A 72089-nucleotide genomic window follows, 5' to 3' on the forward strand; every position below is an offset into this window, starting at 1 on the left:
TACATCATTCCATATGTTTATTACACCATATCAGCGTCGTGGCAGTGGTGATAGACATTGTAGAGAGAAAGAACGGTACGCGACGGCGAAACCGCATTTACGTACTGGAATGAAGTAATAATCCCATTGGAATGAAGCAAAAACATACTGGAATGAAGTAATATATTCTGGAATGAAGTTAAATCTTTGTAACATGTTAGTATGACTTATTTGCCTTCAGATGAATTAAAATAGGCTCGTGATGAAGGCGAAAATAATTTATAAATTTGTGCATCTCATCCATAAAAAAACTAGATCTAAAAGCCCTAATTTGGTATGATTCTGTGGTTCGGCATTTTTACCCATATATTTCTACTTCAAAATTTGTGTAAAATTTTTATAAAGTTGTTAGAAAATGAGATACAAACTTGTCCGACGAAAATTACACTGAAATGAAAACAAGGAAATTACACGGAAACAACTGAAAAATTTACACGGAAAAGTCGGTGGAAAGCGGTAAGCCGAGTCGAGAAGTCCTCTTTCCGCAAGATGAGATACGCCGCGACAGTGCTCTCGGTTTGGCGTGTCGTCCCCAAAGATAAAACGGCTTCGTCTCTGAAGTAGCAGCACCGCTAGCAGCAGAGCTCCGGCGAACCGGAGTAAGGCGGGGGCAGAGCTTCGACGGGAAGATTATGCAGAGAGGGAAAGAGCATGTATGCAAGAATGCTTGTGTATGTTATGTCTAGAATGCAATGGATGCATGCCTATTTATAGGCCAAGTCCACCCACAGGGGCATTGATGGAGTCAACATCCATTATGTGTGCCATGATGGCTTGACTGTAACCGCCGTGGGTTATTGACTGGTGCACTAACCATTGGGAGCTGAAGAGACACGACGCACCTGGACATGCTACACGACGGGATACACCATGGACCGTCGGGGACCTTTTGTCTCTCGTTATGCGTCGGGGTCCAGCTGGACCTTTTGTCTCACGTTATGCGTCGGGGTCCAGCGGGGACCTTTTGTCTCCCGTTATGCGTCAGGGTCTAACGGGAACATGACGTGGACCAGACCCGTCGGAGATAGCGTGGAGTTTGGGGTGGTCTAAAAAGAATAAGCGGGGCTTGAACTACGCTCAACGACCAGCTCCAAAAAACAGCCCAAAGACCAACCAAAGACCAATTGTCAAGATCTAAGGCACCCGACACCCGGGGCACGGGTCACGGTGCGCGGGCGGCGGCGGCGCTCGCATGTGTACGCGTGTGGGCTCCGTCACCCGTCTTGTTCCACGATAATTATTACACATAATAATTCATCTTATTAAATACTTCATCAAAGAAGTTTATCATCCCCGACGTGGGATAATTAACACTTAGTTAATTAATCCCTTAGTTTTTCTCATAGCTCATTTTTTAGCTTTATTGTGACCAACTTTAATATATTATTATTTCTCACTCACCGGGAATCGGATTTGAGAAAATGAATATATTACGGTCATCTACTCGGAACGTAGATCGTAGCTATTGCATTTAATTTCACAAAATTAAATGTCTTGTAACATTTATTATTAGTCAAAGTCGTTTGACCAAGTACAATTTCAACAAAAGTATGTTCAATCCTCACTAAGTTAATGTCTTTCATGTCTAAACTGTTAGAAATTTAATCGGAAGGAGGGGCTGGAATTTAAAATCGCAGAGAAGAAAGCTTACAACAATGGCCCCGAATTCGGAATATGATGAAATAATTATAAGATGTTAAATTATAATAATTTTAATTGGAAAAGTCAATCTCCTACTACCAATAGAAACGTACAAGTTTCACAAAAATGGTAAAATAGTGTTAGAACATGAATTTTAAAGATACCATCACTCTGAAAATAATTCATAATTGTTTCCTTAAGTTTGACACTACTAAAGATTTTATTAAAATTTGTTTCCATAAATTTGATAACTAATGATTTTATTAAAAAATGCTTTATTGAAAACAATATCTTCTTTTCTTCAACGTTCTGCATTCAATTTCCTAAGCGGCAGATACAAAAAACATCTAACCTTTTTCATATTCCATCCGTCACCGTAGATGACTAAGTTTCCTTTTTAATTTGTCATAATTAAGATGACTCATTACTAAATTTGATAATACTTTTATCTCTATTTTATTTCCTCTCTTTTACTTTACTCTCTCCATTTTACACACAAAGTAAAGCTACATAAAATCACTTGCTGCCCGAAAAAATAGTCATCTTTCATAGAACGGAGAGAGTATATATTTAACACAAGAATTGCAACTCTGTCTTCCTTACAACTTAGAAGGTAATTTCATCTTTACCTTTTACATTTTCATAGTTCACATGGTATTAGATTTGTAATTTAATTTGCATAGTATTTTGTGATTTATTGGACAATTAAGGAATTTTTCTTCTATGTTTTTTAAGATTTTGATAGAAAATAAATTTACACTCTAAAAGTTTACATTATTAATAAATTTAGGAATTTTTACTTATATAGAAGACGAAACATTTTTTAAAATGCGAAGGGGTGCGTTTTTCATCTTCTGCAAATGCTATAGATTATTGAATCAGTGAAAATTTTTTGATGAAGCCCCTGCTATAATTTATTTATGGAATCTTATGCCCGGTTAAAGGGTTTTGACCAAGAATAAATGTAATGAGACATTTAATTTTGTGAAATTATATGACATAGCGTCGATATACATTCGGAGTGGATGGCCATATTATATTCATTTTCTCAAATCCAATTCTCGGTGAGAGGTATATGAAGAGGTAAGTGTCATAACTACCATATTTACATTTTTTTCCATAAAAAATCATTCTCCAAGGAGATAGGTATTTGAGAAGGTATTATACCTTTTTCCCATTTTGAAGATGTATTTTACCTCTCCATCAATGGAGAGGTAAAATCTTATAACTACCATATTTTTCTTCTTTTCATGAAAAATCATTCTCCGAGGGAAATGTATTTGAGAATGTATTACCCTTTATGCCTTTTAATGCATTTTGTACTATTTTTATTTAAAAAAAATGATTTACCTTCCCATTTACCTTTTATCTTTGGAGTGTGTTATTTTTTGGAATGGTATATTCCACTTTATGAGATGGTAAATAGATAATATACCTCTTTCACTTATCTCTCCTTGTTGGAGATGCTCTGAGTGAGAAATAATAGATTAAAGTTTGGGCAAAATTATGAGCTAATTAAATGAGCTATGAGAGAAGCCAAATGATTAATTAAAGAGTTAATTATCCTACCTAGGAAATGACAACCTTGTTATCCTACCCAAGATGACCCATTACTGAAAATAGAAACCAGTTACTTCCTTGTGCCGCCCAAGGAATGGGTCATCATGGAGTATAGTTTAGCACAAGCATATTCCTTAAAGTGTTCAATTGTGGAAGTAAATGTTGATTGTATTGTTTGTTTACTAAAACCATAATAGATTTTCCGGGGAGCATTAGGGTCACACCATGTCTAGAGGGACAACATAACACCAATCCTAGCTCTTATATCTATACGATGGACGCTTAGGATTGAATTGATAATATAGAGTTCAGATTGCAGTCTTATGTGTTGGATATTGCAGGCGTGAATATTTTAGTCAATTCCCAAAAATTAAAATCAGAAACAGATTTGATAATATATAAACTGCAAATATTACTTGGTAATACTTCAATATTCATAGAGTAACACTACAATCTGGTAACGTAAAAAGCTATAACGAATGATGCAGGCGCGTAACACTGCAATATTCATAAAATAACACTGCAAGATGAATAGAGTAGCACTGCAATCTAGTAAAAGATTTTAAAAAAGAATACCAATTTTATCCTTCAACGTTTTTTATGTTCTAGTTTAATTAAAATAGGCTGCCACATGCCAGTTTGAGAGTCGCACGATCTTCAGATCTAACATCCTAAAATGGTGGTATGGTGTTACAATAAAAAAGGGTTGTCATATTAATACATCCCTAGGTTTTCCTTTTTTAAACTGTAAAAAGAGATGAGAAAATGACATTGTTTCTAAAATCCTCAATTTAGGGTTTATACACAACACACTCTCCTACACAGTGGCTCGTGGAAGAATCATGGGATTGGTTTCGCGGCGTGCATGTTGGATGATGGTTAATGAGTGCTTTATGGAAGGGAATATTGAAGAGGCAAAAGATGTTTTTGAGAGAAGAGGTAAGGGTCCCAAGTCAAAGCCTTTGGTATATGGATGTGGCTAGTTATAACAATATGATTATGAGGTTATGTGTGCTTGAAATGCCAATTGTTTTTTCAGCTTCTCCTAGAGATCATGTGATATTTTCAGTATATTATGTTTTCATCAGATAATAATCTTCTCAATGCATATGAATCTTAATGAGACAAGACTAGCTAAAATGTTACTAGTATGTTTAAGGCTATAGAAAAAGAAATTAAAGCCAAATACTCTATTATAAAACCAATATATAAAAGTGAGGTCCACTTTTCACTAACTCATTTTTCCATTTTTCTTCACAAAGTCAAACAATTTTTTAAAATCCGTATCAAGTCAAAATGGACTATAACCGGCAGACAAAGGGAGTACATTTTATGATCTTTCCTTTTGTACTTAGAGTTTTTCATTCATAGTGAAAAGATTCTATTCGTTAATTTATACTTTCTTTCATACAAATATAAAGATAAGACGAAACTAAGGAGAACATAAGAGCATCCACAATGGAGGATGTCCCGCCGGACGTCGCACAGGCATGCCGGACATCTGCGCGGGACGTCCGCCATTAGGCGAGGGAGGGGCGGACGCGGACGTCGACTACGGACACCGCACATCCGCGGCTTTCCGGGACGTCCGTCGTGACATCCGCCATTGCGGTGCCACGACGGACGTCCCGGCGGATGTCCCGATTTTTAATTTTTTTTGTGGATGTCCTTGGGGATGTCCTTGGGGATGTTTGTCATTGTGTAGTGAGATGTCCTTATGATGTGGCAGTGCAGTGGGAGGTCCTTATAACGTGGCATGAGGTGTTTTTGGGAAGTCCGCCGGGACATCCGCATCATTGCTGATGCTCTAAGGTAATCAACTTCATTTGAAAAGGACAGGAAGAAGCAACCAATGAACATTACCCGAGATAGTGCTTTTCATTTTTCAGTTTCTACTCATACATACTTTTGACAATTTTTAATAGTCTTCAAAGTTCATATACCCAAACTTATTGCTATCAATGAAATGAAGTGAAACTTAATTAAAGAGAAGGTTCTCTCTTGATATTGAAATGGCCGTATGATTTATGACCAACTTTGGAAGTTCACTAGTAAAGCGAGTCTCTCTCAACGCATTACATGAAGGAAAAAAGAATAATTTGTTAATTTGATAATGTCTCTATCCCCAAACTGTACTCTCCTTTTCATTTTGATTCATATCACAAAATTAGTAATTTTTATTTTTGGAAAGATTTTATTTTATGAGGTGGACCTTATTATCTACTAATAATAATTCAATCACTTTGGTTTCTCTAGATTTCTCCTACTTTATCAGTTTCACATTAAAAATGTATCATCCCCAAAGTCTTTATTTTTCTCTACATCTCTCTTCTATTTTATCTATTTCACATTATAACCTGTATTATTCCCAAAGTCTTTAATTTTAGAGGATGGATCGAGTATTTATTACTTCTGTGACAAATTCCATTTTAAGACATTCAATATTTGATTTTTGATGATGAGGAATGAGTTTTTGCATATATGTTTGAATATTTCAATTATACAACAATATACATGATCAGATTGCACTCAATCACACCCATCTCTGAGAAACATCCGAACAAAGAAAGAAATTACGAAAATCAAAGTCTCAAGTTGGCACTAACTGAAGCTGGGCCATATGTGAAAATGAAAAGTATAATATAATATTTTTTGGTAAATGAATTGCAACATAATATTCAAAAGATGAGTTAGAGCACAAACCATTATTAAAGGTAATGATGTTGACAATGTCTGCCATATTCTTCTTTTCTCTTCTCTCTTCCTTACAAAGGTTATATGCCAATATTCTTTTAAATCTCTTTCTTTTTTTCACTACAAATAAAGGATTGTAGATTAGTAGCACTTAGTATGATAAAAGTATGATTTACCACATCAATTAGTGACTAGATTATTTTATAGTGTCACATATGGTATGTAGTTTAACTTTTTTTGTACTATTATTTTATAAAAAAAATAGTTGGGAGTGGAGAGTCATGTGATTTAACAAAAACATAGTTTGCTTGTCTTCTAAAGACAAGAGAGGAGAAACTCTCAAGTAGTGGCGGAGATACATCAATTATCCCAAAAAAATAAGTCATAATATTGTATTTAGATCCATTACTAAGTAATGTTCATCAATGATCAAGTGGTAAGTTGTAAGTGGTAGGGCTCATCTCCTCTCAAATAACCATGTTCGATTATTATGTAAAGTAGATTTCATATCTCTCTGTTTTATGGTGTTTATTTTTTTGTGTTATTTTGTGCAAGCCAAATTAATACGGCATGTGCATAATATTTGATTTATCTTTAACTTAGAATTAGGAGAAAACATAGTTAACAAGCTCTAGGAAAACTGTTCAAGGGCTAGTCCAAAAGTGGATCATAATTTGTTATAAAAGTTAATCTATATTCTATTTTGTGTATATGGGTCAAAGAGATTAATAAGTAGGCTTAGGAGACGTGTTCACCTAATTCTAGGTGTACAACTAACATTGTTTAATTGGCGGGAAGCGTAAAACAAACACGATCATTATATGACTAGATAGTCTTAGAAATGGTTATGTCAAATATGTTCAAGCAACTCTGAATCAAGTTAAGAGTATTTTTTTCCCTTGGTATGCCATGCTCTTCTTGATATATTTTAAATTTATTTTGTTTGCTCACCTTGTAGACTCGCCTAATTTTTTATTCGAACTATACCTGCAAGTGTAGAAGACTAGTATAGTAAATAGCAACGAAAGAGTATCATATCTATATGGACTATAGTACCAAGACCTAAGTACTACGACTTAATCTCGATCAATATGTAGAACTATAGAGAGAGTTGGTCTTATGATGAAATAGGAAAAAAAAATCAAAATAACAAAGAGAACAAAAAGACTATCATACGGGAATATAATCCTATGGATTGGATGACCATGACTATATGTCAATTGGGTGGTTAATCAATCTACAAGCTATGCTGACTAGGGTCTAGTTACTAAGCTATCATTGAGGTCTGATCATGTCTTCTCTCGCATGCACATGATCCGTAGGTTGCATTCTAGGTAAAAAATTTCCAATTTCTAAAAGCTCCTACGGTTTATATCTTCACACATAACCTCACTCTTCTCCGATGATATTGATTAAAGTATTGTGCATTCGTAATTCACACAGATACTATTCAACTCTCATGCTCCCTCCGTCTCAAGGAAGATGACGCATTTCTTGGGCGGCATGAGATTTAATGTACTTTTAGTTTGTGTGTTTAGAGAGAGAGTAAAGTAGGAAAGAAAGAATAAAGTAAATATAAATGTGATTCAAAAAAGGAAAATGGATCATCTTCAGTGGAACGGATGGAGTATATTTTAGCATAGGAATAACTAATCCAATGAATGTAAAAGCATGAGAATGACAAAACAACTACATGAGTCAAACAAAACACTAAAAGACCAATTAACCTATATGATTCCTATGCCCTTATGTGTCTCAAGCATTGTTAGGAAGATTGTTAATGTAAGTCGCGTTCTCACTAAATGTAATCGACCCGTGGATTGCACATTACCTACCCCCAAGAATGAGTTTACGACTCCTAGAAGCTCATGTGATCAACCCTCATCCAGCATGCACTTTTTTTGAATGTGATTGATCTATATGTTAACCATTCTTATTTCCAATTAAGCTATTCATCATTCATCTCTCGATTATTATAGCTATGTCTAAATTCGTTCACTTGATTGTTAATCAAACGAATTTAAAAGCGTAACGATCATTAAAACCACGACATGAGCCGGACATTGGTAAGAAGGATATTAAAAGGCATGATGGTCAAAGTGTCAAATCCATAGAACTCTACAAGTTGATTTTTTCGTCATACTCTTTGACAAAAGTAATAAAACAATTATTTGAAAACAAAAATAAAACTAAATAGAAGACACCCTTGATTGATGGAATCTTGATTGGAGCCTCCTTCGTCACTGTTGGGATTAATCCAGAGCTTCCTCTCTCAAGAGTGGTGGTTTGTAGTGATTTTCGGGGTGGTAAATACGTTTCGAGGCTAAGGAGCTCAAGGGTTTTCATTATGTGAAATGTAGAAGGAGTCGGGATCAAAAAAGGGCCCAAAAATCGTGACTGAACCCATCGAGTACTCTGCCCTTACCTTCCCTTACCAAAGTACGATTGAGGCGTGCGAGGTACTCATGCGAAGATCTTTCTAATACGAAGAGAATGGTGATTTTGAAAGAGCATTTGGAGATTATCTTGGTAGGTCGAGTACTATTAACATTCTAACTTTCTTCCTTTGTTCACTTTGATTAGAGTGCTAATATGTCTTTTTTCCTTATTTTCATATATTTCTTGCACATTCCCAAAAACTCATCAAATCCTTCAATTGATATATAATGATTGAAAATTAATGAATCAAGCTATAAAAGGATATTATAAACACATTAAACAACCAATCAAACCGATAATAATATGAGTTTATCACTTATCTTAGTTTTTATCCATTTTTGTCTCTTTCTTAGGAGCTTTGCAAAACTATCTTGCAGTTTAGGAGTATTTTTAGATTATGTATTGCTTGTTTGTCGTAGATCGTGTTGCATATTTACGCCCTAAAATAAATAAAAAACATGACTCGTGTGACATTCACCGCTCCATCTAGAACGTGAGACATGGACCATGTGATTTGCTTGTCGAATCACGTTCTTCACAGGTATATCAGACATGGCTTAAGAGAAATAGAGGAGAACGAAGTGTTTTATTGAATATTTCTTGATGATTTTGTTCTACATGAGTTGTCCCCTTTTATAGGTATTACACGAGGCACATATATGGAATACTATCAATGGTATCAATCTACTTTTAATGCTATCAATCTATTCCTCTAATTATGCCGAACTATTTCTGGTGTATCATTGTGATTGATTCTCCTTAATCTTCCCTTGTTTAACACTCCCCCTCAAGTTGAGTGGTGGGATCCCCAAAACTCAACTTGCACAATACACTCGTAAAGCTTCTCGAGTTAACAGCCTTGGTGAGAATGTCAGCCAATTGATCTTCAGATCGAACAAAGGGTAACTCTACTGCTCCACTCTCAATGTTTTCCTTGATGAAGTGTCTGTCGACTTCGACATGTTTAGTCATATCGTGCTGTACTGGATTTTCGGATATGCTGATGGCTGCTTTGTTATCACAGAAGAGTTGACTCTTTTCTAAAGTGAGTCCAGTCTCCTTCATTAGTTTTCTTAGCCACAATATTTCCATTAGCCCACTTTTGATTCCTCTGAATTCTGCTTCGGCCCTGGATAATGCCACTACCTTTTGTTTCTTGCTTCTCCAAGTGACTAGATTACCTTCAACAAAGGTAAAATAGCTCGCTGTCGATCTTCGGTCAACCGGGTTGCTTGCCCAATCAGCATCCGTGTATCCATGCACCCCTCGGAGTTTATTCTTCTTGAACATTATTCCATGTGCGGCTGTTCCCTTGAGGTACTTGACTATTCTCAATGCAGCTTCATGGTGATCCTTCTGAGGTCGATGCATGAACTGACTCACAATTCCGACTACATAGGCAATATCAGGTCTAGTGTGGGATAGGTAAATGTGCTTCCCAACCAAACGTTGATATTGGCCTTGGTGTGCTAGCTCCGCCCCCTCGGAGATTTACAGCCCATGATTAACTAAGATTGGTGTATCAGTAGGCTTGCAATCCAGAAGTCCTGTTTCAGCCAGGATGTCCAGGATGTATTTCTTCTGCCTCAGAAAAATCCCTCCTTCAGATCTTAGTACCTCTATTCCCAAGAAGTACTTAAGATTTCACAAGTCCTTCATCTCGAATTCTTGAGACAGACTCCCCTTGAGTTTCTCGTTCTCCTCTGCATCATCTTCAGTTATGATCATGTCATCTACATAGATGATTAAGCACGTCACCCGACCATCCAGCTTTTTCAGGAATAATGTATGATCTGAATGGCTTTGTTTGAACCTATACTTTGTCATAGCCTCAGTCAACCTTCCGAACCAAATTCTGGGGGACTGCTTAAGTCCATACAAAGTTTTCTTCAGTCGACATCCTTCTCCTTTCTTGTACGCCTGTGAGAATCCCGGTGGTGCTTCCATATATACTTCTCTTTTTAGTTCCCCATGGAGGAAAGTATTTATGACGTCAAATTGATGTAGTGGCCAGTCTCTGTTTGCAGCAACGGATAATAGCACTCGGAATGTGTTTATCTTTGCTACTGGAGAGAATGTCTCATCATAGTCTACTCCATAGGTTTGTGTGTATCCTTTTGCTACCAGCCGCGCCTTGTACCTTTCTATAGAACCGTTTGGTCGATGCTTGATAGTAAACACCCATTTACACCCAACTGTCTTCTTTCCGTCTGGTATCATGCATTTTTTCCAAGTGTTGTTCCTTTCTAATGCATCCATTTCCTTTAGCATTGCCTCTCTCCAATGTCTGTGTCTCCAAGCCTTTTCCACCGTGCAAGGAATCTCCTCTTCTTCATAAAGTGCTGCCTCAAATGCATGCGCCATTTCAGAGAGTTGCCCTTTAGCCATGTTGGCTATTGAGTACTTAGCTTTCTTGCCTATGGCTTCAGGGCTGTATCTTTTTGGTGGATCTCCTCGGTTGGATCTTGGTGGTAGTTTATTTCCTCCAACTCCTTCATTCATCTGCTCTTCCAGTAGGTCGCAGATTTCTGGTTTAGTTTGGTTGTCAGGTTCAGACTCAACATCTATTTCAGGGTCAGTCTCACTAGATATAGGAACATTATCACCAATATTGTGAGTATTCCCATGTTCAGGAGAAGTATCGGAAGTACTTACAGCGGATATCAGTAAAGGGTTCCCCTGGGCGATGTCACTGATTGGTGTGGGCTGTATTTCAGAGGACTGTATTGTTCCATTGATGACTTCCTTTGGTAGACCTTCCGCTGCTGAAGGATTTAACCGACTTAGTAGGTCACGATCACTTTCCCCTGGCCGCTAAGGTGGTTAAAGAAATATTATGTTTCAAGGTAATCACAGTTCATGGTGGTAAACATGCGGCTGGATTTCGGATCAAAGCACCGGTATCCTTTCTGAGAAGCCCCATATCTCACGAAAACACATTTTACGGCACAAGGTGATAGTTTGGTGCGCTCATGCTTAGGTATATGGACAAAAACCGAGCATCCGAACACTTGAGGCTGAAGGATCAAGGGTAAAGGGATTTGAGCTCGTGTGGAAAGGACTTCTAGTGGTGTTTTGAGATTCAGCGTGGTAGAGGGTAGTCGGTTTGTGAGATAGACAGATGAGGCGATAGCTTCCGGCTAAAAATTTCTAGGGGAGTTGGATTCAATTAACATAACACGCGCCATTTCTAGAAGAGTACGGTTCTTTCTTTCAGACACACCATTTCTAGAGGAGTTTGGTGGACTAGGCCTTTATCGTGACAAAAGGTCTTCATGCTCAAGTTTACAAATTCTCCCCCGTTGTTGGATCTAAGGATCTGTATGTTTTTCTGAAATTGAGTTTGTACCAAGGTGTGAAAGTGTTTAAAATGTTCAAAGACTTCATTTTTGGGTTTCATAAAGTAGACCCATGTCATGCGAGTGCAATCATCTATAAAGAGAAGAAAGTATTTAAACCCTTGTCCCCCTACAACAGGAGATGGACCCCACACGTCGGAATGGACTAGGGAAAATAACGAATCAACTCAGGTATTATTGGGTTTATAAGAATGTCTATGACTTTTGGCCAACACACAAGTCTCACAATACATTTCTTGACTAAATTTAGGAAAGAGAATTTTTAAATAACCCGAGGAAGGATGTCCTAAACGACGATGCCAGAGCCAAGCTTCCCTGTCTGACGATCCATGAGTTAACAAAGCAGTTCCTTGTTGATCTATCTCGTCCACATAATACATCCCGTCCCTCTCAGTGCCACGTCCAATGATTACCCCTGTTCTGATATCCTGTAAAAGGCAAAAGTTGGGTTGCATCAGGAGAGTACAATTTAATTCTTTTGTCACATGGCTAATTGATAATAATTTGTGTGACATGGAAGGAACATATAAGCAGTTGGATAAAGTCAGAGCGGATGAAATTCTGACGGTTCCTGCTCCTTCCACAGATGTACATTCTCCACTGGCCGTTTGAATATGAGTTTTTGGTGCCCTATGCATATTAGATATATCAGCAATATCATAAGTAATAGTGTCCGTGGCTCCGCAGTCAAAAATCAATTTGTCATTTTTATGTTCAGAGGAAGCTATTTTCACAAGGTATAGGGGTTGTTTGGGAATATCTGGGAGTTTTGGCAATTTTCGATGTTATGGTCTCGATTTCGAGATTTTTGGGAGTTTGGGGTTCTTTTTGAAATTTTCCAGGATCATAAGGGGGGGGGTTTAGCAATATTTTGGGTATGGGGTTCATAGGGTAGTAATTTAGAAGATTGAGGGCTTGGGAATAAATTCCCAACCCTTGATTTACCTCCATCTGAATTCGGCGCCTCCATATCTGGATCGCCTTCTCCTCTGGCGATCGACGTCGTCCCGACCGCCGTTCCCTCCGTTCCGCTTCGGTTGGTAACAACCACCGATGTGTTTTCGATAGCGGCCGCTGGGATTCCTTCTCCTCCGGCCACTGCTGCAGCTGCCCGACCCCCTTTGAATGGCGCCGGAGATGAATTGTTCTTTGATTTCCTCTCCTGCCACCACTCTGGATAGCCGTGTAGTTCAAAGCATGTCTCTCGTGTATGCTTTCTCTTCCCACAGTGAGAGCACATCAACTTCGATTTGTCTTCCTCCGGTCGTCTGTTCCAATTTCCACCATTCTCGCCGCCGCTTCGTTGAGGGGGTTGCGGTGTGCTGCCGGAATTTTCCACGGCTGGGTTACTGCCAATCCAGCCCCAATTCCTTGTGCGCCGGAGTCCCCAGTTTGTAGGACGGCGGATCTGGCGTCTTCTCGCCGGAGTGCGGCATATGCTGCCTCCACCTAGGGAAGTGGTTCTTGCCTCAATATCTCCCTTTTTATGCCCTCATACTTGCTGTTTATGGCTACAAGTAACTAGAATAGCCTTTGTTCTTGTTTCTCTTGGTGGTATATTTCAATGTCTTCGGTGTACTTCATCCGATTTGGTTGTCTCCGGTCAATGGAGATCCATAGATCATTCAACGTCGTCCATATGTCCTCTAGAGATTCTTCTTTCTATTTTAATGTTATTGCCTTTGCGTACAGGTCGTACACTTGAATCTTGTCGCCTCCGCTTGCATATGTGATCTCCAAACTGGTCCATATATCTTTGGCCGTTGGATACTGGGTCAGACGGCTGACTAATTTCTGATCAACATTTTGAATCAACCACTTAAAAATGCAATGGTCCGCCTGCTGCCATCTCTCGAAGGCTTGGTCGGTCTTTGCGGGGGGGGGGGGGGGGGGGTTGAGACTCCCGTAAGGTGAGATATCAATCCCCTTCCGCTGATTGCTGCCTTCATGACGACAGCCCATGTGGAGTAGTTTTCGTCGTTTAGTTTCTCTCAGATAACTAACGGTGAAGAATCAATTCTGTGAAGTTCAATTTTTGGGTTTGGTGCGGTATCTGTGGTGATTATTTCTCTCTAGTTGTGTGCAATACTTGTGCGCATGAATTCGGCAAGCATTCGAGCAAATTGCTCTGTTTCCGTTGGTTTTGGTGGTTCATCGTTTTCTGACATGGTTTATGGTTTTGGCAGGATCTGCCAGATTTTGGTTAAGGGGTTCGGGATTGGTCCGAGAATAGTGATGAGACTACTCTGAGTCTCAGCCCTGCTCTGATACCATCTTCACAGGTATATCAGACACGGCTTAGGAGAAGTAGAGGAGAACGAAGTGTTTTATTGAATATTTCTTGATGATTTTGTTCTACATGAGTTGTCCCCTTTTATAGGTATTACAAGAGGCACATATATGGAATACTATCAATGGTATCTACCTACTTTTAATGATATCAATCTATTCCTCTAATTATGTCGAACTATTTATGGAGTATGATTGTGATTGATTCTCCTCAATCTTCCCTTGTTTAACACACGTAACCCATGCGGAATTCACTATTTTATCCAAAACATATGATACAAATTGATTGTGTGGTTCGTAGTCACATGCCACACAATCAACATAATTCTCAGCCCCAATCAAGTCAATCGACATGAGCTGTGTGGTACAACTACAACCAGCACGGCCCTTGTGAGACAGTCAAATGCCCCGTGCCCCGTGCAGTAGTAGGACATCCCGCATGGACCATTTTCGATGCATGTTTTGAGAAGTTTAGTTATTTTTCGAGCCTTTATCAAATCCTTACCAAGAGATTTTTTTGTCTACATATGGTATTTTTAACTAAAGAATTTGGATTTATTATGGCAATACGTGGCTATTTTTTAAGATTACTTCTAGCGTGTTATAGGACTTTTTAAACCATACATTTTCAATCAATGAGTTTTTTATTTTTTGCATTCTATGAGTTCATTTTATCCGTGTTTTTCTAAATGCGCATATTAAAGCACAACACTGTCTATTATTTAATGTCTCTTTAACCAACATAAATAATCACTGAATGATTGAGACCAATCGAGCTGTAGCTACTAAACTACACATATTCTCCTTTCTTTGGAATAATAGGATTAGGACATGGCCAACATAATCCAAACTTGTTATTTTTAGATGCCAAAAGATTCCTACTTCTTAGAATTGTGCATGCGTGTCTTCTAGAGTTTATTTCCACCTTGATTATTGGTGAATCATGTTCTACGATCTAATAGATGAGGCTTGACACATGCCAACAAAACATTATGACCTAATCTCTAGTTACATAGGATAAGTACATTATCTTAATTAGTGAATCAAAAGAAAAGAAAAAATAATAATACTCTCCCTCCGTCCCATAAAAATAGGCTATTTAGATTAACACGTGTTTTAATACACAATTAGTAAAGTAATAGGAAGAGAAAAAATGAGTTTAAATTATACAGTGAATAGTGGAGCCCATTAATGATAAAGTAAAATAGAAAACGAAAAATGTTGTCATGAATGGATATGGACTATATCTATGGGACGGACAAAAAAGAAAATATGACATTTTTCAATGGGATGAATGAACCACTAAATTTTTTCAAACAACGTTGCTTGATTTTTTTTTATCAAACCTGTTTTATACAGAGATAAAATAATTAGATATTTACAAAATATAAAAACATTATGATTTAATTGTTTTGAAACTTTATAAAATTAATTTTTTTTGACTAAATCTATAATTTAAACAATTATTATCTCAATATTAAATGCTCCCGTTCCACAAAAATATGCGCATTCCATTTTTTGAAAGTTATCTAATTTATTATTCATATACATCAACTTATTTACAACTTATATCATCATTAAACACTACTAATAATGTGGGTCTCACTTTAACAATCATTCTCTTCTTCTCTCTTACTTTACCAATTTTGTCTTATGGTCATATCTTATCTAATTTTGTCTTATGGTCACGTGTCATATCAATAGCCTATACTTTTATGGGACAAAGGAAGTAGATACATGCATTAGGTGAACTAAAAATATTAGTGTTTCACTGTACTCTATGACTCGATGATCTTTTCTTAACCAAATTATGCATACAGTTTGTTTCCAAGAATCCCAATCAAAACAAAACAAAACAAAACAAATCAAATCAAGATTTACATTTCATTTATTTGAAGTAATTGGAGTTCACATATACTTGTGTGCGGTTTGCTCGTTATTGAAGTTTAATACTCCATTCGTCCATAAAAAATAGTCTTATTTATGGACGACACGGGTTTTAATAAGAAACTTGATCAAGTAAGAAATTTTAATTAATTAATTATAATTTAACAATAAGGGATAGACAAGAATTAAGAGTGAAGTACCTTTGGAGCAGTCCGGCCCAGAGATTCCATGCAAATGTTGTTATTAATGAACTAAAATTAGTATTTTTATTTATTCTTTTTTAGGTCGAATAAATTACTAGTATCGTTATATGCCCAATGTCTACTGGTGCAATTTTTTTTTTCTAGAACACTAACAGTGGCCACTTGGCGATAAAGAAAAAGGCCTACATTGTTTGGAGGGAACCATAATTTTGAATGATTGAGATATATAGCATCCTCACAGCTCAAATATACCATTTTCTTTGGGTTGGATTTTTTACGGGGAGTTTGCCTTTATTTCAATCAATAGATTCTTATATCCAATCAACGATAATACTTTGGCAATTATCCATGATGCCTTCCTCTTGAAGAATCCTAACATAATGTACTCTTTCCGTCTCATTCTAGTTAATTCTAGTTAATACATAGTCATTTTTCTTTTTCAATCTCTAATAGAATTATTATTAAAAATTATTTAATTCTCTCTTCGTTCAATTTACAAAATAAAATTGCGTAAAATGTCGTCGAATAAGAAATGTTCGGTATAATTTTGTACTCCTATTAATTTACTACAAAAAACTCGCTAATTCCGTCACTAACCAGTGAAATTTCTTCACTTTAACACGTTAGTGACACAATAAGTTTCGGCAGATCCGTCATTATAAAACTTGTCAATAAAAAATATTAGTGACGGATTTGTCGTCACTAAAGCTATTAATCTACCCAATAACGGAAAATATAGGCGACTGCTTCGCTTTAGTGACGGATATTCTGTCACTATTTAGTGACTGACGCTTTTCACTCATTTTTCCGTCACTAGTTGTTGAACTAGTAGCAACAGCCACTAATTTCCGTCACTATCTAGCACTTTTTTGCAGTGAGTGTTCTCCTAACATTTTCATTATAAGATTAGAAAATTACACTAAAATCACAAAACCATTGAATATGCCTTGAATTAATTTCGAAAAAAAATGGAAAATTCACCCATCTCGTGTTATTCGACTCCACGTACTACTTTGTTCAACAAGATGATACATTCCATCATAGATTTTTACAATCAAATAAAATAATTTTACATTCTCAATTTAATTAACGGTCCTCGTATTTTACATTCTCAATCTAAATATCTCATTCGAACCTCTATAACATATATATACACGCATGTCTTCTATTTTCTTAGTCCTACCGTAATTTAGTTTGGATGGTAACAATTGTGACTCTAATCATTGATCGCTTTGTTTTATTATGGTTGTCCAAGTACATCTTTTTATAGTTAAATTATTTCATTTTTACCGAACTTTAGTAAAAAGAAAAGTGAAAAGGTGATTGTGAAGGCTACCTAAATAAAGACGATGGTTCTTATCCTAGTTGCCAGAAGATGGCTGTTTGTCCAATCACAACATGCAAGAAGAAAACTAAGAAATAGGGTGGCTGAGTCGGTGTACATAGACTAACAGTTATCCCTTATTTTACTATTTTTTCAATTTAACTATTTATTATCATTTTTACAAAATAAGTGCCGAAAAGTAAATGTAACAGTGAATGCGGGAAAGAGGTAGTATAAAACTAATATATCCCTAATTCCACTAACTTTTTCAACTCACTTTTCTTCATATTTCTTAAAACCCGTGCCGAGTCAAACTTGGATAACATTTCATGGACGGAGGAAGTACTATTATCGACGGTTTTCTAACTCAATATTGCATTTGTCATGTAAAAATGGGCACTTTTAGGATGACACAATTTTTGTACATGCTAATGATTAAGTAAGAAAAATAGAAAAAAAATTGACTGAATATTATTAATGAAGAATGTGGCTCATCTCATTAATAGAGATTGAAAAAAAGATGAAAATAGAAACAATATATATTTTTGGGACAGACGAAGTATATCTTTTCTCATCTTTGCTAATGATAGTCAATTGCCATAGTATTACATATTTAGATATACGAGAACTCAAATGGTACCATAAAATTGATGGTATTAAATTGGATTAAAATTTTGAATTTGGAGTGTGAAATTGAAATTTAAGTTTTTAATTTCAAATTTAAAGTTTGATACCAGAAAAATGGAATTGGAGTTTCAACTTTTATAAACTTGAATACTTTCATATACGACAATCACATAGAACACACACAACACAAGCATGCACATAATACAACGCACACTTACATAATACACACACAAATTACGCACATTGCATATACATACACAACACATTACACACTGCATATACGTACATTGCACACATACACACACAATTATACGTTACACTAAAAAATGCACACATAATACACACACTAGATATTCACAGCACATAATTTACATACTTTGTGTGATGATCGATATTGATGAACAAGAATTGTGTGTGAATAATCTCAAGAACACGATTCAAAGGAAGAAAACTTTATTCGGAATCGAGAGTGAAGATACAAAGTGTGTTACAGTTTGAATAATCTGTTTTGCCTCCATTTAACTAACATCTAAAACTAACAAGCAAAACAGATCAACGGCTGACATTTAAGCTAACTAACTAATCTTCATCCGACGGCTCAGAATCACTCATGCCTTAGTTCAATAGCAACAGTCAGCAATGAGCTCGATTAAGCTCAATACTTTCAGCTACAATCAATCATAATCCAACAGTCTCCACCTTGATTGAATGAAGCTCAATCTGCTGTCAATCTGCATATACTTACCAAATCCTTGCATTTCTCAAACTTATCTTTGTTCAATGCCTTAGTCAGCATATCAGCTGGATTATCATCTGTGTGCACCTTGAAAATCTTCACTTCACCTCTTTCTATCCCCTCTCTGATGAAGTGCAAACGAACGTCAATGTGTTTGCTTCTTTCATGATAAACCTTATGTTTAGCCAAACACAATGCACTATTATTATCACAGCCTATTGAGATTGCTTCCTGTTTGTAGCCAAAGTCAGCAGCTATACCCTTCAGCCAATAGCTCTCCTTCACTGCTGCAGTCAGGGCCATGAACTCAGCCTCCGTGGTTGACAATGCCACTACACTTTGAAGGCTTGATTTCCAACTTATGGCTGTTCCAAACATGGTAAACACATAGCCGGATTGGGATCTTCTGTTATCAATATTCCCTGCGAAGTCAGAATCACAGAAGCCAACAATCACATCCTCCTTGTACTCACCATCACCTCTGAACATTATACCAAAATCACCGGCCCCTTTCAGATACCTCAACAACCACTTAAGTGCCCTCCAATGCTCCTTTCCATGGTTGGCCATGTACCTGCTAATCACACTGATGGAATGAGCTACATCCGGCCTTGTTGAGATCATAGCATACATTATGCTTCCAACTATGTTGGCAAATGGAATCTTCTGCATTTCCATAGCCTCAGTTTCTGATTTTGCACAGACAATTTGAACTGCTGAGCCAGAGGAGTTGCAGCCTCTTTAGCATTTTCCATTCTGAATTTCCTCAATATCCTAGATATATAGTCATACTGAGTCAACCAGATCAGTTTCTTCTGCCTATCCCTCACAATGTTCATTCCCAAAATTCTCTTGGCTGAACCCAAGTCTTTCATATCAAAAGCTGCTGCAAGATCATCCTTTACCAGTTGTAGTTCTTTCTTGCAAGCTCCAGCCAACAACATATCATCTACATATAGTAGAAGATAAGCAACAGGTATCCCATTCTTCCTCTTGATGTACACACATTCATCATATAAGGATTTAACAAAACCACAGCTGATCATGTGAGTGTCAAACCTCTTATGCCATTGTCGACTTGCTTGCTTCAACCCATAAAGACTTTTCTTGAGCAAACAAACCTTCCCTTCATCTCCAGGATTGATAAAACCCTCAGGCTGAGACATGTAGATTGTTTCTTCCAACTCACCATGCAAGAAAGCGGTTTTCACATCAAGCTGCTCCATTTCCCAATCTTTCTGAGCAACCACAGCCAGCAATATACGGATAGAAGTATGCTTAACAACTGGAGAGAAGACTTCATTGAAGTCCACACCTTGTTCCTGTGTGAATCCTCTTGCAACTAGTCGGGCCTTGAATCTGATATGGTCTCCTTGAGCTGCTGATTCAATCTTCTTCTTGTAAATCCACTTACAACTCACAACCTTCCTTCCTTCCACCCTTTCAACTAGTATCCAAGTCCCATTTTTAAGCAGAGACTCTATCTCCTCCACCATAGCAAGCATCCATTTATCTGACTCACTTGAATTGATTGCCTCTCTGTAGGAAGCTGGTTCATTGTACTCCACCTCCTCAGCAACACAGAGAGCATAAAAGAGCATTTCTGAGTCAGAAAAACGTGCAGGAGCCTTGACATTTCTTCTCCTCACTCTATCCCTTGCTAGTTGATAATTCTCAAGTGATTCTTGATTAGTGTCTTGATGCTGATCAGAGTCTATATCAGCTCCACCAGAATCTTGAGTCTCACTTCCATCTTCAATCCCAGATGATGAGATCACTGGCTCCACCTCGAATTCAGTAGCCAAGCTCCTCTGATCAGTTACTGCCTTGTTTTTCAAAAATGGCATTTCAGTTTCCCAGAACACTACATCTCTGCTGATTATCACTTTTGCATTCCCTGGCTCTATGCACCATAGCCTATATCCCTTTACTCCACTTTGGTAGCCAAGCATTATGCACCTCAGTGCCCTGGCCTCCAACTTTCCAAGTCTGACATGAGCATAGGCCTTGCAGCCAAACACTCTCAATCTGGAGTAGTCACCCAATGCACCATACCATCTGTAATCAGGGACATCACCATTTATGCTTGAAGCTGGACACATATTCAACAACTTCACAGCTGTATTAGCAGCCTCAGCCCAGAATTTCCTTTCCAAGCCAGCAGATAACAACAAGCATCTCACCCTCTCCACAATAGTCCTATTTGCCCTCTCAGCAACACCATTTTGTTGAGGGTTCATAGGGACTGTTCTATGCCGTTTGATGCCTTTATCTTTGCAATAATCATCAAACTCCCGAGACAAATACTCCAGACCATTGTCTGTTCTGAAACACTTCAATACATCTCTCTTTTCAAGCTCCACCTCAGAACACCAATTGGAGAAAGTCTTGAAGGCCTCTGACTTCTCTTTGAGTATGTAAATCCAAATCTTCCTTGAAAAGTCATCAATTATTGTCATATAGTACTTGCCACCTCCTATGGAATTAACTTGAGCAGGCCCCCATAGGTCACTATGGGCATAGTCCAATGGTTGGGTGGATAAATGCTTCCCCTTAGGAAAGGACAGTTTCTTTGACTTCCCTAGCACACATTCTTCACATTTTATGTGTTGCTTCTCAAGCTGTGTCTGCACAGCTCCCTTTCTCACAAGTTCTTTCAGGCTGCCTTCTGCCGGGTGGCCCAATCTCATGTGCCAGAGCTTCACATCTGATGTCACTGAGTTTACTTGAGCCATTGGGGCTTGCACCTTTGCAAGCAAGTAGTATAAGCTGCCCCTTCTCTGAGCCTGCATCACCTGCTTTCCCTCTTTACATACTACCATTTTTCCATCTGCTGAAGAAAATACACACCCTTTTCTCTCAAGGAGTCCAAGGGAAATCAAGTTCCTCTTTACCTGAGGAATATATCTGACATCGGTGAGTGTTAGGACAGAGCCATCACTCATCTTCAGTTTCACAGAACCAATTCCCTCAACTTGACAAACCTGGTTATTTCCCAAGATCACTGACCCAGTGCTCTCACCCAGATCTTGGAACCAATTCAAGTTAGAACTCATGTGAAAACTGCAGCCCGAATCCATAATCCAAGATCCACCAACCCCACTCTCCACAACATTCAGAATCTGGCCTTCACCCTCATCCATGATATCAGCAGCATTCACCAACTTATCTCCAGACTCTGCCTGTTTTTTCTTCCAGGCAAAACAGTCTCTTTTAAGATGGCCGGGTTTCTTGCACCAATGGCAAGATCTACTCTCCTTCTGGCCATTCTGGATGTTCTTGGGAGCGTCATTGCCCTTCTTAAAAGGCTTCTTGAATTTATGCTTTTTCACATTGAGGCTCTCTGCCATAGATGAGCTGGCCTCTGTCACCATTCCTTCTTTGTGTAGTTCCTTAGCCCTCACAGCGGTTTGAACCTCTACAAAGGTAATTGCCTTATCTCTCCCATACAGTATAGCGTCACGCAACTGATCAAAAGACTTAGGCAAAGCATTTAACAACAGAATGGCTTTATCTTCATCTCCTATAGCCACATCAATATTCTCCAGATCATCAATCGATTTATTAAACTCTTCCAACTGTTCTATTACCCCCTTACTTTCCAAGAACTTATAGGAGTATAACCTACGTTTCATATACAACCGATTGGCCAGCGATTTCGTAAGATAAAGATCCTCTAACCTGGATAAAATGCCCGCAGCCGTTGTCTCCTTTGCCACCTCCCGTAACACTTTATCGGCGAGGCACAATACAATGGTGCTGTGAGCCTTGGCTTCGATTTCGGCCTGCTTCAGTAGTGCCTTCTCATCGAGAACCCCCTTCTCCTTCGGATCTTTCGGCTTTGAATCCAACGCAGACGCGAGGCCTTGCTGCGTTAGCATCGCTCGCATCTTCATTCTCCACAGCCCGAAATCATTGGTGCCGGTGAATTTCTCAGCTTCAAGACGAGCTGCCATCTTCAAGATATGCGATTGAAATCGTCGGTGAATCTCAGCTTGGAATTTGGGGAAAACAGCAATCGGTTCCCACAGACGGCGCCAATTGTGATGATCGATATTGATGAACAAGAATTGTGTGTGAATAATCTCAAGAAAACGATTCAAAGGAAGAAAACTTTATTCGGAATCGAGAGTGAAGATACAAAGTGTGTTACAGTTTGAATAATCTGTTTTGCCTCCATTTAACTAACATCTAAAACTAACAAGCAAAACAGATCAACGGCTGACATTTAAGCTAACTAACTAATCTTCATCCGACGGCTCAGAATCACTCATGCCTTAGTTCAATAGCAACAGTCAGCAATGAGCTCGATTAAGCTCAATACTTTCAGCTACAATCAATCATAATCCAACACTTTGCACACATACAATATGCATAGATTACTCGCACAATACACACATTGCACTACACACTACCACAATGACTCAATGCATTTACACACACACATTGCAGACACATACTGCACACACTAATTCACACACAACATACTCACGCAATACAAATTGTACACACAAATACACAACACAAACTGCTTACACGCACACTGTGCATACACAAAAATGTCATTTTTGTTCATAGAATTCCATCCATTGATAAGTTATTTACCCTACCAAACATACACTTAAGTATTGGACCTTAGTAAATAATCTAAAATAGTTATACCTGATACTCGCAAAACAAAAAATAGTTATACCCGACCATGTCCCGTTTCCGTCGGGTAACGGGTACCCGATACCCGGTGAGTATCGGGCCGGTTCGGGATTACCTATTATCCGCTACCCGTTTCGACCCCCCTACTCACCCCTAAACATAGCTGTGGAAGTTGTGGACACAATGTAACTCTTTATACTCTCTATGTCCCGTTAAAAATAAAACGTTTTCATTTTTGTGTTGTCTCATTTAAAATGAAACGTTTCTTAAATGGAAAAAATCTAATTTCTATTTCTTTTATCTCTCTTACATTATTTTCTTATCATTAGCTTACAAAACAATCCCACATAAAATTTTGTGCCAAAAAGTAAATAATTTATAATAGAATAGAAAGAGTATTAAACACATATATTCTTTCATTTTCTGATATATTTACTATTTTAATGTGTTCTAATTTAAATAATAGAAAAAATAGAAAAAGGCTGAATCAAAATGTTAAAAAAGAAATCGAAAGGATGTAAATGGCTTTCTACTATTACAAACATAAAGAAATGTAAAGAAATGTTAAAAATGTGGTCGCGTTTTAAAAAAAAATAGTCTTGTTTGGTAGGGTTGACTCATTTAGGGATGTAATTTAAGGAACAAAAATATTATTTTTTTATAAAATTCCATCCCCAGATGAGTTATCAACCTTAAAGGATATGTTTGCTAAGATAATAATACCAAGATATTATACTTCATCCGTCCCTGAAAAGTATGAATATTTGGTTCTGAACGGATTTTAATGCATAATTGTTAAAGTAAGAGATATAGATGTTAGGATCGTTGACTGCAACATTAGTTTGATATTGTCCGCTTTGGGTCAAGCCCGCACGAATTTGTTTTTGGGTCATTCCCAAAAGGCCTCAAACTTATTGGGGTTGGACAGGAATTATATACATCTTCCAACTTACTTCACTCATCCGATGTGGGATGAGTTTGCACCAACAAACCTCCCCTCAAACCGAGACTACATCGGGAACGCAGTCAATACGAGCATGGGTTGTTCTAGCCCTGGCCCTGGGTCATCATAGGTCCGACTCTACCTCGAGTCCTTTAGGGCCCGACCCTAGCCGGGGCTCATCCAGGCCCAACCCATAGCCACCTGGGCTCTGATACCACCTTTTAGGATCGTCGACTGCAACATTAGTTTGACAGGAATTATTTTTGGGCCACTCCCAAAAGGCCTCAAACTAATTGGGGTTGGACAGGAATTATATACATCTTCCAACTTCCCTCACTCATCCGATGGGGGATGGGTTTGCACCCAACAAGTTGTTGGGAAATAAACACAGACAATCACAAATATGAAAGAGAATGAACACAACGAATTGTTTACCCAGTTCGATACAATGTGTATCTACGTTCGGGGGCGATGCCAAGCTAGGAATTTCACTATATAATTTCAGGATGATTTTACAATGAGGGAGCACCTCTATTTATAAGCAAGTAGAGAGCCATAATTCTAGTCAAACTATGAAACATATTCCATAAGGAAATATCTTCTAAGGAATAAATCTATCACAAGGAAATTTACTTCAAGGAAACAAATCCTAAACATTGTAGGAGATATTTTAGGCTCCATAATTAACAATCTCCCACTTGGAGACTAACAACTCCTAAGCAATCATTTCCTCGTGATCTGATCCTTGTATCAGTTTACCACTGCCTAACCTTCTCTTCATGTTCCAAGGCCAATTGAAGCTATGCATAGCTTCAATTTATCTAAGGTCAACACCTTAGTAAACATGCCTGCTGGATTCTCACTTCCAAGTATCTTCTCAAGTTGCAGGATTTTCATCTCCACTAGGTGTCAGATGTAATGATACTTCAACTCCACATGCTTTGTCCTAGAATGAAACGCTGAATTCTTCGCCAAGAAAATAGCACTCTTACTATCACTTTAGAGTACGATACTCTTGTTCTCCTTCCCAAGTTCATCTAGGAAACTCTGCAACCAGACCATCTCCTTGCTTGCTTCCGTCGCAGCTACATATTCAGCCTCCGTAGTAGACAAAGCAACGGTCTTGTGCAACTTAGAAGTCCATGAAATAGCAGTACCACCACAAGTAAATACATACCCGGTTGTGCTTCTTCTCCCATCAAGATCATTGGACGCCAAGTCTGCATCCAAATAACCTACCAGCTCGACATTCTTGCCATTGAAACATAAGACTCTTTCTGTAGTACCTCTCAAGTATCGAAGGATCCATTTGTCTGCTTCCCAATGTTGCTTGCCCGGATCACCATGAACCGGCTCACTACTTCCACTACTTGTGCGATATCAGGCCTCGTACACACCATTGCATACATAATACTGCCAATTGCTGAAGCATAATGAACTTTCTTCATTTTAGCACGTTCTTCTTTTGTACTTGGCGACTCCTTTTTCGACAACTTGAAGTAACTGCCCAAAGGCACACTTACTGGCTTCGAATTATCCATGTTGAATCTTTCCAAAACCTTACCAATGTAAGCAGCTTGCGAAAGATACAATTTTCCTGCCGTCTTGTCACGCTCGATTCTCATGCCAAAAATTTGATTACCCTCTCCAAGATCTTTCATGGAGAATCGTTCAGACAATTGCATTTTCAACTTATCCATCTCCTTTTGATCATCTCCTGCGATCAACATATCATCAACATATGATAACAGGATAAGATAGTTCTTGTCAAACCTCTTGTAGTAACAACAATGGTCAACGTAGCATCTTTTATAGCCAATCTCCATCATGAATCCATCAAACTTCTTGTACCACTGCTTTGGAGCTTGCTTTAAACCATATAAGCTCTTCTTCAACTTGCACACAAGATTTTCCTTTCCTTTTACTACGAATCCCTCAGGCTGTGTTATGTACAACTCATCCTCCAAATCACCATGAAGGAATGTCGTCTTTACATCCATCTGATGTAACAATAGATTTTCTGCAACTACCATACTGAACACTAAACGAATAGTAGTTAGTTTCACAACAGGAGTGAACACATTTGTATAATTAATACCGTATCGTTGCTCAAATCCCTTGACAACCAGCCTAGCCTTGTAGCGCTTGCTACCATCAGCTTCACCTTTGATTCGATAGACCCACTTGCAATGCAATGCCTTTTTTCCCTTTTGGAAGTTCCACAAGCTCCCATGTGCCATTCCGAAGAAGAGAGGCATACTCGTCATGAATGGCAATTTTTCACCTTCGTTTATCAAGGCCTTCTCCTGCCTCTGCATAACACTTGGGCTCACCACCATCAATAAGTAACGAATAAAAATTAGAGGGCGAGTACCTATCAGGTGCACGTCGCTCTCTAGTCTATTTAGGCAGCGGAATAATCGGTGGTGGAGTGCTTGGTTCTTCTTCAAGCACCTCTTCAGCATTCTGACTCTCCTTGCTCCCACTCGAGTTTGAGATGTCTAGCTCCACCACTAGGGGCTCAGAACTGCTGGGACTCGACGCCTCCAATCTATCCTTGTACAATTCATGTTCATTCTACTGTGAATAACCTTACAGTTCTGCTCATCCCAAAGTCTATAACCGAACTCATCGCCTCCATAACCACTGAACATACACTTAATAGATTTGACATCGAACTTACTTCTCTCAATGAAACTAACATGAGCATTAGCAACACAACCAAAGATGCGTAGGAAAGATAGATTTTCCTCTTTTCCTGTGCAAACCTCCTCGGGTATCCGAAACTCCAACAGAACTGATGGACCTCTATTGATTAGGAATGCAGCTGTGTTGACTGCATCTGCCCAAAAATTCTTTGGCAATCCATTTTTCAACCTCATGCATCTTGCTCGCTCATTCAACGTCCTGTTCATGTGCTCTGCGATTCCATTCTGATGTGGAGTTCCTTTCACAGTCTTCTCCATGCGAATTTTATTTTCGGCGCAAAACTCCTTGAACTTTGCAAGTCCATATTCTCCTCCATTATCGGATCGTAGACACTTCACCTTCAGCCCGGTTTCAGTTTCAACAAGGGCTTTCCACTTCCTGAATGCGTCAAACGCATCGGATTTACTCTTCAGAAAATAAACCCATAGCTTTTCAGAAGAGTCGTCGATGAAAGTCATATAATATTCAGAGCCTCCTAGGGACTTCACAGGTGCTAGTCCCCATAGATAGTATGGACCAACTCAAATTCTGTTTCTTCAATTTTATGCCTCCTCTTGAGAAACTCACCCTTTTCTGTTTCCCAAACACGCAATCCTCGCATAGGCCAACTTCAATAGATCTCAAGCCGGGCAGTAAACCTTTTGAGCACATTATCTTCATCCATTTCACGCTCATGTGGCCAAGACGACAGTGACACGAATCTGCATTATTTGCCTCACTTGCAAGATCAATGCAATATTTGGAGTTAGTTGTGGTATACAACGTACCCTCCTTCTTACCTCGAGCTACTATCATAGCTCCCTTCGTAATTCCAATTGTTGCAGGCAAACGTCACCGTGTACCCTTCTGCATCAAGCTGCCCAATCGAAATCAAATTTCTCTGTAATCTAGGAATGTGTCTGACTCCATTCAGTTTTATCACAGATCCATTGGATGTCACTACCTTCACGTTTCCCTTTCCCACGATATCTAAGGGCTCGTCATCAGCTAGATGTACCTTCCCAAAATCGTCAGAAACGTAGTCTTCCATTATCTCCACATTGCTGTAGGAATGGAACGACGTTCCCGAATCCAATACCCACGATTCCATCGGACTACTCACACTCAAGACTAATGTCTCTCCATCGTCATCAGACATGGTATCGTTTGCTATCTTCTTGTCCTTCTGATCCTTATTCTTATACTTCTTCGGTGCCTCACACTGATTTCTAAAATGCCCAAACTTGTCACAATTCCAGCATTTAACTTGATCCAAATCCTTCTTGGATTGGCTCCTTCCTCTGGATTTTGATCTTTCACGATTTTGCTTTCCTTTTGATCTGTCTCTCTGTTCAATACTCCGTACTGATCCAAAAGTAGAAGATCCTGATTCTCTCCGGCGAACTTCCTCACCAATCATCAGATCTTTTACTCTGTCAACTGTCAGGTTTGTCTCTACAGCAGTAACTGCTGTCACTGTGCCAGCCCAACTCTCAGGCATGGACGATAGCAAAATTAGGCACGAATTTCATCAGCGAATTTTATATCAACCGAGTTCAGTTGTGAAGTAATCATGTTGAACTCGCTAAGATGTTGTTGCACCAGCTTTCCCTCTTGCATTCTAAAATTAAACAATCGTCTAATCAGATGTACCTTGTTTGCCATTGATGGTTTCTGATACGTGTCCTCCAATATCTTTATCATCTCCTTCGTCGACTTTGCTGCAGTCTTGTGATAAGCCACATTCTTGGACAACGATAGCCTAATCGCGCTCATCGTTTTTCTATCCAGCAGCTCCCACTCCTCATGTTCCATCTTTTCGAGTTTGGTTTTTAAAGGTTTCCATAGATCTTTACCGTACATGTAATCCTCAATCTGCATCTTCCAAAATCTGAAATCAGATCCATCGAACTTCTCTACAACAATCTTCCTGTCGATCCCCATCCTGATTTCTGCCTCTTAAACCTTAGGCTCTGATACCAGTTGTTGGGAATCAAACACAGGCAATCACAAATAGCAATCACAAATATGAAAGAGAATGAACACAACGAATTGTTTACCCAGTTCGATACAATGTGTATCTACGTCTGGGGGCGATGCCAAGCCAGGAATTTCATTATATAATTTCATGATGATTTTACAATGAGGGAGCACCTCTATTTATAAGCAAGTAGAGAGCCCTAATTCTAGTCAAACTAGGAAACATATTCCATAAAGAAATATTTTCTAAGGAATAAATCTATCACAATGAAATATACTTCAAGGAAACAAATTCTAAAGATGGTATGAGATATTTTAGGCTCCATAATTAACAATAGAAAGAAAAAGGTTTTAAAGTACTGTTATTGGAGAATGAGTCTCACCACATTAGAAAGAAAGAAGTTTCCAAAATTATAAAGTTCATACTTTTCAGGTACAGATTAAAAAGGAAATAGTTCATATTTTTTAGTGATTGAGGGAATATATGCACATTTCTAATTGTTTGTTATCATATGTAAGTTTAACTCAAAACTCACTACTCCCTCCGTCCCCAAAGGGTATTGAACTTTGGGTTCGGCACTAGTTTTAATAAATAAGGGGGAAAGTAAGAGAGAGGAAGAGAAAGGGTAGTGGAAATAATGTTAGTGGAGAGTGGAGTCCACATTATTATAATGATATAAGTGTTAATGGTAATGATATAAGTTGTAAATAAAATGATGTGTAGGGGTAGTATGTTATTTGAATTTTTTAAAATTAGAAAGTTCATACTCTTTAGGGATGGACGAAAAAAGAAATAGTTCATACTCTTTGGGGACGGGGAAGAATAAGATAAGGGCCTGCTTCAATCTTACTAAAATTATAACTTTAATCATATTTGTGTAACCTATCAAGTTAATATGCTATTATCTAATATACAAATCTATAAAAAAATATTTCTATCAAACAAAAATGAATTTTTTTTTTATCTACACATACTTTGATGTGAAGCCCATATATTTAGATATCTTTCTATATCTTATCTTTTTTGTTAAAGAGGTCCTACTAGAACAATGAAAGAAAGAAAATTACATTGTTTAAAAAATAAGGAATTGAGTTTTGTCCCGTGGATTTTGCCGCATGTGGAGATGCATTAAATACTTAAAAGGAAAAAATTGAAAGAAATAAAATTACTTGTGTTTAATGTTCCCTCAGTCATATAAAAATATGAAATATGAATATGATATGAGAATTAGAACAAAATTGGTAAAATAAGAGATGATTAGAATGGTATGGTAAAGTAATAGAAAAGATGAGAATGATAGTTAAAACAGTGTTAGTAGATAGTGAGACATGCATTATTAAATTGATAGTATAACTTTTTAAAAATGGAATACACATATTTTTATGGAACGGACAAAATAGAAAGTGCACATATTGTTATGAGACGGATGAAGTAGTATTCATTACACAAGTATTGGTAATTACTAGCTATAAATCAAATTAAATTACTTTATACATTCAAAAAATAGTCTCATTTTGTCACGTTGAATGTCTATAAAAAATAGTGTCATTTTTAAAAAAAAAAGTTTATTACTCATTATTTTTTTCACTTTTTCTCTTCCTTTCCTACTTTATCCATCTTCTCATTCTTATCTTTCGTACTTTAGTCACTTTTTCTCCTATTTTCTTTTACATCCTTAGAATCTGTCTCATTCAAGAAGCGACTGTTTCTGTAACGGATGAAGTCTAAGAGCATCCACAACCGTGCTCTTGCCAGCAAGTACGGTTGTGGGCTCGTCGCCACAATTCCTGCCTGCTCTCTGGCAAGAGAACAACACCCACAGTTGTGCTCTTCCGCAAGGACGAGCACAATTCAATTAAGCAAAAACATTTCCATAATATTAAAATTCATTAAAAAACCACAATAAATATTACAAATTACAAATAAAATAAAAAAGACATAATTAAAATCCTAAGATTAAAAATTACATAATTAAACTCCTAAAAATTAAAAATTACATAATTAAAAGCTAAAAATACCCCCGTGGACGACTACTCATCCGGCGGCACTACCCCCAATTGTCTTTGGAGGCCCAATATCATGGCCTCGTGCGATCGAAGTTGCGAGGGGGTCATAGTGGACCTATCGGCCATATTGAGTTGGGCCAAAAGCTGCCACAACGAGTTGGTGGGGGTGGAGGTGGCTCAAATGGAACGGGAGCGGGAACTGGAGCATCGGCGGTTGCAGCCGCGGCTCGAAGGGCGGTTGGCCGCCGCCTTCTTCCTTCCTTGCGGTCGGCGTTGGGAACCGGGCCGGCGTCGGGGCTACTCAAGTTAGCTCTGGCGAGTTGGTTAGCCACTTCTTCGGAGCCGGCGTCGGATAGGGATACCGACCTTGACCGTTTGGAGGAGCCGCTAGAGGAGGATGTTACGCCTCCCTTATACTTCGGTTGCGTCCGTGTCTCCTGCCAAACGTTGAGGTACTTGAACGGCTTGTAGTTCATGGATTGGTAGGTGCTCATCGCGGCAGTGATGAAGTCGACCTCGTTCCGGCCGCTCCCCGCATTCCGCTCTTCCTGGAAGAAATAGCCATTGAACTTGCCAATTTTATCATTGGCTCGGAAGATGGCGTTGCTCACCATACTCTCGTTGCGCTCGACTGTTCCTGGCGGTCGGTTTTCATTGTACCGGCGAGCGATGCGCCACCAAAAGTGATTGCCGGATTGGTTCGTGCCAACCACCGGATCTTCGGAGATTTCCAAGTACGCCTTGAACAATTTATCCATCTCCGCCGGAGTGTACGGTGTGCGGACACCGCGAGTAGGAGGAGTCGGAGTTTGGGAGGGGCCTGTCGGCCTAGGCTCCGGTGTCCACCCGTATCGCCCTTCGGGGGCACCTTGGTCGTCGATTGGGTATGGTCGGTAGCCACCCGGAACGCCCGAACTTTGGGTTTGAGGAGGGGCCGAGTATTCGTTTCCGGACTAGGAAACGGTGGTGAACCGAACCATTCGGGGTTCCAACCGGAGCCCGCGCCGTGGCCGGGCATTGCTATGGTGTAGGAGTGGAAGAAAGATTGAGAATGGATATGGGAGAATGAAGATGAGAATGGATATGAGAGAATGAAGATGGGAAATGTGTAGTTTGGTGTGAATTTTGGGTGTGAAGTGAGAGTATTTATAGATGAAAATGTGTATTTTTGGGGGGAAAAAATAAAAAAAATTAAAAAGTGGTAAAAATCCGATATATTTTTTTTGGGAGGTGAATTTTTTTTAATTGTTTATTGGTATTTTTAATTAAAAACTGATTTTTAATAAAAAAAATTCAAAGGTAACGGCTATGCCGTTGCCCAATCGCGTGCCGCCACGTCGCATGGTCGCTAGCACGGACGTGTTCTTCGCACAGAGCAACGCCGTACCAGCGGCCGTCTACCGCTGCGCATGCTCTAATTACCAAAATAATCCAACTAGTTCGAATTAGGTGTCTGGATCTTTGTGCTGCTGCATCATTTAATGCTATTTTAATTAGCACAGTAATATAAACTAAAAATAAAATGAATGAAACGACCAAATAAAGTAACCTAGCTACGACGTTGATTTCAATGTGGAATTATTATAAAATTGCATGACATGAAAAACGTAGTCTACGTCACTACATATGTAAGGTTGAACTATCGAATTTCTGAAGAAATTTTCTTCAAATTTAGCATTCAACAATCTCGTTAATGTACGCATATCTTGCTAACTTTCTTAACTGACTAATGATGTTAATTTATTACTATAGTATATTAAAAATATAAAGATTGAAATTTCAAAATAAATTTAGTTGATATTTTAATATACTGCGTTGACATTGATATTTAAAATGTCAACACAGTATGTTAAAATGTCAGCACAAGTTTATATTAACATTTTAATGTTATCGTGTTGACATTTTTAATACAATACATTTATAAATTAACAAGTTAGCAATTTTGGAAAAGTTAGCTTCATAACCCACTCATGATGCATATTGGTTATTTTAAAAGGGAAAATAGTCATTTAAATCATCAAGTTTGATCAAAATCTAATCTATCCCACTAAGTTTGAATTCCGCTAATTAAATAATGAAATTTTAATTTTTCTAGTTTTTATTCGACTCAGGAAATAAATTAAAATTTCTTAATTTAATTAGCGGATTTCATACTTTTGTGGGATAGACCAGATTTTTACCAAACTTAGTAATTTAAATAACTATTTACCCTATTAAAAATTACTCGAGATGAGCACAAACTGAATTTACATAAGTTGACTCTTTATTGAGTACGAACTTATATTTATCAAATTTAATGATTTAAAAGGGTCGAATACCCCCCACGATTGATTATTTAGCATGAACTCTTGAATTAAGTTTGTTAGCTTTTTGGTTCTAAACAAAATGTTTTTGGCCACAGTAAATCATTCCGTTGAAAATTTAACAGTGAAATGTGGTTTGACCAAATTTACACCTTAATCTATAATCTAATTAACCTGAGTAATCGAATTAATTACAATTAGATTAATTAGATTAATATTAATTAATTTAATTTGGTTATTTTAATTCACAGATTAAGTCACAAACTTGGTTAATCGACAAGGATCCTCTAATCTCTTACCTTTTTAAGTCTAAAACGATAACCGCTTCCTAGAGCTAGATTCGTGTATCTTACGCACATGGAATCTCCATAACATTTGGTCAAATACATAGCATTCAAATTACAGAGTTTAAGTTTCTGATTCAGTTAGATTTTTCTATATTTTAATTTAATAACTATTCATTCGTGAACTGTTACATGAGGAAAACAGTACATTATTAATTTATGATCTAGTAACAATTTACGGAATTTACGGCAATGAGATAGGAAATATTATACTAAGTGGATTCTAAATTATATTTTGATAAATCAAATAGCAGAGTCATAATGTGAAAACAGGAAGAATTATGGTTGGAACCTAATGGAGGATAGAAACAAATATCAATGAATTCAATGACGAGAAAAACGTGATAGTGGCATAATCATAATAAATACTTAAGAGCATGCACTACGCGTCGCCCCGGCGTCCCGCGACCCGTCCTGGAGAGACGGGTCCGTCGCGCGACGCGTTGCAGCTCGCCGTCCCGTCCCGCCTCCCGTGTCGCCGAGACAAGCGACGGGCCGTCTCGCCACGCGCCTAGGCGACGTGGCGCGACCCGGCGTCGTGCGTGACGCCCACTCGCAGGCCCGCGAGTGGGCGTCGTCACGTGCTGACGCAATAAATCAATTTTTTTTAAAAAATATTGAATTTAAAAAAATACTTTTTATTTATAAAAATTATTTTTATATTTTAAAACAATTTTTACAAATAAATAAATACAAGAAATTCGTAATAGCCCACATATATTTGATGAGCTTGCGAATTTATGAAACTCATTCTTGGTTGCTTTTCTTTTATAGAGACAACCTTGAATGTTTTATGTTCCACTTTCGATGTGGGACAATGCCATTCTTGGTTTCTTCTCTTTTATAGAGACATCCTTGAATGTTTTACGTTTCACTTTCGATGTGGGACAAAGTCATTCTTGGTTGCTTCTCTTTTATACAGACAACTTTGAATGTTATATGTTTCACTTTCGATGTGGGACAAAGTCATTCTTGGTTGCTTCTCTTTTATAGAGACAACCTTGAATGTTTTATGTTTCACTTTCGATGTGGGACAAAGTTATTCTTGGTTGCTTCTGTTTTATTGAGACAACCTTGAATGTTTTATGTTCCACTTTCGATGTGGGACAAAGTCATTCTTGGTTGCTTCTCTTTTATAGAGACAACCTTGAATGTTATATGTTTCACTTTCGATGTGGGATAAAATCATTCTTGGTTGTTCTTTTTTTATAAAGACATCCTTGAATGTTTTATGTTTCACTTTCGATGTTGGACAAAATCATTCTTGGTTGTTTCTCTTTTATAGAGACATCCAAGAATGATTTTGTCCCACATCGAAAGTGAAATATAAAACATTCAAGGATATCCATATAAAATTGTATTTTAAATTATGTCATTTTTATTTTTTAAAGATTTTAATTATGTTTTTTTTTAAATTTTAAGTTGTATTTTTATTTTATGCTGTAATGTTATTTTAATTTTAATGAAGTGTGTTTGTTTTAATTGAATTGTGTTGGAAAAAAAATAAAAAATGAAATTGAATAAATAGTAATTTAAGGGACGAAATAAGGGACGGTTAAGGGACGGAACCTGGGACGAAATAAGGGACGGTTAAGGGACGGAGCGTTGCAGGTTCCGTCCCTTAGTTAAGGGATGAAGGAATAAAGTACAGTGGGGCCCTCAAATAGTAGTTTAAGGGACGGTGGGGGGACGGCGTAGTGGATGCTCTAATACTTTATCACTTTCCTTTAATATTATCTATCTTAAAAATATAAATATTCTTTCTCTATTTTTTTTACTTTATCGAATTTCACTTAAATATTATTGAAATACAGTTGCTCTTTTTTATTGAAAATAATATTTTTCCTATGTCCCATAAAAAATGATACCCTTTTATTTTTATTTTGGTCTAGAAACCCTTTTTATTTTGTTCTTCTCTCTTACTTTATTTTCTCTACTTAACAAAAATACTATTTTCGTCCTCTAATATCCCCAATATGCATCGCACTTTGACCCAAAACGAGTTTTAATAAAATATGAGTATGAATGAATTAATGGAATGTTGAGTCACTTAAAGTAGGACAATCAATATGAGACAAACTAAAATAGAAAACCAGAATACATAATGGAGGACGGAGGAATTATAAAATTGTATAAAATCTCGTACTTGTTCAAAGAAGGGGCCATTTATTTTGTGACAAAGGGAGTAATTTAAACTAATTTTAGCAAAGAAAGGAAAATGGAAAAATAAGAGTAATATTAGTACTATTAAATAAAAAGCTAAAAACTAGCATCATTAAGCAATATAAAAAGGGGCTCACTTCCTTAAAAAATGAAACTTTCCCCAAATCAAATCCTCCCAAATCCCATTATCCACAATGGAAGTGGAAACCGGCCCACCCCCGCCGCCGCCGCAGTCTCACATCGGCCGCTTCAACTCCTACGTCGCCAAATCCCGCGTCGGCAAGCGCTTCAAGCTCACCGAGCGCAACACCTCCTTCACCACCGAGCTCCGCGCCGGCACCGCCACTTTCCTCACCATGGCCTACATCCTCGCCGTCAACGCCTCCATCCTCTCCGACTCCGGCGGCCCCTGCTCCGTCTCCGACTGCACCCCCCTCTGCCCCGACCCCGCCGCCTGCCCCCTCGACTCCTCCTGCAAATTCCACCCCGTCAATCCCGGCTACGCCGCCTGCCTAGAGAGAACGAAAAAAGATCTGATCGTCGCCACTGTCGCCTCCTCCCTCATCGGCTGCGTCGTTATGGGCATCTTCGCTAACCTCCCCCTCGCCCTCGCCCCCGGGATGGGCACCAACGCCTATTTCGCCTACACCGTCGTCGGTTTCCACGGCTCCGGCAACGTCTCCTACCAATCCGCCCTGGCCGCCGTCTTCATCGAAGGACTCATCTTCCTCCTCATCTCCGCCGTCGGCCTCCGCGCCAAGCTCGCCAAGCTCGTCCCGAAACCCGTCCGAATCTCCTCCTCGGCCGGAATCGGCCTCTTCCTGGCCTTCATCGGCCTGCAGAGCAATCAGGGTATCGGCGTGATTGCCTTCAGCCCCTCCACATTAGTAACCCTAGGCGGTTGCCCTGCCGCCGCCAGAGCGGCCGTACAAGTGTTGCCAAATGGCACCACTTCTGGCGACATCCTCTGCCTGCACGGACGCATGGAAAGCGCCACGCTCTGGCTGGGCATCGCGGGATTTATAATAATCGCTTTCTGTTTAGTGAAAAACATTAAAGGAGCTATGATTTACGGGATCATATTTGTAACCGCCGTTTCCTGGTTCAGGAACACCGGAGTGACGGCGTTCCCCGACACGCCAGCAGGGGACGCCGCCTTCAATTACTTTAAAAAAATTGTGGACATCCATAAAATTGAGAGCACAGCTGGTGCTCTCAATTTTAAGAGCATAGGAAAGGGGCATTTCTGGGAAGCGCTGGTGACGTTCCTCTACGTCGACATTCTCGACACCACCGGGACCCTCTACTCGATGGCGAGCTTCGCTGGATTCGCGGACGCGTCCGGGGAATTCGAGGGGCAGTACTTCGCGTTCATGTCGGACGCGTCCGCGATCGTGGTCGGGTCGCTGCTGGGGACGTCGCCGGTGACGACGTTTATCGAGTCGTCGACGGGGATAAGGGAGGGGGGCAGGACGGGGCTGACGGCGATCGCGGTGGCCGGGTACTTCATGCTGGCGTTCTTCTTCACGCCGCTGCTGGCGTCGATTCCGGCGTGGGCGGTGGGGCCGCCGCTGATACTGGTGGGGGTGCTGATGATGAAGGCGGTGGTGGAGGTGGACTGGGCGGATATGCGGCAGGCCATTCCGGCGTTTATCACCTTGATTTTGATGCCTTTGACGTATTCTATTGCTTATGGTTTGATCGCTGGGATTGGAACTTATATTGTGTTGCATTTTGGGGATTTGATTGGGGATTTCTTGCACAGATTTAGGCCTATTACTGAGGTTAAACAAGATCAACAAGTATGACTCTTACTACATTTTCTCATTTGTCATATTTTTTTAAATGTATATATCTTTTATTCTTCTTAATTTACTGCCAATTGCTTGTTACAACAATTTGGAATTGAAGCATAGTTAGTTTCAGGTAGAAATTTTGAAATAGGCTGTCCTATGTACTCCCTCTATGAACTATTTAAAAGAATCATTTTATGGTTTTGGGTTAGTCCACCATTTATATACTCCCTCCGTTCCATAGTAATATAAACGTTTCTTTTCGACACGGAGAATAACAAAATTGTGTTAGGTGAGTTAATAAATGGAAAATAAAGTTGAAAATGAAAAAGATAGAGAGATGAAGAGAAGAGTAGAGTTGGTGTAGATAAATGTGTTACTTTTACAAAAAAAAAGGAAATGACTCTATTAATATTGAACGTACCAAAATGACAAAATAACTCTATTACTATGGAACATAGGGAGTAATTATTTATAACTTTTTCTATTTTTAGTATGCTGATTCCACTCTTTTTATTAACTTTTCTTTGCAATGTCAAACAATTCGTGTCAAATTAAAAGGGGTCTTTAAGACGGAGAGAGTAATGAATTACTAGTCCCTATCATTTATATGGCAGTTATACCCCTTTTGGAAAATATGAATCTTCATTTTAATGATTTGCTTATTACTATTACTACAAAAGAATATACTCTGTCTGTCCCACTTTAAGCGAATTATTTTCTTTTTTCGGATACCCCACTTTAAATGACATTTTTCTAAAAATAGAAATATAATTGTCTTTATTATGTCATTTTCTTTTATTTTATTCTCTTCTGTTAACTCACAAAATAATATTACCTAAAATCTAGTGTCGGAATAGAAATGCTCCACTTAGTGGGAAAGAGAAAGTAGATTGAGAAACATATTAAAGATGTTGACTGAAAAATTGTTAATTAAAAAATGTTACGACCCAATAAGCTTATATATATGTTCTTATCCAAAAGGCCAGGGAAGTAAAACCACGGAAAATAAATGGAGAAATTCAAATGTTGGTTTGCATAAATCTGAATTATCTGAGACAACAAGAATAAGAATATCAATAATAGTATAAAATACGGAAGGAGAGGACAAAATTGGTAATTTATACGAGTCTGGATATTTTTGAAACGAACAGATATTGGTACATTATGAAAGGATCGTTGATTTATGAAATTAGTGCAAAAAAGTGTGTATTGGATACCAACTAATGTCGTAATGTCCACGTACTGATATAAATGAAAGTCAATTTAATTATGCTGTTGCAAACAGCTCATGATTTCTTTATCATATTTATTATTTCCAACTACCAACCATTGAAATTAAGAGCCGAATTAGTATAATTTCAAACTTGACTATATCATAATTTCAACCAAGTAGGAAGTCAATCACAACTTTTGCGGCTTCAACCATATTCACATCACATTTCAAAATTCTAATTCCACTCATTGTTTTGATTGCTTATTAATAATCGAACAACTAATTTAAAATTACAGACTAACTCTTAAGAGTATTAGCAATGGGGCCGATCAATCAAGCCTATGATCGGCTTCCCCATCGGCCCCTCATTCCACCTCTCCCATTTGAGCCATTGTACCAGCCTTGGCCGATCCTATAGTGGGCTGATAATTTTATTAAATAAATAGACTATAGATTGGAGATGGCATAATTTAGGTTTTCATCTAACTAATTAATAAGTTGTCACATATTTAGGATCAATTAAAATTTATTTCATGTATTATATTATTTTTACATTTTAATTTATTAAGTGGATAACATATTAAATGTAGAAGTGCAAAAAGAATTAAAATAAAATATTGATGATGTAGCCCTTGAGATAGATCCTTCTATTGCACGGAGATAGACTCTTATAAATAAGTGGAAAAAAATATTAACATGGAAATAATAATAATAATAATAATAATATCTCTTTAGGAGGACCCTTCCATTGCTAATGCTCGTACTCTCTCCGAGTAAGGAATGAGATGAAAAGTAATGTGCAATTTATGGGTTATAGATGTCATAATATGTGTAGGTGATCTTCTATTGTTCCTCACATCACAGCAAATGGTGTGTTTTAAAAATACAAAAATATTGTGAATAATTATGATTTTTGTTTCTTTAGTTTTTATATAATTTTTTTTATCTATGATTAAAAATTTTCATATAAATATTAAATTATTCTATAATAAATAATTAGATTCATAACTTAGCACTTAAAAGTCCTAATTATCATATCAAATATTATTATGCATGTGTGTTTATTTCTTTTGAGTATTTTTATTATAATATTATAATATTACACTTATCATATTACTGATGTTATAGATAAAAAAATAGCGACACAATGTTGGAAAAATGATGCCAATAGAGGCGGAAGATCCCGAATATCAAGTGATAGAGGAATTAGTGATCTTTTCTTCGAGTGATCTAGGGTAAATAATTCTCATGTATTGATTTCCTATAGCCAACAAAATGATGAGAAACAATGCATTGACATCTTCCGTGAATATAAAATAGTCTCTTTTATCAGAGCAAAGACTAAAAAAATATCATCATAGCACATATACCATTTCTCGACCAAGAAGCGATTGTCCCTGCAAGATGGCAGAGGAAGAAATCAAACTCGACAACACAAACCGATAAGGCGAGCAAGAATGTTACTCTTGCAGTGATAATCAACGGAACGAACTATCCATTGTGGGCCCGACTAATAAAAGTAGTTCATAAATTTTCATCATCAAAAACATAAATATTGATAAATAGAAAGTCCAGTTAGATAGTAACAAGTCGAATTAGAAACTCCAACACCCGATGTGGGATGAGTCTGTACCCAACAAACCTCTCCTCAAACCGAGACTACATCGGGAATACACGGTCGACACATCAAGACATTAAGAACCCAACTTAAACTTGAGTCATCTTGGGCCCCACTCGATCATGGGTCATCCAGGGCTTGACCCAAGCCACCTGGGCTTCGAGACATTATATGCCCGATTCAAACTTTAGTCATCCTGGGTCCCACTCGAACAGGGTCATTCAGGGCCCGACCCAAGCCACATGCGCTCTGGTACCACTTGTTAGGAAAGTTGAGTGCAACATTAGTTTGATATTGTCCGCTTTGGATTAAGCCCGCACAGATTTATTTTTAGATCGGTCCCAAACGGCCTCAAACTAATTGGGTTGGACATGAATTATATACACATTTCGACTTCCCCCTAACACCTGATGTGGATAGGTGTACCCAACAAAATTATCTTTATTTTAAAGAAACGTTTTCTACATTTATCTAACAATAAATTAATATTCCCTATGTCTCAATAAATAGTACTCCCTCTGTCCCATAAGAATATGCGCTCTTTCCTTTTTAGTCCGTCCCACAGGAATATGCACTTTCTAATTATGGAAAGCCTTTTCTCTCTAATGAGGTGTGACTCATTCTCTACTAAAAATACTTTAATAACTTTTGCTCTCTACCTCTCTCTTACTTTACCAATTTTTACATTAAAACCCGTGTCGAACCCAAAGTGCATATTCTTTGGGGACGGGGGGAGTATTGTTTTTCGGCATGAGATTTTATACAGTTTTATTTTATGAGTTAATGAAGAGAGAGTAAGTAAGAGAGAAGAAAAAAAGAGATGATATTATTTCCATTAAAGGAAACGTTTAATTTATAATGGGACAATCCATAAAAGAAACGTTTCATTTTTAATGGGACATGGGGAGTACTAAGATTCATAATTTAGGGAGATAGATAGAAGGATGAAGTTTATAAGCATGTAGATTACGCTAATAGTAGGGATACAAAGTACTACAGTAGTGATAAAATGCAAACTCTCTATATACTGTACAAACTCTAAACTCCTCATTACTAGGGATGTCAATTGGGCTAACCCAATCTGGTTCGGGGCCAATCCACTCGGGTTGTCGGGCTATTAGGGTGCGTGTTCTTCGGGTTGTGAATTTTCGGCCCTAACCCTAAAACTTCGAGTTCAAGCTAACCCACGGGCTATTCGGGTCAAAAGTGATCTTATGTGTTACTTTCTATTCAATCCAATATTCTAACTTATAAAAGAACAAATTGTCGCAAATAGTAGAGTACTATCAAAGTGATCAAGAGAAAGAAAATAATAGTAATTGAAAATTAAAACAATATACATAAATTTATCGCTAATTAGTAACACGCGTGAATTTGACTAAAATTAAATAGAAATCATGCATTTCAAAGGAGTTGAATTACATTCTTAATTTAATTGTATACCCCAAAAATAAATTCTAAGTAGTTAAAAAAGATAGTATAGATAGTAGTATGTAAAAAAATAAACTCTATGGAGTTGAATGATATTCTTCTACATCAATAACTTTTGAAATTTCAACGGATCATTATCTTCGAGAGGAAAGACGTAATCACGTAATACGGCGTTTAATATGAATACATATTAATAACATCTATATTCTATATAACCCTAACTTTAAATTTGAGAGAGAAGACATCATTACCATATATACGTCATATAATATTGTAATTACCATATATACTTCATATAACTATATCACAAAAATTTCGTTAAAATTTTATTTTAAATGCTCAACCCATGGGCTAACCCGCAATCCACCCGGGCCAGCCTGCATAACCCACCTACCCGAACGGGTCAGCCCGTGTAGCCCTATTCTGCATTTGGGTTGCGATTTTCCTGCCCTAACCCTATGATTTTACCGGGTTATTCGGGCCGACCCCCGGATTTCGGGCTAGATTGATATCCCTACTCAATACAATATCAATACAGTTTCAACACAATGTCAACACAGCCGAGCCGGGGTCTTCACAATGTTGAATCGGGCTTGAAGGACCCCAAAAGCTCTTTCGACGTCTTTCCGAGCAGCCTCTTGACGCTGCGCATAAAGAACCCGTTTCGGGTCTTGCGGCATGTTGAGCGTCTTCACGAAAGTCGGCCATTTTGGGTAAATACCATCGGCAATATAGTACCCCATGTGGTATGAATTTCCGTTGACGGTGAAGTCGATCATGGTGTTACACCATTTAAAACATCATTGAAGAGGGGTGAAGAATAGAGCACGTTCAAGTAGTTGTTGGATTCGACAACACCGAAATATGCATGCCAAATCCATACGCGGTAGTCGGCGACAACTTCAAGGATAAGCGTTGGGCCGCCACCTTTGTGGCCTCTTAAGTATTGCCCCATCCAAGCATTCGGGCAATTCTTCCACCTCCAATGCATGTAGTCAATGCTGCCAAGCATACCGGGAAATCCGTGGACTGTTTCGTGAAGATGAAGCAACAATTGACAATCTTCGGTCGTGGGTGCCTGAAGGAATTCCTCTCCGAAAGCAGAACGAATGCCGGCGCAAAATTTTTTGAGGCATAGGATTCCAGTTGACTCACCCACATGCAAATATTCATCGAAGAGGTCTACCGTTTGCTCGGTAGCAAGTTGTCGGAGGGCACAAGTACACTTCTGCAACACCGAGAGACTTTGCCGACCGGGTGCGTCTCTACATGATTGGAAGTATTCAACACGGGCGGACAATGTGTTGACAATACGCATAAACAAGCGTTTTGACATGCGAAAACGACGCCAGAAGTAATATGCTAGAAACCGCGGCTCATCGAAAAAATAGTCGGCCACGAGCCTTTCATGGGCTCCCTCACGGTCGCGAGGGATGTAGCGGCGATTTGATCTCGTTGGTCGAGGAGGAGGGGCGGAAGCAGCGGCGACGGCATAGGCTTCATAGGCGGCACAATATTGTTGATAGTATTCTTGTTCTTCACGTTCCGCTTCCGCAATGATATCATTCATATCCATTTTTTCAATTTAGAGAGTGTATGAAAAAATATGAGTGAGAGATAATTTGATGTGAAAAATGGATGATGAATGTGTGTATTTATAGATGATTTTGGGATTAAATTATTTTTTAAAAAATCAAAAAAATTTCATAAAAACGGTAATAAAACGGCTATATTTTATGGAATCCATTTTTTTTTAATTTTTGGTATTATTTTCATTTTTTTAAAATAGAAATTCCAACGGATATACCGTTGGCCAATCACGTCGCGCCACGTTGCCCTGCTCTTCGGGAAGACCACAGGGTGAGCAGGGTCCTCGCCGTGCCGTCGGCACGACGCCCGCCGTGGCATCGAGCACCGATGCAGGTGCTCTAAAGTAATAGAAAGTAAAGTAAATGTGAAGAAATGTGTTGACTTTTACTAAAAAATGAAATGACTCTACTACTATGGAACGTACCAAAATTGCAAAATGACTCAACTACTATGGAACGAATGGAGTATACGTTATAATTGAGTTAACATAACTAAAGATGCATGGTCAAATGCCAAAATGCATATTAATGGAGATATGGAAAATGATTTTTTACCAACCAAAATACAATTTTGACATTAATCATCTACAATGAAAAATTGACAATGTGCCTCATCAAGTGATTATTCACATTAATTTGAGATAGTACACAAATCAAATGCATAGAGTAATAATAAATTTAAGGGAAATTGGTCCCTAAAACCATAAACTTTGCCTAAAATTTGGTATTTCTCACGAACTTTAAACTTAGTATATAATATCACAAACTTTGCACTTTGTCTGGGATTTCCCATAGCATATCTATTACTATATTTGACTAACTTACGAGGATTTTTTTATCATATTTGACACAATTAAATCAATTTGGTTTTCAACGTAACTTTTTATCTTACATGTTACGAACTTAAAAAGTGGTTTAAAATATCATAAAACGTATCACGGTTGCCTATAGGAAATAAGATTTTAATGAAAATATCTTATTTGAGTGAGTTTGGGAAATACCAAACAAAATGCAAAGTTTGTGATATTATATATGAATTTCAAAGTTCATGGAAAATACCAATTTTTTGGCAAATTTTATGATTTTAGAGACCAATATCCCTAAATTTAAATGGAGTTAATAAATCATTAATTTTTTGAAAAAATAGATTAAAGTGCTTTAAATCAGTACAGAAAATATCAACCATACTTCAATTATATAATTATTAAAAAGTAGTTATTAAAATTAATCACTAATGTACGACAAGTTTTAAAAAATAATCAAAATTCAAAAGTAATGTTCAAAAAATTACATCCATCAAGATATATTAAACAACGTAATTAGGGATGTCAATCGGGCCAACCTGTTCGGGTTCGGGCCAACCCGTTCGGGTTGTCGGGCCATTCGGGTACGGGCTATTCGGGTTATGATTTTTTCGGGTTATAAAAGTTCGACCCTAACCCTAACCCTACGGGTTTCGGGCTAACCCACCGGGTTATTCGGGCCAATGCGTATTTTTAATTCTTTTAATATTTTCAAAAAATAATACATATTTTAAATTTTCTTTAATTATACACATATTTTTAATTAATCATTCAACAATGAAATACATATTTTTAATTTTCTTTAATATTTTTAAAAAAGATTAAGTTATTTAAATTTAAATAACTTATTCATTACATAATTATTTACAAAATATCTATCAATAGTATGTTTATGTTTATGTATTTAAAACATAAATCAACACTTTGTTTCAAAATTCAAACACAAATCATTTCGTAGAAAATTAAATAAAATTTTCATAACGTGAGAGGTGCATCGTAGATGTAACAAAAATATTTTGAATTGTTAAAGAGTGAATTATCAAGATGCTAGCTAATTGGAGTAACTCTAAGTTTTCTTGATTTATGATTGGTCAAATTTAATTTATTCCAGCTGTAAATAAGTCAAATAATAATTTATCTTTTTTTAAGAATCATCAAAGTACGCATAATTCAATGACGAAGCGGCGTCAAAACACTTTGCACTATTATATTGGAAATATACTAAAAGAAAGCTTCTATATACGAGTATTTATAAATCCATGAACCACATGGTGATTTTTTTCGTGATCTTATATAGTCGGTTGACGTATTTGGATTTTGCATGGTTTTAGAGGGTTGTCTTGGATGATTTTGATTATATTTCTATATTTTGGTATGTTTACATGTTTGTTGAGAAATGATAGAAAATTGATTAGAAAATGTACACAAAATATGTGGATGTGCAACAGCCTTGTTTGAGTCAATGTTTCTCACGATTTTGAAGTCTGATAAACCTCTAATACATATCATTCTCTTCGTCTTCGAAAGAGCTTCGTGTGGATATATTGCACGCCTCAATCGGAGCTTTGTAGAGAAAGTTATGACCGTTACAAAAATTACTCGCTGTGCAGAAGCCTTCAACCCGACGGGCCGACCCGTAACCCGAACGGGTCAGCCCGCCTAACCCGACAACCCGAACGGGTCAGCCCGAATGGCCCGATTTTAAATTCGGGCTGCGAAATTATAACCCTAACCCTGTATTTTTATCGGGTTATTCGGGCCGGCCCGCGGGTTCGGGTTACATTGACATCCCTAAACGTAATAATAAAATCAAAAGTAACGTCAACCTCGTCAGTATAGACTAAAATCTCGTTACTCTTGAAAATACAATATACAATTGTCCATGATACCTAAATAAAATTTTGACAATCAATATATTTGTTTTAGCTAAATCTAAATTCAATAAATGATACTCCCTCTGTCCCTAATAATTTGTCACCATTTGACCTAACACAACTTTTTAGAAATGTAATAGAAAGTGAGTTAAAAAAGTTAGTGACATGTAGATCCGACTTTTATATATTAGTTTTATAATAAAATGTGAGTGATAATGAGTCAGTAGAATGGGGGACCATTACCAATAATGAAAAAGAGAAACGTGACAAATTTTTAGAAATAGACAAAAATGAAAATAAGTGATAAATTTTCAGGATGGAGAGAGTAATGTATTACATCCTAGGGGTGTCGAAACGGGTACCCGTACCCGTTTGTAGCCAAAATCTTTGTCTCGTTACCCGACCCGCACAGTGACAGGTACCCGCCTTGTCGGGTACGGGTATCCCGTACCCGACAGGCGGGTACCCGTACTCGACCCCATTTAAAATATATTCATCACGTTGGCACATAGGTTACGTGTTATAATTCTAAAACTCATCCCCAAATACTTGCCACCTAAATCTATATCCCGTACCCGACAGGCGGGTACCCGTACTCGACCCGTTTAAAATATATTCATCACGTTGGCACATAGATTACGTGTTATAATTCTAAAACTCATCCCCAAATACTTGCCACCTAAATCTATATTTTAATGCATAAAGAGGTTGCATGAAAGAGCATGCAATATTTTGTAAACACAGAACAAAATCTTGTTTTAGTTTTAATAATTTCCAACGCAGTTTCTTAGGAATTGGGGCAGCAATCTGGAAGTTATTGACTTGAGCCTTACCTTCTTCGCGGCAGGGGTCGGCGGCTGATGTGGGTGGTGGCGGGCGGCGGGTGCGGGTGACGGCGGACGGCGGGTGTCGGCGCGGGTGTGAAGAGCAGACAATTTAGGGTAATGGACAAAAGACTTCAAAGTTAATCCTAAAACGTGTATTAATTAAAATTACGGTAATGGACAAAAGATTTAAACGGATATTAATTAAAAAATGTAATACAATATTTATATTTAAACGGGTATATAAGCGGGTATAGGGTATACCCGTTCGGATATCGGGTATACCCGATACCCGCAAAAACCTGAAACTCAATACCCGTACCCGAACCCGTTCCCGCTTATGTCGGGTAGTGGGTACCTGAAACCCGACGGGTAACGGGTTGGGTGTCCGGGTACCCAATACCTGCTACCCGTTTCGACACCCCTATTACATCCTATATTTGAGAAGTAATGTTGTTGGCGATACTTGGTTTAATTCAGCCCACGAATTAATTAATCCCATGAGCCCATTTTACAATACTTAAGTCTCCTGGCTCAATCAATAATTACAATCACAAGTCCATTGGTGTCTCCCACACCACTCTCACTTTTATTACCAAAATTGGGAATCCCTAATTGAGAAGAGAAACTCTTCATATAACATGTTTTTAATTTTTTTCAGACAATAAAGGGGCTGATAATTGGCATTCACATGCCTCAAGAATAGATTGTTTACAATACTCGAGGCTGTGGCAGATTGCAACTTTTCATGCTTCCAAGATACATTTTCATTTTTGGAATATTTAATTTTGAAAGACAGTGAACAGACAAATGATTCTGCAAAATTTATCGGAAAGATACAAAACAGAAAAGCAACACAGTATAAAAAAAAGAGTGATGCTAAATGGCTGGCCGACCATAAAGAGTTAATTTAGTCCATTTACATGTATAAAAAAATTAGAATTACCGATATAAACTTATATGTGTGTGAATGAACTTGTGAGTTGATACTTATCTTTGAATTCCATTACGTAAAACACACTAATATCACGAATTACTGTATACGTTGAACAATAATCAAGAAATGACAGTAGTAATAAGTTGAGCAAAAATTACGAAAGAGCAACACTAACATGTTGAACAACATATAATGAAGATGATATAAAAGTAAAATCAAGTAGTATTAAACCAAAAATTTGAAAAAAAATCATTTTTTTTTGTTATTTAATTAATTTATGGCTGGCCATAATGTGGCCGCATAGCTTTATTCTAAAAAAATCAACTAAATTTATACGAAAATATATTTTAGAGTTTTGAAATATATATTCTTTCCATGTTAATAGAGTCATTTCTAGTTTTGACCGAAAATAATTATCCCTTTTACTTTATTCTCTCTTCATCTTTCTTAATTTATCCTCCTACTTTTTTCACCATCCATTTAACACACTATTCTTAAACTCCGTGCCGAAAATGAATGCATTTATTAACAAGGAACGAAGCGAGTGGGCATCCACAATAGGATGGACTAACCAATAGTCTAGCACTAGGGCTAACGACAAACACCTCCTGCCACATCACTAGGACTAACCACAGCCCAGTAGTAGCCTAGCACTAGGATAACCGACGCCCTAGCCAATACAACAAAATTCACAAATATGATTAATTCATTTTAATTGTTGGTATTTATCAAATTTTAAAAAAAGAGTGAACTACATAAAATGACCCTGACGTTTCCATTTGTTTCACTCCAGACCCCTGACTAAAAAAAATATCGCCACATGCCTCTGACCATTAACATAATCACAAATGAGGTTTTTTCGGACTAAAAGGCCCTTCAGCTCTAAAAGGCCATTATTGTCATAACACCATGCGTCTGCAGTGGCGGCCCTGCATGCTGCCTGCCAACCTGCGTGATTTGACGGGCCGCACGTCAGCTGTGGCAGTTATGATGGTGCTACAACGGCGGTTCAGACGACCATTCTACACGAATACGCGACGTATCGAGGACTCCCTGCGTGAATTATCAAATAAGTTTAAAAATTTTCACATGTCTTATTTTCGGCCTTCTCTCCTTTACCCCACCTAAAATTCTTCCAAAAATACCTTGTTATCCCACCCCGCCTAAAATTCTAACCATTGCGAAACATTGTTTTCACTCAACATTGTGAAACATTGTTTTCACTCTTCATTCTATCTGCACCCCCCTGTGAAAAACTATCTTGCATGAATGGCGCCTAAACGGAAGCGCGGTGGATCCTCAGGCGCATCGTCGTCACGCCGTAAAAGGAAACCAACACCCCCGCCATCGCCACCACACTGCCGACCACCACCGAGACATGCACCAGTGGTCATAGATGTGGAAGAAGAAACCTGAGATATCCGAGATCCTGAACTGGATTTTTTCGTCCCAGAGGATGAATATAGTAAGTTAACTTTTAATCCTCGGTTTGTGATTTAGGATTTTTGATCATCAGGATATTGATTTTGTGATTCAGTCTCCAAAAATTGATTTCGTTGTGAATTTTTTTTACTGTTTTGGTTTGATTTTTTATTGTGCGTTTATTGTCCTCCTTAATAGGGGATACACCTGGAAAGTTTTCAATTGCTTTCCATCATGGAGGTTTATTCTTCTCTACGAAAGATGCGAAAAAGTATGTTGGTGGGGCATTTGACATACTTCGATTTCTGTAACATAGACAAATTCCAGCTCATAGACCTCTCGAGCATGGTATTAAAGCTGAAGTATGATAGGAAGATGATATGTGAGTTCTATTACTGTGATCCAAAGTACAGTCATGACTGCGCATGGGTTTAAATCGGAGGCCGGTTGTTGCCCATTGTTGAGGAAACACATTTGAAGGATTTTCTCAAAGTAGCGTCTACAACGACAAAGTTAGTTCACATCTACGTTGTGGAGATAACCCGGGCTCAAGCCATACTGAAAAAATGAAGGATGAAGCGCAAGAGCTTCTTAGTTTCAGGGCGTCGATACCCCCATGAGTCATTATTGAAGAGATTGAAGAGGTTTGGTTAGCTACCACGCTTTGGGTTAGCTTCTTAGTTTCACGGCGTCTAATGATTGGCTGGTCAAAGAGCAGGTTTGTGTCAGGTGTCGTATCGAGCACAGGATGTATCCTACTGATCAGGATAGAACCCCAGCTATGCTTGAACCTGGTATCAATAATTCATCAACCCACTTCTACTGACTAGTATAGTGGACGTAAGGGTCGAATCCCACAGAGATGAATGCGCTTTGGGAATTGTGGTGAAATTCTGGAGAGGTTTGGTTAGCTACCACGCTTTGGGTTGAGACTCTATCTAGGCTGGAAGTTAAGATGTTACTCTACTGATTAGGAGGTGTGAGAGACGTTTGATAAGCAGCTGTGTACGTGAGAGTAGGGGACATTATGTCTCTGAAAATATGTGTAAGGTACGGGATTACTATAAAAAGCTAAACGGAATATCAGAGGAAAAGAGGTAGTTAGGTGACTAGACTGACAGATCTGTAGGGTACCAGCTGAAAAGGTAGAAAAAGTAAAGGACAAAAGCTAAAAGTAACTAAAAAGTAAAAGTGGTCCCAAACTTGGATGTGGATGTTATCTTCTTCAACATGAATAAACTCAGATCAACAATCTCAGATTTCATGAACGAGAAACACAGATTAACAAACTTCACAGCTCAGATCCAAAATTAAAAACTCCAAATCAAAAGATTAATCTAGCGAAACTGAAATCATGCTTACTGGGTGACATGCAAGGTGGCAGAAACTACGTAAACTAAGCTTTCACATTTAACCATTTCTGATCTAAAATCTAACAGCTATCTAGACTTGCAAACTCAGGCAGATTAACCACAGAAATGAAAACATGCGATTCAACACTGGAAATTACCGTAACTACTGGATTTAAGCTACCTAGGCAGAATGATACAGATTCAATAGAAAACGATGCTCAAAGACAACATCATTGCATAAAATGTGTTTGGATCTAAACGAAATTCTTCAAAAGCAAACGGAAATTGAAAGTGCAACAGGTCCAACGTAAGGAAACACGTAAAGATTAACTAAAAAAGCAATTAAAGATTGTTTGCCACTCCGGGCGATGAAACTCCTAACTCTACGAAACACGCTGGCTGGAACGAGATAATGCGGAACTCCGGCGAACTGATGAGCTTCAGGTGACCATGGCTGTCAGCGAGGAACGAGGATAATGCGGAAGGATTGATCTACCGAAGAGAGATTGCTAACTAAACGTAGGAGTTCATGAACTAATTGATGATCATTCTCTCTCCAAGTGGCTTCCTTTTATAGGGAGGCCTGCCCTTGATTTTTAGGGTAGACTTCAAACATGAAGTGACTCTTTTGCCCCCTTGCTTGCGGCTAATCTTCCCAGCTATCCTTCTTCTCCATCTCGTGCCATTTTAGCATGCATACTGGTCAGGATAGCAACATCCTGACGCCCTTTTCACCTGAATTCTCCTAACATTCCCATACTGACGGGAACACTTCCCTGCACACTTTAGCAACTGTTTTGCAGATATATTCCAATTATGCACATTATACTGACCAGTAACCAAGGCCTAGAATTCAACTTATCAAACTGCTCACACTTACCACATGCTTGTCCTCAAGCGTGAAGAACAACAAAACAAGTAAGTCGAATTCTAGCTTGGTTACTCCCCTGACCGACTCTATCCAAACCTAGACCCTAAACTATGGCGCAAAGAAAAACACATAAGCACGGACACATACACATAAACAGAACTAAAAACACTTAAACACATTAACACAGTAAATACAGTAACTGGGCTATATTTTCAACCATCCCTCCCCTTGGGATTAGGTGCAATCCGGCCTTAGACAGCCTTGAATTTCCACCCCCCCTTTCCTTCCCAGTCAGTACATCCAATTGTCAAGATCACCCACACTCTCGGCTTAACACTGGATTCTCTCAGTCGCTCACTCCTCACTGGGGATGTTAGGACTGTATTCTCTCATAGCGCTGAACCACAGATGCTTCGAACTTAGATCTCACGTGCGGCTACTGAAGATCTTTTAGGCTTGTAACGGGGCTATTGGGTTATAGTGTTTGGGGTGGTTGTTCCTAAGGCTCTAAGGTTCAAAAATCATTACTTTATTCTGATGCGGGGAACTGTGTGCGCTTAGGCTTTCAGCTGCCACTTCTGCTTGGCTGGACTTTTCCGAAGTTGCTTCCCAACTGGTCAGTAGCGTCTTGTGGCTTCGCCACCCTTATTCTTTCTCATTCTTTTTGTGGTCAAGTATTTTTGACCATTTTCTTCGGTGGCTTCGCCACCCTTATTCCTTCTAATATTTTTGGGGCCAGGAATCTCTTCCTGGTCATTTTCTCTTTGCCTCTCTATTTCTTCCACTTGGTTTTCTTCTTGTATATCCTGCTGGCCAGTTGCTTTCTTGCCTAATGCCTCGCACACACACAATTCCAGGGGCTAAGGGTTATATCTGGGTATATATGGCTAGAAAGTGGGGTTCTAAGGGTTGGAATTTTTTTTTGGGGGGGTTCCTACTGCCTTCAATGTTGCTACACGCGGTCACTTTACCCTAGGCACCTTGTGGCAGCCACTCTTTTCTTTTCTGTATTAGTGGAAAGTGGTTCCACTTTAGGCTTTTAACTCACATTTTAAGAGGACTTTTGTATTTGGGCTCTAAGTGTGGGCTTTTCTCTCATACTCGCATCATCTATACTGACTAGGAGATACTAAGGGGGGGGGGTGGTTTCCATTTTCCAGCATGTCCTATCTCCCTCAATTACCCTCACCGTCAGTTCGAGACAGTTGAGTTTTAAGCCCAATCAAATAAAAAACTAGACCTAGACACTACACAAACACTTAAACACAGATAACACATATGTACACATGTCATACTGGCCATTGCATCCCCCCTCCCACTTCACACGTGTCTGCCCTCAGATAAGGCTGTGAAGTGGAAAAAAGGTAACGGCCAGTATGGCTGACACACAGACATATCAAAACACAACAAGACATACTTATACTAAAAACTTCTCACACTTAGACTATATAATAGGCTAAGTGGGAGAGTTTAAAATCTAAACAGAAACCATCAAACCTAAACATATATATACAACAAACTCCTCACACTTAGACTATATAATAGGCTAAGTGTGAGTTGACATGCATACGAAAAAGAAAACAGAAAACAGAAAACACAAATACATGCGCCAAAAATAGCAAATCCTTTACTTCTCACACTTAGAGCCTGTTCAAGAAACATGATATGAGTAGAAATGAGGTTATTTCTTGGACTTATTGGTTGTTCAAGGTGGAAGGTGGAATTAGCTGAAGCCCGCAGATAACAATCGGGCCCGCACTGTTCATATGGGAAATTTGCCAAAAACAATTCGGTCGATGGAGGTGGTTTATGCTTTCTGCATAGAAAGTCGGGTCCAGAAATGGAGTGGAGCTTACCATTTTGCCCTCTGAAATTTTATAATCAGCCTTTGTAGCTCTCTCATTTTCCCCCTTCAACAATGTCGACCCAACCCTAGCTCTGTGAAGCATCGAGCTCCAAACGGTGGTCAGCGCTGAATGAGTTGTGCAGTGAAGAGTTTCGGCGGTATCTTTCCCCAATCACCCCAGGTATTTCCTCGTCGGCTATCTCTTGCCAAACATATGGATATGGGTAAGCAGATTGTAAAACCCACTGTAATTTATTGTTTTTTTTGTCAGGGACACATCGTATGATCAAGAATGCTGAAAGTTACAACATCAGAGGCTATACGTCGTCATCGTGCTCCTGCGCTGGTCCTCTGTTTGCCGGTAAGGTCTAATTAATCCAAAGTTTCGTGAATTGATTTTGGTCGTCATTTATTAATGCTGCCACAAATCGCGCTCCGTTTGGCGTTGTTTGGCGTAATACTGAGCCCTTCTTTGTTTAGCGATGAAATTTGTGTCGGTTATTCCATCTTCTCCAATCGACGGCGTTGAATTTATGGTTGTGTGTCCTTGCGAATTGGTTTCAGTGGTGAAAATCCTTCAATTTGCAGTGTTATTGTGCTCTAGTGATCAAACTATATACAACTTAAGAAAATGAGTCTTTACTCCACCAAATCAGCGCATCTATGTTTGTTGCTCGAGGACATTATGCTCCTTTATCGGGAAGAAACCACAACATTGGTACATCGTTACATCCGGGCCCGGTGTAGACGGGAGAGGCGTCAGATTGTTGAGCACGCACGGCGACACAGCGTGCTCAACAAGATCCCTGCACAGTTAAAGTACTTAGACCGGCTACTACACGTCACGAATTCTGCCTGCATATCAAATCTACGCATGGACCGTAACACGTTTGGTAGGTTGTGTCGTTTACTTGCTGAGAGGGGTGGGCTGACAGTAGGTAAATGCGTTGGTGTTGAGGAGCAAACAACAATTTTTGTGTCTGTATTGGCACACCATCAGAAGAATCGCGTTGTCGGGACTACTTTTTGGCGTTCAGGTGGAACTGTATCGTATTATGTGCACAAACTACTTGCTGCCGTACTTAGCCTTTATCCTGTGCTGCTTGCGAAACCGGAACCCGTTCCGGATGATTGCACCGACCATCGTTGGCAGTGGTTTAAGGTAACTCGGCACAAGTGTATATTTTTTACTTATATGCAATTTGGATTTTTATTTTTTGGCTTGGGTTCTAATAAAGGGTATCCAAACTTTAATTGTTTTAATCAAGGGTTGTCTCGGCGCGCTGGACGACACCCATATTAGTGTCTTAGTTCCGAATGATGACAAACCGCGATATAGGACAAGGAAAGGGCAGATAGCAACTAATGTGCTAGCTGTGTGTGATCGTCAAATGCAGTTTGTTTACTTGCTCCCAGGGTGGGAAGGCTCTGCAGGAGACTCTCGCGTCCTCAGGGATGCAGTTTCACATGCCGGTGGGCTAAAAGTACCTCAAGGTTGCATTTTATTTACGGCCCTTGTTTATCCATTCAGCCGCGCTCTTCCCATCTGTAACATTACTCGCGTCCCACCTTCTGTTTTATAGGTTGCTATTACCTTTGCGATAATGCTTATGCAAATTGCAATGGGTTCCTCACACCATTCAAGAGAGTACGCTATCATCTGAAGGAGTTCGGTCCTGGCACCGATGCTCCCCAAAGCCCGAAGGAAATCTTCAACATGCGGCATACCAAAGCTCGAAATGTGATCGAACGCGCTTTTGGAGTTTTGAAAATGCGGTGGGGTATTCTCAGGAGCGCTACATTTTATCCTATTAAAACAACTACAAATGGATAAATGGTAATGTATTAGTACGGCATGCAGAAAGGGGATGATTCGTCTGAGTTTACCGTCTACGTCTCCCTGCGGGGGACAATGCGTGGCTCTATCAAACCGCTTGACGTTGAAATCTCCAACATCCACCAAAGTGAACGTGAGATGATCGCCGTGTACGACACCAGTTGCACGAACAAACTCTCGCCAACCGGAGGTGAAGAAGAACCCATTCTCAAGCTTCAGAATGCGCACCCTATATCGTATTCTATTCGGCCAAACGAGCCTACAGTCGTACGGTAGGTCATTTCCGTAATTGGCCACGAATTGGGGAGGAAGGCGCTGCAAGATATAATTTGAATTGAGAACAACATAACAATTTCACGTTGTAATATATCAAAATTGATACCCCCTGACCATGTCATCTTTGCATCGGATCCGGTGGAACACCTTCATGAATGAAGGGAGGCTTTGGTAGTCCGGGTTGAAGTTCGGCATGGAGTTAGATCCTTCACCTCCCATTTGAAGTCCTGTGGAACACCTTCATGGAATGTTGAATGCACTACTGCCATATTGAGTCTTTCCTATATAGGATTCATGATTTGAAAAAGACAACCCAATGCATTAAAGATAATTGCTGATGATGGTGGAGAAAATTAATGATCTCTGCAATGGTGGTTGAGCACTATGAACTGTGTCTTGTGCCCGTTCATCGCAGCGTATACGACAGATCTAGTTCATGGCAGGTTTAGTTATTGAATTTTGTCGTGTTTATGGCGCGAGCTAACGTAGAGTCAAATTTGGTGGAATTAGATAAATTGTATTATGAATTAATCTTGGGTTGCTATTTTCAATTCAGCAACGTGGCTAATAGACATGCTTTGGAATGGGAAATTGAATTGAGGCGGTGAAAATGGGCTATGCATTCCACTTGTTTGTTAATTTGTCTCCACCACAGTAGACCTAAACCATGCACAATTTATTCAAATAATTTATTCGTATCTGTATGTGAAACAATATTTTATCATCCAAAAGTAATTGCAATGATTGAAACCGTGACATGTACTCAATGCCATGTTATAGGGTAACCTCATTTTTTCATAAGAAAGATATAAAATAAAGCATCATATTTATATTTGTTAGGAATAAGGTATTTGAAAGTTAAATAATAAAATAAATACAAGATCGATAAGGCTAGATTTAGTAGATAAAAGTACTGAGATATGGTAGTTGATATATAGTTAAAAGCTTCGTATAACATTGATAAATATAAAATTACGTAATTATACATATATAGTGAAAGGGGACATTTAGTTGAGCAAAATGATTAAGTAATGAAAATATATTAGTGAAGGGCATAGTCGAATTATATGAAAAAATGTAACCGGATATCTCAAACACCTTTGTTGAATTGAATTAGCTATATATTGAATGCACTACTGCCATGTACCCAATGAGTCAAAGATTGTGTGGCTCGATGATACTTTGAATGCATGGTGGGGGAAATATGCATTTATGGAGTTGATAGATAAGTGTCAATCACATTGAACCCAACTCATCCTACTTAAAGACTTATCTATCGTGGCAGACGAGACCATATTAGAGCAACAAACAATCCCACCGTGAACGCAAAGATGTCCATACCTTCACAATCAGAGTTCTTGCATAACGGCAAGTGGTCTCCAGGATGCGACGATGCGTTGGTGGACTGCCTCATCATGCTGAAGGAGGAAAACAATATGTCCTTCACCGCATGCCCGTCAAGGATCCTGGGGACGGCCTCAGATTGGATCAAGACCAAAGCATGTGTCAAGTTCTCTGAGCTTGAGCTGAAGGAGCGTGTAGACCTGTTGCGGAAACGGTATCACACGTTCAAAGCAGTCATTCGCCTCCGAGGTGCGTACTGGAACCAGCACACGAGAGAGGTGGTGGCACCAAAAGAATCGTGGGATAATATGTTGAAGGTATTGAATCGCTGCTTAATGCATTAAAATGTCGAAACTAACCATTTGAATTACGACATTTTTAATTACACGGTATAACATGCAGGTGAACTCCTTTGCGGGTGCGTACTTCTATCAGGAAGAACCCATTTGGGCACGCCTCGCATGTTTGTTTGGGTTCGACGATGTGAAAGTCGAGGGACAAAAGGAAGTGGTCGTCATCTCCGACAACACCGAAGAGATACATGAGGATGCAAGCGTTATGGTCGATCTGGGCAACGGAGAAGACGAGGTTAACTCGCCAGCCGTGTTCCCTGGCCCAAAGGTGCGCCGGAAGTTGTTCGATGATGACCCAATGCCTCATGATCGAGAGTCCAGCACCGACGCCGGAATCGACTTCATCGACTTAACGTCGGACGGGCTAATGTGACTTCGGGAAGAGAAGGGGCGGATTCTGCATCAACCTCCCAACCCATCTACTGAAGGTGCCGGGCCATCAACAGCAAAGTCCCCTCGTGCAAGTTCATGCGGCTCAAACTCCCCTATGAAGTGTTGGCCCCATATATGTAACCGCCCATGAAGTGGTGGCACCATATATGTAAACGCCCAGAATATTTAATTTTGCTATGCTCCTTTTTTTGTTATTGATGCCTATTATGTGTGGTGGTTATAAACTATTTTGGAAAATGTATTTTGTAGGTAATGCCAACTTGGTGGTGTTACTGGGTAAATAGGGTATAAACTTAAGTCGTTGTAGTTTGTGTACGGGTGTGTATAATGTCGTGCATGAAGTAAATCCATCGCCGTTGCTAGCAATGTTAACGAGACTGCATTCTGTATGTCCAAATCACTATTAAATTATGGGTTTGTGAAGCTTCTGTATCTCCAATTCACTTGTAGTAGTTCCACTCAGTGAAGTTGCCAAATAATGAAACTGGAAGATTTGGATCGAAGAAATCAACAAATAACTGATCACATGTTGGAAAAAGCCGTGGGTAGAAGCATGTAAGAACTCGTTTTTTCCTTGTATGGTTACAGATTACATATGCATTCGATTAGCTAGTTAACAAAGAGGTTAGAGCCCTGTACCCAATGTTACGAGACTGCAAATATATATGAACTTAGCTTGAAATATTGCACGAATTACATACTAAGCCTCCATATCTGAGACTGTAATTACTTCAAAAGCAACATGCGTATTGAATCAGTTCACGATGGTTACCTAAACCATGTGATTACGTTGTCAAAATATAAGTTATATATGCACTAGGATGTAATTAAGGTTAAATGCATTGGCAAAATATAGTAGTGCTGAGTGAACCTCATACTATACCGTGCTTTAGTCAGCCCTCCTCGCTGGTTCGTCCTCAATAAGGCATAGGAGATATCCAAGACGAGCATTGGCCGGCATGCCAATGAAAACTTCCAGCCGTTAAGGTTTGTCACCCAAAATATTGCACAGACGGTAGCGTTGGGGCAGTGAAAGGCCTTCAACGCTGTCGAGCTTATCAAACACTTCCTGTCGTGCTTGGCCCATGTCAAACTCATATCCAATGCGTTTAGAAATCATCTCAAGCCGCGCATCAGTTCTCTCATGGAGGTTGCCTAGGAACTCCATAAGCTCTGTGTCAGGGGATGGCTTTTTCCTACTCGGAGTAACGCCCGTTTTGGTTGTCGACGCATGTTTCCCACTATTGTCGGAGCTGTCATCGTGCAACTCCTTGTTGTTGGACAACGATGTATACGGTTCAGGGATGAAATCGTCAAAGAAGGGGTGGTAGTCGTTCTCGTTAACCTGGCTGCCTCCAGAAAGCTGGGCACGGAGACTTCTCGCAGCTGCACCTATCTCTTCAGCAGCCACCCCTGATGCACGATCCTTGCCAAATATAGTCTTCCACGTCTCCCACAATGGCCACGATTTGTTCCGCATAAATTTGGCCTCTTTGTCTGCCTGCATTGTTGACCAAGTGCTAAGTAGCATTTAAAATAGTTACTGAACATTGTTGATAGCATAATACCTGCACAATCTGTTCCCATTGTTCATCACTACAATCAAACTTGTGATCACCGTGATGGTTATACCCTACCCCAGTTCGACTCAGTATGGATCGGAGAAGGCCATAACTCTTCTTCCATGCCCCGATTTTGGAGTTGATGTGCGGGTTTCCTTTCAAGTCCGTGTTGGGGAACTCGGCACGGAGGCTGTCCTCTATCTTAGTTTGGTACCCCGCCCTAAAACCGTTGTCCGATTTCCAGCCTGTTGCGGTGAGCTCTAGCAATGTCGCGGCAAGTATTTCTTCCTCCCGTGGAGTCCACATTCGTCTCGATCTATCCCCCTTGCGAAACTTGTTCCTATGCATCGCAGTCACTACTGGTTCAAGAAAACCCCACCATCCCAGTCGTAAAGGCATCAAAAAGCATCGTACCAACATGGACGACGTTAACTGAAACAGAGGGTTGTACATACCATCGCAATCGGCCATGCTACTAGAGATACCACCCCATGGACGTTTTCCAGAGTTGGGGATTCCTACGTTCGGGCCTCCGGCTAACGGAGACAGACCTGAAGTAGAAGCTCGTCGATTAAATACTCACTTCAAACAATCATATATTAAACAGAGCTGGAACTCGGCAATGTCAACCCAAAAATTCGAAACAAGACAGCAAATATTTTATCAATCATGAACACAGATTCAGCAATTGATGCGAAAATAAATAGAACATCATCGGTGGCCGACGGCGCACAAGTTAGTCAGAAACGTTCATACCTTTCCCGTGCTGGTTTCCCGATTGCATTAGATTTTGTTTTGAGTCTTCAGTATGCATACAATAGCAGCTGGGGCTATTTATATTCAAAATTTGGGGCTAGTTTGTGTTTGCGCCAAAACAGATTTGATGGCGGCAATCGAAAGTGACGAGGGCATAATAGGAAGTACACGTTTATTAAAAAAAATTTGCAAAAATACACCGCCTATATCCGCAGCCAATTGCGTAACCTTGAACACACGATTTCTTTTTTGAAAACAATGTGGAACAGGGGTCAATTAGGATCCAATTAGATTTGGCCATATATGAATTCGCATAACTTGAACAGGGCCCTTAGACTATTGCGTAGGCTAAGTGTTATGAAAGGGGTTTGCTCACGTACTACACATATTATACTACCTAAAAAAAAGCAAAACACAATTAAAATACAAAAAACTAAAAACTGAAAATAAAAAGAAAACTAACTGGTCAGGTGGGGTGGTGGTCACTTGTTCCTCTTGCTCCTTCGCGGGGCAGGTTGTGGTGCAGGTGGTTCTTCCGGTTGTTCCTCCTCATTCTCGGACTGCTTGTTTCTAGATTCTGCCGACTCTTCGACATCTCCTTCCTCTTGTTCCGCTTCTTCTTTCTACTCTGCTTCTTTCGTCTCGGGTACTACCTCCTCTGATACTCGTGGTTCATTAGTTCGGCCTCCGTGGCCACTCGGTCCAGATTCACGGACCAACTTCCTGGTTCCCAACTCGTTCAAGATTCCTTCCATCACAGTTGCCAAACGGCTTAACTCCGCTCTTACTTTTAGATTCTCTTCCGCCACTCTTCCACTGCTTTTTCCACCCTCTCCTGCCTCTGCTCCTGCGCTGGTGTTCCCTGGGCTGCCGTCGCCCTCCATGTAGGCATAGCTTCTTCTCCCATTGCATAGAAACGTGGTACGCCCTGCCTCATGTAAACGGTGTTCGTTCGGACGAACAAAGGTGTATCAAAGAGACCAGGAGGTCCACCATGATCTCGTCGGATAAGTCCTCGGCCTCCGTGATGATGATGTTGTTTCAGATGAACATTCCCAAGATATGGCATAGAGTGAGATTTCTCGCTGGGTGGGTGGCAATTAGATGGCATTGGTAGGCGGTCCAAAAACCCAGATGTAACTTCCTTCCGTGCTTGGCGCACCAGAGAAGGTATAACTCCGTCATCGATGTCCTGACAGCGGAGTTCGACTGCCCCAACAAATTGTAGTCCAAGTGAAGCTGGACTAGGCGTAGGATTGGGTTATTGAAATGGATTGAGCGAGAGAGAGTGGATGCAAATTCTCCAGAGGCTGGGTGAGTTAACTCCTCCCATGCCTCCTAGGGCTCAAATTCCACATGTCTGCGGGGAATTCCCCGCTCCCTACTTCTCCACTCAGGCCCTATGGCCTACTCCAAACTGCACATTCCCAGACGCACGGTCCACTCAATCAGATTCATCCGTATCTCTCAGCCAAACAGCCTAAAACTGATACATTCCTCATCTAGATCAGTGGTGACCTTAAACCTAAAGGTAGTGAAAAACTCCTTCGCTAATCTAACTGGGACACTCGGATCTCCATTCTCCAACAACCATTTGAATCCTAACGTGTGCGAATAAGAGAGAAACTGCTCGCGGGCACCCAACTCATCTAAAGAAGGAATATGAAGTACCATTCCGCTCTTCACTTGCTTACTCCCTTCATCCTTGCTATCGAAAACTTTTTGTAGCTCCTTCGAGTCGAAAAGCTTCATCTCCTCCACCAGATCATCAGTAAGGTCCACTGTCCAGCGCCGGTACCTCAGTCTCTCTACCGGGGGATGTACTAGCTCTCGATGATCGTGCGGAAGCTGTTGCTCACTGTACTCCTCGTCCTCTAGGGAAATATCGCTGTCCGATTCTGACTCTTCACTGATAGCGTATTCGCTATCATTTTGTTCCCTCCGGTGTTCCTGGGCTCGCTGAACTGACTCAGTAATGAGTATGCCAGTGTTCACTGTACGTGGCTTCTTATTGCTAGGCTTCTTCTTCATAGAGGCCTTCCCCTTCCGTTTTCTTTCTTCCTAATATCTAGCTTCCTCTCCGTCATCCTCGTCTTTCTCTTCTTCGGGTTCCTTCTCAGCTTCTGTTGAAAATTGATCCTGGGCAGTAGGACTGGTCTCCTTGTGGCCTACTGACCTGGATGCGAGGTCCAGACCCTCAGCCATCCCGTCAGCCTCTTCACCTTGGCCACTCAGTGTTGGAGAGACCGCTTCGTTTTCCCTTGCAGTATCCTCTAAGCCAGTAGTAGGCAAAAACTCCTCCCCAGGTTTTGTGGGAGTAGCCCTTTCCTCATCACTCAAGATCTCCACCGGATCTGCCTCCGTGTTCGGCTTCGCCTTACTAGCTGCCCACTTTCCTAAGCATCGTTGAGATACCCTTTGCGGCTTTGGATGTTCTACCCTAGGGTCGCCCTTCAACACCAACTTCCTCTTGACTGTCTTCGGTTTAGTCACCGGAGGTGCTACTGGTTTTGGTATCTCCGCTCTTGCTTCTGTTTCTTCTACTTCCACATGCACATCACTCTTCCCCGCCTCTGTCTGGGGGTTCACTGGCTCTGGCTCTTTCTCTCCTGACCTGCCTTCTTCACCTTCTCCTACTGCCCTAGATGTGAGGTTTAGATCCTCAACCATCGTGGCAGTATCATCTTCCCTCTGGTTTACTCCATCCAAAATCGCATGAAATTCGTCATCCGTCATTAGGCCTTGTTTCTTGGCCGTCTCATTTAAATCTATCTCTTCCCTCGCCGTTCCTTGAGAAACGGTCCCCGCCGCCGGTGTTTTCTCTGGTTCATCGTCTCCTTGTAGGCTCCTATGTTCCCCGCTTTTCCTCGCTTCATGTTCATCCGAGTCGGAATTGTAATGGGCGGAAATGGGGTCAACCTCCATCGAATCACTTTGTTGTGGAGTTTGGGAGGGTTCCGAAGATTCTGGTTGTACGGTTACCGATGGAGATTTTCTTTCTGGTGGAATTTCAGCAGAAATTGGAATGGAAATAGTTGGTTGTACCGTGGATTGCACATTCGGTTCAGATGGGGCTCCTCTGGTCGCATCCCCTGCTCCCCCTATTTGACTGAAACCGGCCAACGCCGCTGTCCAGTCCCGATTAGGGTCTTGTAGTCGCAGATACTCCGCCATGGCGTCTAAAGAAATCATCTTCGGCGCCTGAGGAACTGGCGCCGGAGATGGCAGGTTCGGAGGTCGCGCTTCCACGGGCGGTGGCGCTTCTGGGGTTTCTTCCCTGCGGTGAGCAGTAGATTTCTCGCCCTTTACTTTCTTCGCCTAGGCTTTCTTTCCCATGGTTTAGATCTGTGATTTCTTGGGTGAATGTGGGTGGTGGATTTTTCATGGAGTGATGGTGGAAAAATGCAAAGAGAAATGGAAAAATTGAGGGTTTGTGAAATGAAAAATGGGAGAGACGGTTCAGTTATAGGGTGGAGAAAGGGTAGTTGGGGTTTGTAACCGGTGATAGGCGGTTCTAGGTTGGCTATGGTTAGTGTGAGGGACGGTTTAGCTAGCGGTCTCCTGATTGGATGTCGCCCGTCCTTTCACTGCGCCACGCACCTCTTTTCAGTCGCTGCCCGCCTGCAAAGCTGCAGCAAGCCCCAAATTCAAATTCTGCCCTATAATGATTTCCCCCTATATTTTCCTAGAGTAGAAACAAAGTAAAAAGGACACTTAAATAAATTGGGGAGTTTCACCAAAATGGTATTCTGATGGTCAGTACGTACTCCCAATTAACATTTGAGGTCCTAAAAATATTTTTGGGTTTTCTTAAATTAACTAGCATGCAAAGGTTCAAAATAATTAACTACCACATATGTACCATATTTACATCTCCCTTAGGAAAATTGGAATTCTACTTTACCAGCATATGTACATTACGCTAAAAGGAGCTAGCCCAGTGGAATTCCAATCCCCATCTTACCGGTCAGTATGAAACCTAAGTGTGTGGTTGCAGTGGGATCTCATCCACTACAGCCACATCAGTATTGGCCCTAAATACCTTCAGCCTATGCCCATTCACAATAAAGGGTTCAGAGTTAGGAAGACTCCCTGAAATCTCCACTGCTCCATTAGAACGGAGTGCGGTGATGACATAAGGCCCTGTCCATTTCGACTTGAGTTTTCCAGGCATGAGCTTCAACCTCGACTGGAAGAGTAGTACTTTCTGCCCAACATGAAGATCTTTGGTCCTCAGATTCCTGTCGTGCCAAAATTTGGTTCGCTCTTTGTACCACATGGCTGAATCAAACGACTCCAATCTGAGTTCCTGTGACTCCTGCAGCTGCAGCTTCCTTTCCTCTTCACAGGCTGTAGCATCCATATTCACTTGTTGTAGTGCCCAGTATGCTCGGTGCTCAATTCCCACTGGTAAGTGGCACATTTTTCCAAAAATGATTCGGTACGGGGACATTCCTATGGGGTTTTGTAGGCTGTGCGATATGCCCATAGAGCATCCTCTAACCTCATACTCCAGTCCTTCCTGGAAGGATTTACGGTCTTCTCCAGAATCTTCTTTATCTCTCGGTTAGAGATCTCTGCTTGCCCGTTCACTTGCGGGTGGTAGGGGCTTGATAGTCTGTGATGCACTCCGTACTTCTTCATCAAGGCTTCGATGGTACAGTTATAGAATTGGGTGCCTTGATCGGATATTATGACCCTTGGTACTCCGAATCGACTGAAAATGTTACTTTTGAGGAACTTGGCTACCTCTCTTGCTTCACACGTGCTCGTGGCCTTCGCCTCTACCCATTTGGAGACGTAGTCAACTGCAACTAATATATATAAGTTCCCATACGACGAGGGAAAAGGCCCCATGAAATCCGTCCCCCATATGTCAAATAACTCACAAACAATGATCGGGACTTGCGGCATTTAGTCTTACGCGGATATTCCACCGGTCAGTTGACATCGCTCACAACTTCTACAAAACTCGTAGGCATCTTTGTTGAGGGTTGGCCAATAAAATCCGCTATCTAGAATATTTCTCGCCGTCTTCTTGGGACCGAAATGTCCTCCACATGCCACAGAGTGGCAATGCGTCAATACGTCCCTCTGCTCCCAGTCAGGAACACATCTTCTTATCACTTGATCGGCTCCTACCCTCCAAAGATACGGGTCGTCCCAAAAGTAGTATTTCGACTCACTCTTGATCTTCATTCTTTGAGCTTTGGTGACGTTTGGCACTTCTGGAAGCTCCTCTGAAATGAGGTAGTTGGCTAGGTCCGCATACCATGGCTCTTCCCCTACTTTTTCCTTCCCTCTTTATGTCACATCCTGGCCAGTAGGCTTCATCACTTCTTCCCAGTCAATTTTTCTGGCGGCGAAAATAATTTCACACAAGTGTTCTTCCGGGAATCGACCTCTCACCTCCTTGCTATTTCCATCCTGCACTATCCTGCTCAAATGATCCGCAACCTTATTCTCAACCCCTTTCTTGTCTTCCACCTCCCAATCGAACTCTTGTAACAAGAGTACCCATCGGATTAAGCGGGGTTTGGATTTTTTCTTGGTAACCAGGTACTTAATGGCTGCATGGTCAGTATAAACGATGACCCTTGACCCCAACAAGTACTGCCGAAACTTCTCGAATGAATAAACCACGGCTAGCATCTCCTTCTCCGTGGTATCATAATTCCTCTGAGCTTGATTCAATGTCTTAGATGCATAAAAGACCACATACCTTTTTCCCTCGATCTTCTAACCCAGAACCGCTCCTACTGCATAATCGCTGGCATCACACATCACTTCGAACGGATGATCCCAGTCAGGAGCCCGGATAATCGGTGCGGATATCAGCTTTTCCTTGAGCAAGTTGAAAGCGTCCTAGCATTGATCATCAAAATTGAATTCTACTTCGTTTTGGAGGAGTCTGGTGAAGGGTTGGGCAATTTTGGCGAAGTCTTTAATGAATCAGCTGTAAAATCCCGTGTGCCCTAGAAAACCCCTTATTTCCTTCTGGTCAGTAGGAAAAGGTAATTTGGAAATGATGTCCACTTTGGCTTGATCCACCTGGATACCCCTTTCTGACACCACATGCCCTAGGACGATGCCCTCTGTGACCATGAAATGACATTTCTCAAAATTCAAAACTAGGCTCTTCGCTCGACACCTCTCCAAGACTACATCCAAATGACGAAGGCATGAGTCGAAAGAATCTCCGTAGACTGTGAAGTCATCCATGAATATTTCTATACACTCCTCAATTAGATCAGAAAATATGCTCATCATGCATCGCTGAAATGTTCCCGGAGCGTTGCAAAGTCCGAACGGCATGCGTCTGTACGCATAGGTTCCAAACGGGCAGGTGAAGGTAGTTTTATCCTGGTCTTCAGGATTCACGTAAATCTGAAAGTACCCGCTGTACCCATCCAAAAAACAAAAGTACTTCTTCCCAGCCAGTCGCTCCAACATCTGATTGATGAACGATAGGGGGAAGTGGTCTTTTCTGGTCGCGACGTTCAGCTTGCGGTAGTCTATGCACATCCGCCAACCAGTGACTAGCCTTGTCGGTATCAACTCATTCCTCTCATTTTGAACCACTTGAATCCCGGACTTCTTGTGGACCATGTGCACAGGGCTGACCCACTCGCTATCGGGCACCGAATAGATAATCCCTAATGACAACAACTTCAAGATTTCCTTAAATATTTCTTCCCGCATGTTGGGATTCACCTTTCTCTACGAATCTCGATGTGCCTTCGCCCCTTCTTCTAGCCTAATATGATGCATGCAGACGTCAGGGCTTATTCCCACCAAATCTGTAAGGCTCCATCCGATTGCTTTCATGTTCCTGCCTAAAACGGTCAGTAGCCTTGCTTCTTGCTCCTTTGTCAGGCTACTGCTTATTATCACCGGATATAAGTTTTCTTCCCCGAGAAAGGCATACTTCAGGGTCGCTGGCAACTTCTTCAATTCAACTTGTGGGGGAAGTGTGTCTGCTGGGAGAGGGTTTCTTGCAGCATCCCATTCCCTTTCTAATTTTCCCTCCGAGAGTTCATCTGTACTGACTGGTAGCTTAGCCCCTACGGCTCCAATGAATTTTGATTTCTGACAAAAGTCCATAATTGCTCCTTCTAATCTCTTCATCAGTCAACCCTTGGCTACTGATCAGGTCACACCATGCAGCTGCCTCTACATCAGCCTGCCCATATACATCCAATGCTTGTAGCTTTTCCTGTAATAGTTCAGTCTCAAGAAAATCTTGGACTAGAGGGTCAATCACATCCACATAGCATAGATTTTCAGAATCGATAGGCTTTTTCATGGCCTCATTGATATCAAAGATAAACTTTTTTCCATGAAAATCAATACAAATTGTTCCCTTAGCCATATCTACAATTGTCTTGGTTGTCCTAAGAAATGGTCTTCCTAACAAAATACCGCTAGACTCCATAGCTTCAGACTCACCCATCTTGATCACGTAAAAGTCAGCAGGATAAGTAAAGTCATGTACTCTCACCAACACATTCTCTAACACTCCTTCAGGACTTATACACGACCTATCAGCCAGTTGGATTAATACCCTAGTGCTAGACAACGTTACTCCCTCCCAGATCACACATTGCATGCTCGATTTTTACATCTCCTATAGTTATAAGCAAAGTGAACATACCGGGGTCTGCTCTCTTGGGTGGTAGCTTTTCTTGCACAATTGCTGACGATATCCCTTCCACCATGATCTTCCCATCCTTCTAGGCTTTCCCGGCTATGAATTCTTTGATAAATTTTCCAAGCGGGGGTAGATTCACGTCTTGGAGGAATGGTATGGTGATATCCAGCTTCCCAAAAATTGACATGTAATCCACTGGGTTTTCCTTCTTCCTCTTGGTCACGAAACGATAAGGGAATGGTTTTTTTCCTTTCTCTTCTTCGACCAGCTCCTCGACAGCCTTCCCGGAGTCTTTCTCGGGCACATTCTGGGCTGGAGTCTCCTTCGTCAGTTTTTTTTCCTTAGATGAGTCCACCTTGGGCTGCCTGCTTCCGGTTTCACTGTTCCACGACGGTTCCTCACTCAAGAAAAATGGATCTTGCATTTGGGGTAGAGGTTTGTGTAGCTCCTCTTCCGAGACAGCGTCTCTCAGTAATGTTGCTCCACTTGATTCCCCACTGGACTTCTTTGGTTTGGGCCCCTCATAGGAGGTACCGGACCGCAATGTGACCTTGCTCACGTTTGCTTTCTCAGGTACATGGACTGTAGACGGGAGTTTCCCTGAATTTCCTTTTAACTCACCCATCGAATTTGCCAACTGGGCCAACTGCCTATTCATCATATCAATGTTCGCTTTATGCTCCTTCTGGGCATTCTACATCCCCTGCACTACTTCATTATTGGACTGCAACTCACCCTTGATGCCTTGCTGCGAGGCAAGCAATTCTCCCATCATATCCTCCATAGATCGTCTTGACCTGTTAGGATATTGGGACTGATTTGGCCCTTGGTGCTGGTTATACTGGGAATTTTGGTTGGGCTGAAAATTTTTGAAGTTTTGCTGGTTCTGGTTAGGCGGGTACTGGTTATACTGGCCATGAGGGTTGTACTGGTCTTGGTGATATTGGTTCTGGTTTTGGTTTTGGAACTGGTTTTGGTTCTGCTGATGTTGTTGACCCTGATTAGGCTGATTCTGGTAATTTTGAAAGTTTCTCTGGTGGGGTGGTATATAAACAGGGTTCGGGTTCTGGTTTTGTGAGTTCTGGTTATGGGTTTTTTGGTTCCTTCCTGACCAGTTGGCTTGGTGGTCAGGATTTGCTGGGCCACGGTTGGGATTCTGGTTTGGGTGGGGGTTGTATTGGCTCTGACCTTGACCTTGGCTCTGGTTTTGGTCCCCATCGAAAGTTCGGATGGTCCCTCCATGGTGCGTCCCGCTGCCTTCCCTGGATCCAATTCCCATTAGAATTATAGTACCCCACAGCATAGACTTGCTCCATATTGACGAAATCATTAGGCTGATTATAGCCTGGTCCTTGATTTCCCTGCTCTGTACCCTTGTAGTTCCTAGTTGGGGAAGCGGGTGGTGCGTTCTTCTCGATCGCGCTAAGGAGTGTCTTCTTCAATTCGTCCATTTTCAAATCCATCTTCTGCTCTAACTTGTGCTCCAGGTCAGTAGACAAGGCACTAGCAATCCTTTCTCTGCTGTAACCATCTCTTGAATTGTCGTACTCCTTCTTTGCACTCAATAACTTCCCTAGGACTCTTTTAGCTTCACTGACCCTTAACTGAGTGAAACTTCCTCCTGACGAGGAGTTTGCTTGGTCCTTTGTTGCCTTGTTCATTCCCTCATAAAAGGTATGATGTATTTATATATCGGCCATACGATGATTCGGACATGCATCCAAGAGGCTCATATATTTCGCCCAATAGTCACTTAAGGGTTCATCGTACCCTTGTTTCATACTAGTGATCTCTCTCTTCAGTGCGCTCGTCTTTGATGACGGGAAGAATTCCCCTAAGAATGCCGACTTGAAATTTGCCCAATTCTCAATGGAATTGGGGGGCAGTCGCATGAACCAAGTGTTAGCCTCCCATTTCAGAACGAACGGCAAAGCCTTCAATCTATAGTCATCCTCGGTCGCCCCTGCTGGCCTTCTCTGAGCCGTACAAATCTTACAGAACTCATGAAGGAATTCGTAAGGGCCATCATAGCTCTTTCCACAGTACGTGGGTAGGATTGCAATAACATGGGGCTTCACATCACAGGTTGTCTGCCCCGGGGTGACTACTATAGCCTGCGGTGGCTCTCCTTCGATATGCGAGTTCAGCGTCCCGATCTCTGGATCGTCATCATTGTGGTCTGCCATTCTCCTTGGATTGCCTTCCAACTGTAGCCTTGGATTGTCTGGTATTCCTCATTCTATGGTGTCTTGTTCTTCGTCACTACTCGAACCTAAATTAGACAAAGCTGTCGACAGGCCGGATCGAGTGGTTACGAGTATAGATCCTCGCTGAAGTATCTTCGGTCTCCACTGGTCAGGAGCCGAATTGCTTCTCATAAACTGAAATAAAAAGAAATAGAAAAATTATCCACAATATGTGCACCAAAGTTTCACACACAATAACAGTTAATAACGCCATTCATCCCCGGCAGCGGCGCCATTTGAAAGAGCAAGTTTGTGTTAGGTGTCGTATCGAGCACATGATGTATCCTACAGATCAGGATGGAACCCCAGCTATGCCTGAACCTGGTATCAATAATTCCTCAACCCACTTCTACTGACTAGTATAGTGGACGTAAGGGTCGAATCCCACAGAGATGAATGCGCTTTGGGAATTGTGGTGAAATTCTGGAGAGGTTTGGTTAGCTACCACGCTTTGGGTTGAGACTTTATCTAGGCTGGAAGTTAAGATGTTACTCTACTGATTAGGAGGTGTGAGAGACGTTTGATAAGCAGCTGTGTACGTGAGAGTAGGGGACATTATGTCTCTGAAAATATGTGTAAGGTACGGGATTACTATAAAAAGCTAAATGGAATATCAGAGGAAAAGAGGTAGTTAGGTGACTAGACTGACAGATCTGTAGGGTACCAGCTGAAAATGTAGAAAAAGTAAAGGACAAAAGCTAAAAGTAACTAAAAAGTAAAAGTGGTCCCAAACTTGGATGTGGATGTTATCTTCTTCAACATGAATAAACTCATATCAACAATCTCAGATTTCATGAACGAGAAACACAGATTAACAAACTTCACAGCTTAGATCCAAAATTAAAAACTCCAAATCAAAAGATTAATCTAGCGAAACTGAAATCATGTTTACTGGGTGACATGCAAGGTGGCAGAAACTACGTAAACTAAGCTTTCACATTTAACCATTTCTGATCTAAAATCTAACAGCTATCTAGACTTGCTAACTCAGGCAGATTAACTACAGAAATGAAAACATGCGATTCAACACTGGAAATTACCGTAACTACTGGATTTAAGCTACCCAGGCAGAATGATACATATTCAATAGAAAACGATGCTCAAAGATAACTTCATTGCATAAAAGGTGTTTGGATCTAAACGAAATTCTTCAAAAGAAAACGGAAATTGAAAGTGCAACAGGTCCAACATAAGGAAACACGTAAAGATTAACTAAGAAAGCAATTAAAGATTGTTTGCCACTCCGGGCGATGAAATTGCTAACTCTACGAAACACGCTGGCTGGAACGAGATAATGCGGAACTCCGGCGAACTGATGAGCTTCAGGTGACCATGGCTGTCGGCGAGGAACGAGGATAATGCTGAACGATTGATCTACCGAAGAGAGATTGCTAACTAAGCGTAGGAGTTCATGAACTAATTGATGATCATTCCCTCTCCAAGTGGCTTCCTTTTATAGTGAGGCCTGCCCTTGATTTTTAGGGTAGACTTCAAACATGAAGTGACTCTTTTGCCCCCTTGCTTGCGGCTAATCTTCCCAGCTATCCTTCTTCTCCATCTCGAGCCTTTTTAGCATGCACACTGGTCAAGATAGCAACATCCCGATGCCATTTCCATACTGGCTGGAACACTTCCATGCTGGCTGGAACACTTCCATGCACACTTTAGCAACTGTTTTGCAGATATATTCCAATTATGCACATTATACTGACCAGTAACCAAGGCTTAGAATACGACTTATCAGCTGGTATGATAGGGATGTAGAGTTCGAGGAATATCTTACGAAAAGTTTAGAAGATGATCGTGCTCAGAGGAAGAGGGACGAGGAGGTAGCCAGGCAAAATTTGGCGAAAGCATTTGAAGCCTTATCCCCTGAAGCTCCGGTCTGTGAGATTGGAGAAGTATCAATACCTGACGTGGAATTTATAGCAGAAATATGTGTAGTAGACTATGTTGGAGAAGTAGAAGCTGGAGGTGGAGACTCCCATGCACACGTATAAGAGGTAATGACTTGTGTGATTTACATATTGATTTAGTACCTCATTTGTGATTTAGTTCACGTTTGTAATTTAGTCCTGCATTTGTGATATTACACTTTGCAGGATGTAGTTAGATCGTCATTAGTTGACGATTCCAATCCGATTGTCGATGTCGCTGAACCTGCGACTGAGTCTGAATCTGTAGTTCACCAACTAGATTCGGTCGGGCCAGGAGCATTT

General features: G+C 40.0%; 1 protein-coding gene across 1 annotated transcript; it reads left to right on the plus strand.

Moving 5' to 3' along the window:
* Window positions 1-36042: 36042 nt before the first annotated feature.
* Window positions 36043-37880, plus strand: LOC121745409 (adenine/guanine permease AZG1-like). The gene has a single exon (XM_042139302.1). It carries the CDS (start codon window positions 36071-36073, stop codon window positions 37682-37684), a length of 1614 nt encoding a protein of 537 aa, XP_041995236.1. The 5' UTR covers window positions 36043-36070; the 3' UTR covers window positions 37685-37880.
* The last annotated feature ends 34209 nt before the right edge of the window (window positions 37881-72089 follow it).

This window comes from Salvia splendens, chromosome 8 (genome assembly GCF_004379255.2).
Source record: "Salvia splendens isolate huo1 chromosome 8, SspV2, whole genome shotgun sequence".
NCBI lineage: Eukaryota > Viridiplantae > Streptophyta > Magnoliopsida > Lamiales > Lamiaceae > Salvia > Salvia splendens.

Excerpts from the sequence above, each read along its gene's own strand:
- LOC121745409 (XM_042139302.1), top strand. The coding sequence starts at position 36,071 with ATGGAAGTGGAAACCGGCCCACCCCCGCCGCCGCCGCAGTCTCACATC.